Raw genomic sequence first — 72,089 nt, 5'->3', positions numbered from 1 at the left:
GTAATTAGAATGTAAAGGTCACTCAGTTTAGTCACCTAGAATTTTTATTGAAGCCAAGGTTCTTAAGAAAAAAAGGTACTTGAGAGACTTGTTAGATACTAATTCTTCAAATATTAACCTACTAGCGAACCCCGTCTGAGAGGGATTCAGGAGCCATTGGCCAATCTCCTTAAGAAGGCTATCATATACAGCAGTTGTATTCAGAGGTTAATATCCCCTGCAAACTGAATGGTTGATGATCATATCTTAATCAGTTTTATTAGTCTAATGATGCTCTTGCTCCATTTTAAGATGTTGCCATCCATTCCTCTCATTACTTATTACAACACCAGCACTGCTTCAATTTAACATAATCTGACACAAGTGTGCAGGCTTAGTGGAGCTTATTTGAAGAGTTGGAAGTTCCTATATTGACTTCAAACTTGCCTAGATTTTTGTGAAATGAAGTTAGTTCGGCCCAAAACCGAAACCGATCCGACCCAAAACGAATTTCGGTTGGGCCGAATATTCGAATGAAGGGGGAAAAATCTGAATCTGGATGAGAGTTTTGAGAATCCGAAAAATTCGGATTGAATGCGGATTTGGCTTAAAACCGACCCGAACCGAATATGCCCAGCCCTACTAGGCCTTATATCACCTACAGCATCAACTTTCCTACATAAACAACTATTTACTCTTAACAAATCGTTCAAATTCAAATTAGGTAACAGTTAGCAGTAAAGGCATTAACTTATTAAAAGTTAATATTTATTAACATGGATAGCTAATAGTTGGCACTTAAGGGTAAACGTTAACAACAAACGAGAATTATTGACATGCATTGCCACTAGCAAACAACTATATGAATTATTAGCATGCATTTCTTCCAAACAATTATACTTCATATTGTTCAGATCTTACTCCAAAAGTAAGAAACTGGTTCTACACTACAATAACCAGTTTCTGACCAATATATTCTCATAAACAGAACCCATAAACCTCAATTAAATTCAAATCACTCAATTAAATTAATTAAATTCAAAATCACGCAATTGATTGGGAACTTACTTCTTCTTGGAGGTGAACACTTCTTTCGCCGAGCGTCTCCTCTTCCGCTCTCGATTTTCCAGTACCCTTTTAATGCTCAATAGGGTTTTCGTCGCCTCGTTACTCTCCTCGTACTCAGAGGATGTCAGAGGAGAACCACCGGTGAGACATATGAGGGCATAGGCGGAGGTGAAGGCGGTTAAGTTTGGCATTTCCTCCTTCACCAATAGCGCCGAGCGTCGCCGGTGGAGAACCACTTCCGTTTGTGTGGAATCTCCTTCACCCTTCTCTTCCTCAGGCTTCTCGCCCATTTTTCTTAAATTTTTTTGGGCATTTTTCTTTTTGGTTTTCCTGGATGCTTGAGTGAATTTAGGTTTTGAAAATGGGTTCTCGAGATGAGCTAGGTTTGCGAAGAGCGAAGAGGGAGAGAGAGAGAAGACAGTCAAGTTTTGGGGGGAACAAGGGCAAATGGCAGTTTTGAGTTTTTGTTTTTGTAGGCATATAAAATTGCTTATATGTCCCTTAGCTCAGCTCGGCACGAACCGACAAACCAACGAGGTGACGAGATCGACGAATCGCACGCAAGCAACGGAATACATCCATTCGCGTGCGGGATCAAGCCAAGTGTTCGAAGAGTCAACGAGTCATCCAACCGAGAGCGGACTCGAACGAATCACGATCGAATCAAGATCAGTTTCGGACTCAGATTCAGAAGTGGATTTACTGCCTAATCAGGATCCGGACTTACTGCCAAATCTGGAATCCATTTGGTGGCTCGCACAAAGAACTGATATTTCAACCATGATCCGATTTGAATCTGAAGAAACTCAAAACATGAAAGTTGTAGATTGCTTTGTCGGCTTTCTAATGCATCTTGTATCAGGTCATTTGAAGATCATATGAGAACGTTATGATCAAAATACCCGATACACTCACAAGTGTCTCGGCCTGGCCGAGCCACCTGGCCGAGCCAGCTCGGATCTGGGCCCAGATCTGGGCCCAGATCCGCTTTCAATGCCTATAAATAGAGGGCTGTAGGCTCATTTTTAAAAGGTTGTAAAATTTGGAGAGGCGAAGCCCTGCTGGATTGGAGACTCGGAACTTAAAAAAGATTGAAGCTTTGGGACTGCGGGGACTCACTCCTTCAGATCTGGTGCTCGGCGATCATCAACGTCAAATAAGGCAGGTGTTCGAGAGGACCGGATCTCAGATCTACGCAGTCACACTCCGGATCTAAGCTTGGTCTTAGATCCCGAGACTTGGACGATTGTTTCCTTGGTGAAACAATCCTCCCCGGCTATTATTTCCTTGGTGAAATAATACCCGTCGTACTGCGTAGATCCGACCGGATCTAGATCTCGCGGTGGTCCACGGATAAACCCCGGCGTAGGCAAAGAACCCACACAAGCGAGCGACCGCAAAACAGGAGCTCGCGATTAGTTCGACAAATAAGGAAAATTGTAATCTTTACTTTGTTTTATAAGAACGGTGGTTAAAGACGGAGAATTTCCGAGGGTCACCGCCAACATGACCAGCAAAGAGACATCGACACAGATTGATCTCAAATCGTTTCTGGAAGCGTCCCGGCGTGTAACCCGTCTGCAGTCCGGAGCCATCGCACGAGGAACTTATGGTAGGGTTCGGACAAGATTGCCTTCGGAAGATGAAGAATCGGATTCCTGCTCTGCTGTCGCATCGGACAATACAGTGTCCAGCGAAGGACAACCCCGCGAGTCATTTATGATAAGCGCGGAAGAAATGGCCAAGATGCTTGAAGACGCTTTGGCTAAGCAGAAAGAAAGTTTCAAATTCGAGATGGAGATGGCCATGCAGCAGATGAGAGAGATGCATGAGCAGCAAATCCATGCATTCAGGAACCAGCAAAGTGAATCGAACCGCCGTAACCAGATTATTCAGGAAAAGGAGCACGCAGATAGGGATGAAGCTCACAATGCCAATAACCCTCCTGTCAATACAGGGGGTGGTAACGAGGATGCCAACGAAGATACAAGTGAAGACTTGAAGATCAAAGATCTCGAGAGCAAAATCAACACATTGATCTCCGCTCAAGAGACGAAGAAAACAGGCATTCCCTGTCCATACCCACGAGAATGGGAATCGATCCCCTATCCGGCGAAGTTCAGTTTAATCAACTTCACGCCGTTCGATGGGAAGGGTTCCCCCACTCAGCATTTGATTTATTTCAAATCGCACTTGGGTATTATCTCCGGCAATGAGCCTCTGATGGTGCGGTCATTCGTTGGCACTCTTCGCGGAGCCGCCTTCGATTGGTACCGCCGCCTCAAGCCAGGAAACGTGAACAGCTGGGATGACATGGAGACCAAGTTCCTGGCCAACTTCTTCGACGACGACACCGAGATATCTATCGGATCATTGCTCGATGAGAAGCAGAAGGACGGGGAGTTAGTCGACACCTTCGTCAAAAGGTTCCGGAACAAGGCGATGAATTGCCGGGACCCGATCACAGAGGAATTCATCCTCCAAACTTGCCACAACAACCTTGCGTTGGACGTGTTGGAAGCAATGGGAACAGCACCGTCTGACACTTGGAAGGATCTGAAGGTGCGCGGTGAACAAGCCGAACGTTTCCTCCGAAGGAAGAAGGCCGAGAGGAACCTACCGACGGCTAATCCTCTGGACTCAAACTTCGCCTCTCGTGGTAAGGGCAAAACACCTGCAGCTACTGGTGGTGCTAATCAAGCGTCACAACAGCAATCCCGAAGGCAGCAAAAGACTTCGGGTCCGAGACTCCAAAGAGAGTATTCCTTCAAGGACGAAGACGTTCCAGCCATCTTCGAATCCCTCCTTGAAGGTAACAAGATCAAGCTACCACCTATCACAAATCAGGAGGAAGCTGACAACACTACGGACCCAAAGTACTGTGCATACCACAGGAGGGTCGTTCATCCCACCAAGGATTGCTTTGCTCTCAAGAATAGCATTCAGACCTTGGTTGAAGCTGGCGTCATAACGCTGAGGTAAGCCAATTGAGAATGGCAGACTCCGATAAGTATAAGAGTATAAACTGCTTCTCAAAACTCCAAAGAGTATACGAGTATAAACTGTTTCTCAATCCTCCGACCGGTATAAGAGGTTAAACTACTCCCTGATACTCCAATAGGTATATGAGTCTAAACTGTTTCCCCACTTTTGACGGGAAGTTCCTGGAGAATATTAAGCTAATATTCTTAAGGATAACCCGGTTAGTTAACTGATAATAATGTCCGAACCAGTTCCGCAGAGGAAACTGGGGGTGGACGATTTATGTAATGGGAAGTTCCCAAAACCACAGCAATGTAATGAATAAGAACTCCCATTCTCACCATGTCTATGCACTCAACACTCTCTCTGTTAGAGTCTGGACGTAAAGTACCCACTTGGTCAAACCTTCTTACAGTTAGGACCACAGTCAAAATCCCCTCTCGATTCCCCCAATGAACGAGAGGTCCACAAATTGAGCGATCAAACCTTCCTACAGTTAGGATTGTCTCAAAACACCCACTTGGTCAAACCTTCTTACAGTTAGGACCACAGTCAAAATCCCCTCTCGATTCCCCCAATGAACGAGAGGTCCACAAATTGAGCGATCAAACCTTCCTACAGTTAGGATTGTCTCAAAACACCCACTTGGTCAAACCTTCTTACAGTTAGGACCACAGTCAAAATCCCCTCTCGATTCTCCCAATGAACGAGAGGTCCACAAATCAAGCGATCAAACCTTCCTACAGTTAGGATCGTCTTAAACCTTCCATTCGGTCAAACCTTTCTACAGTTAGGACCAAAACCAAAAACCCCTCTCGATTCCTCCAATGAACGAGAGGTCCACTTTCAAATCGAGTGATCAAACCTTCCTACAGTTAGGGTCATCTCAAACTCCTGCTTGGTCAAACCTTCCTACAGTTAGGACCAAAACCACGATTCATTCTCGATAAACGAGAAATTCATCTTTAGTTCGATAATCAAACCTTCCGACAGTTAGGGTTATCCGAATCTTTTTGATTCTCGGAGTGGAGATCCCACTCTTAGTTTCACCTTTCCGGATTCTGGGGGTGGAGATCCCACCTCGAGTCTCCTTTCCTTCTTTGTTCGGGGAATAGAATATAAAATTCTTCCTTCCCCATACCAATCCTTTTCGAAGAATTCAGGATTCATCCTAGGAAGTTTATCCCGAATCCTAAGCAGGGATAAGTCTGCGCCTAACACGCGCTGCCGGTTTAGTCTTTTTCCGCACAAAAAGACACCAGAGTTCGATTCTGGGGTATTCTATCCTGAAACCTAAGCAAGGATAAGTCTGCGCTTAACCCGCGCTGCCGGTTAGTTCTTAACCGTTAAAAAGAACACCCGTCCGCATATTCAACATTGTGACAGGTAGTTATTAATAACGCCAGAATCCATGCCTTACACGCATGGGGAATTTCATCCTGAATCCTAAGAAAGGATATGCCGACGCCTAACACGCGTCGCCGGTTTAGTCTTTTACCGATTGAAAAAGACACCAGAATACCAGTCTGGGGTATTTTTATCCCGAAGCCTAAGTAGGGATAAGTCAACGTCTAATACACGTTGCCGGGTAGCCTATTCCCGTAACAATGGCGAAGCCTATGTATTCAACATCATAGCACAAAGTCTAAGAGAATTCACTCTCTTAGCACAACGTTACATGCGGAACGGATTTCGTCAATCCGCATGCTAGCCCGACTCAAACGGTAGTCGGTAAAGGCTAATCAAATCCGTTAAAGGCTTGGGGTTAGCCAAAAATCCTAAAGTCAACGCCTAACACGCGTCGCCGGGTAGTCTATTCCCGTGAGAAAGACGAAGTCTACGTATTCGAAGTCGTAGCATCAAGTCTAAGGGAGTTCATTCCTTTAGCACAACGTCACATGCGGAACGGACTTAAGACAATCCGCATGTAAGCCCGATTCAAACGGTAATCGGTAAAAGCATGTCAAATCCGTTGAAGGCTGAGGATTTGCCAAAAATCCTAAGTCAACGTCTGATACACGTTGCTGTTTAGTCTTTTCACAGGAGAAAGACGAAGTCTACGTATTCAATATCGTAGCACTAAAAGGGTTAACTCTTTTAGCTTAACGTCACATGCGGAACGGACTTGAACAATCCGCATGCTAGCCCGACTCAAACGGTAGTCGGTAAAGGCTCATCAAACCCGTTAATGGCTGAGGGTTTGCCAAAAATCCTATAAATACGAGAGTCACTGACGCATCAGCTTCATTAGTTGGTCTCGTGACCTGAGCATCCAACGACATTCGAAACTCTAGGGTCAACGCCGGTCAACGCGTAACCCTAGGTCAACGCCAGTCAACGCGTTGTAAGCAAAAAATTCAACGTACGACGGTCAAAACCCCAGGGTCAACGCCGGACAACGCGTAACCTTAGGTCAACGCCAGTCAACGCGTTGCGAGCAAAAAATTCAACGTACGACGTTCGAAACCCTAGGGTCAACGCCGGTCAACGCGTAACCCTAGGTCAACGCCAGTCAATGCGTTGCGATCAAAAAATCAACGTACGACGTTCAAAACCCTAGGTCAACGCCGGACAACGCGTAACCCTAGGTCAACGCCTATCAATGCGTTGCAATGAAAGAACTAACACTCCGAAGAGTATATGAGTATAAACTGCTCCTCAATCCTCCAACAGTGCATGAGGTTAAACTGCTTCTTAATACTCCAATAAGGTATACGAGTATAAACTATTCCCTATTGTTGGTTGAGAAGTTCCTGGAGAATATTTTCATTCTTAAGGATAACTCAACAACACTATGCCGGACAACGCGTCGCAAATAAAGACTCAACGCCGACAGTCGAGGGTCAGTTCTGTGTTCAACCAACAAGCACGAGCTAAAAATCAGAAAACCAGGAATTGACTTCAAGTTCGAATTTCCGACAACGGTCAGACAATAAATGCAGCACCGGAACCCTTACAGACATTCGACAAAGCACCGAATAGCCTGAAGGATTGAAGGAATCAAGAACACAAGTCATTCCAAGGTCCCATTACACCGACTGAAGGTGGGGACAATCATATCCAAAGTATTCCAGACTCTTCTATAAAAGAACGAGACTGAAATACTTTGGAGGGGGTATCTGTAGGCATATAAAATTGCTTATAGGTCCCTTTTGCTCAGCTCGGCACAAACCGACGAACCAACGAGGCGACGAGATCGACGAATCGCACGCAAGCAACGGAATACATCCATTCGCGTGCGGGATCAAGCCAAGTGTTCGAAGAGTCAACGAGTCATCCAACCGAGAGCGGACTCGAACGAATCACGATCGAATCAAGATCAGTTTCGGACTCAGATTCAGAAGTGGATTTACTGCCTAATCAGGATCCGGACTTACTGCCAAATCTGGAATCAAGTCAACGAGCCGTTTCCAGGTCAATCAACCACACAACAGAAACACAACCGAATCAAGTCCAGATCAACAACGAAACACAGAACCGGACAACGGAAAATGACGGAACGAACAACACCCGGGCCAAGGCCGAGCCACCCCTTGGGGTGGCCGAGCCACCTCAGGGTGGCTCGGCATGAGCCGAGCCACCTTGAGGTGGCCGGCCACCTAGGGTGTCGGCCACACGTGCACACGGGCACAGTGACGCTTGGCTATAAATAGGAGAGGGGGTTGTTCATTTTAAAAGGTTGGAAAATTTGGAGAGAGGCGAAGCCCTGCTGGATTGGAGACTCGGAACTTAAAAAAGATTGAAGCTTTGGGACTGCGGGGACTCACTCCTTCAGATCTGGTGCTCGGCGATCATCAACGTCAAATAAGGCAGGTGTTCGAGAGGACCGGATCTCAGATCTACGCAGTCACACTCCGGATCTAAGCTTGGTCTTAGATCCCGAGACTTGGACGATTGTTTCCTTGGTGAAACAATCCTCCCCGGCTATTATTTCCTTGGTGAAATAATACCCGTCGTACTGCGTAGATCCGACCGGATCTAGATCTCGCGGTGGTCCACGGCAAACAACCCCGGCGCAGGCAAAGAACCCACCAAGCGAGCGACCGCAAAACAGGAGCTCGCGATTCGTTCGACACAAAAGGAGAAAAGTTGTAATCTTTGTTTATTTTTATTTGATTTTCGTTGTAACCGGATCTTATAAAAAGACCGGATCTTTTGTAACTCAAAAAGTTGTAACTCAAGATGACAATGGAATCAATAGCAAAGAAACCTACGAATTTTCCCGCGAACAGTTTTTTTTTTCTCTCTGTACGGTCTGGAAAACGTAAAAAGGGCTGAAACATAAGAAGGTTGAGTATTGGGGGCTTTGGCACCCAAAAAAATACAGGGGGTCTACTCACATCCCCTTTAATATTTTGGAGCCTAGACACAATTTTCTCTTGAATAAAAATTAAGGAAAAGAAATGAAAATGATAAAAAATATAAATTTCTACAGTTTGGTTGGAGAAGCAAAACGAAAATGATAATAAGATTCCCTAGAGAAAAAAGGCAATAAAAACTTGGGAAAAATGTGTCCAAGCCCCAAAAGTGGAAACTTCGTGTGACTAGCCCCCTTGTACTTTGCCCCATGTGTATAAGCCCCAAATACGCATAGTATTTGTGACGAGGCCCCGAAGTGACTTTTTTCAGAAAAAGCCCAGCTGAAGTTACGGTCTTACCCCTCTGATGGGACTGAGCGCGGTTAATGCGCCCCATTCCTTTTCAGGTACACTCCCTCTCTTTCTCTCTCTTCCACCTTGGAGCCTCAAAAACTCTTCATCTTCCTAATTGCTCTACGGATTTCAACAGTTCTAGGGTTTTCGCCGGAAATATGTCATCCAGCTCGTCCAGGGAAGGATCCAGTAACGACTATGAGGTCGTTCGTCGAGCCAAGTCGAAGGGCAAAGATGGTTCATCGGCGGTTGGCAGCGCGGAGGAAGCTACGCAAATCCTAATCGAAATGAAAAAGGAGGCAATACAATGTGCAACCCAGAAAAGGAGAACGACAATGGCTGGTCGTACGAACAAACCCCCCTCAAAAAAACAGTAAGTGTTATGCTATTCAGCATTCGGCAACGGCAATGGCTAGGTTTTACCCCAATATTGTTAGTTCTAGTTTGCGACCAATGTTAGTTCTAGTTGGAGTCCAATGTTAGTTCTAATTTGAGTCCAATGTTAGTTCTAAATTTGAGATCAATGTTAGTTCTAGTTTGTGTCCAATGTTAGTTATATTGAACATGCGCGTTAGCTCTATTTTGTTCCCGTTAGTGTTAGGTCTAATATGAGTTCATAGGTCTTATTGAACTTACAAATTCAAAATCCATTTGCAGGGAAAAAGTTGCTCTAACAGGTGCAGGAGGAGAATCCCTAAGGTTAACCGCCAATATCGGGGCCTATTGGAAATTCATGAAGCACATTACCCCGAAGATTCGTCAGTGGCATAGGGATGTATACTGCGGTTCTATATTTCAGCATTATATTTTATTTGGGGCTCTTGCGCCTAATCGGCCCACACTTGAGCTGCTGCTGAGCTTTTTTGACAGAGATAATAACATATTTTCTCTACCTGATTCAAAAAGTGGGTGCCTCAAAAATATTAGTTTTGATTTGCAATGGGTCCATAACCATACTCATTTCCCAATTTATGGGGAAGTCATAAGTAACAATCGGGACTCAGGAAGCAGAATATGGGTCGAATACTTCGCCAATCTTTTCATTTCTGAAGAGGGTAAGAAGTTAAAAAAAGCAGAAACCACCCAACGTAAACACCTTGAAGGGCTACTGGAACGGCTAGTTGAATCTATAGCAAAACGGGATATCCGGGATTTTGTTTTGTTACAAATCCTGTACTAATGCTCTATGATATGGAGTCCCAGAGCCGGGGAAGGTATCCCTAGACCCTTACTCAGGTTCCTGGATAGCATTGAGAGGGTCAATTCTGTTGCATGGGCCAAGTTCTTTTATGATGAAATTATCAGAGGCATTGGAGTTGCTTTGCAGGGAAAGAAGAAGCAAAGGGTCACATATGTCCCAGGTTGCATGACACTATTGTGTGTAAGTTCCATTTTATACTTTTCTTGGTTCATTCTAGTTCGTACCTTTGTCTTGTTAGTTCTAACTTTCTATGTTAGTTCTGATGTATACAATGTTAGTTCTATTCTGTACCATGTTAGTTATGTTGCATATTTTGTTAGTTCTAATTTGTATCGTGTGAGTTCTAATCTGTAGGGTGTTAGTTCTAAGATATACCATGTTAGTTCTGTTGCATATTTTGTTAGTTCTAATTTGTATCGTGTGAGTTCTAATCTGTAGGGTGTTAGTTCTAAGATATACCATGTTAGTTCTATCTGCACCCATGTTAGTTCTATCAAATGGCATGTTAGTTCTACCTGGGCTCATGGGGTTCTAACATAGTTTATGTTTGTTCTAATTTATACCACTGGTTTGGTCTAGTCTAGTATTAATTGTTAATGTTAAATATATTTGCTATAGCTTTGGTACTACGAGATGACTGTCATAAAGAAATATGCCCTCCTAGACACCTCCAGACCTCCAATGACAAATTGGGCACCAGAGGAGGCGAAAGTCCCATCTATGAGGATGGGGACAATTAGGACAAAGGCTAAGTCAGCGTCAGTATCTTTTGTCCATAGGCCTATTGCGGAGGTTGCTTCTCCAGGTCATGTTCATGCTCTTCCCGCTTCACAGAGGGGTGAAGTTCCCGCTGCACAGAGGGGTGAAGTTCCCGCTGTACAGAGGAGTGAAGATCTTCATCAAAAGCATCAGGCAAAGAGGAAGGCTATCCAGGAAGAAACTACTAAGAACTTCTCAATAGGCTACGTAAGTATCCTGTTATGTTAAGTCGTACTCATTTCACACTAACTACAAACAATATCCTAATTTATGTGTAATCCTACTTAAAATTATAATCTCGTATTAATAACAGATCATGGCAAAGCATATTGACGTTGCTTTTGACGATGAAGAGGAGATCAATGTTCTTCCCATTGAGCAGCAACTCACATTTTGGAGAAATTCTGCTAAATTTCTCAAGCGACTACTTGATGCTACAAAGCAGACCAAGAGTAAATATTATAAAAAATTCATGATTAAGATCAACAGGCTAAACAGGATAATTGAAAATTCTGGAAGACATGATGAGGTTATAGACCCGGTGGTGCTCAAGGCAAATATCAAACAGAAAATTGCAAATAAAATTAGGAAGAAGCGAAGGGAAGCTCAAGAGGAACAGAAATCCAAAACAAGCAGTTCATATAAGGAAGAGCCCACCATACAAAAACATGTACATAAGATTATTGAAGAGGATGTGAAGCTTCCTACTGACGATGAGGCAATAGAAGAGGAGCTTGTTACTTCTCCAGGGGAGGGGGTATATAGTAAGGTTGACCCGACTGTAGATAGTAAGGCTGAGGATAGTGTAGGTAAGGAAAAGGAGCATATTGAACATGAAAATTTTATTGTAGATAACAAAGGTTTTGATGAGGATCCTGTTGATGGTGTAGATAAGGAGGAGGATATTGTAGATAAGGAGGAGGAGAATGCAGATAAGTTGGAGGTGCATGTTGATAGAGAAGGGGAGAATGTAGATGTAGATAAGGAGGAGGAGAATGCAGATAAGTTGGAGGTGCATGTTGATAGAGAAGGGGAGAATGTAGATGGTACGGTTGACGCGAATGTAGATAGTAAGACTGATGATATTGAATATACGGAGGAGAAACATGTGGATAGGGAAGAGGATCTTGTGAATATTAAACATGATGAGGAGAATGCAGATAAGTTGGAGGAGCATGTTGATAGAGAAGGGGAGAATGTAGATAGTACGGTTGACGCGAATATAGATAGTAAGGCTGAGGATAATGTATATATGGAGGAGGAACATGTGGATAGGGAAGAGGATCTTGTGAATATTAAACATGATGTGGACAAACTTGTAGAAGTTCTAACGAGCAATGTGGAAGCAAAGGGTAGACCACAGCCAAGAAGGGTAAGCAGGAGATCTAAATGGAAGAGGACCCCATATACTGAAGGCAAAAGAAAGAAAAAGGAAAAAGTCGAAATAGATATACTTGAAAGTCCTAAACCAAAAGTAAAACTAGTTGACAAAGTTACTCATTTTTACCCCGGTAATCAAACCCCCACTTGGGATGCGTTGAGTTTGAAGCCAATGACATATGAAGAGGTAGCTCTATTGGGAGAGCTGAATAAAGATCTTTCAGACCCTACATTGTTTAACTTACGCATAATAGATAGCACGGGTGCTTTTGTACATAATTTAAACATACCATCTCCAGTAGCAGACAGACTCGACAAAGCTCAAATTGAGAGCCTAACCAAATTTTGCTCTCAGAAGATTCACATGTAAGTTTAAGTTGACTATTTACATGCTAATTCTTCACATATTAGTTCTAATTCATGTTAGTTCTAATTTATACCAGAAGATATAATGTTATAGTAACATCCAACAGCAGTATTAACAGGGAAGAGTTGTTATATTTGCTTCGTGGTGGCCGCCTTGACGACAAGGTTAGATTATACTTGCTTAATAATTGAAATTGTCTTGTTTAAGTTGAATTTTAATGTTTCATAACAATTACAGATGGAAGAAGCAATACTGGACACGCTTAATCAAGAAGCATATGACAAAGGATATGGAGTCGTATCAGTGTTCTTTCTTGTAAGAACATGTTATTCCTAATTTCACCGTGTTAGTTTTGATTGAAATGCATGTTAGATCTTGTGTTATCCATGCTAGTTATACCATGAGTCACGTTAGTTATAGTTAGCGTCAATTTAGACCTACCATAAGTCATGTTAGTTCTAATTTAAACATTGTCAGTTCTAACTGATGGCGTGTTAGTTCTAATCTGCACCAAGTTAGTTCTGTCGCAGTTAATGTTAGTTCTAGTTTATGCCGTGTTAGTTCTAATCCACACAATGTTAGTTCTATTCTGTACCATGTTAGTTCTATTCTGTAGCGTGTTAGTTCTAATCTACACCGTGTTAGTTCTATTCTGTAGCGTGTTAGTTCTAATCTACACCGTGTTAGTTCTATTCTGTAGCGTGTTAGTTCTAATCTACACCGTGTTAGTTCTATTCTGTAGCGTGTTAGTTCTAATCTACACAGTGTTAGTTCTATTCTGTAGCGTGTTAGTTCTAATCTACACCGTGTTAGTTCTATTCTGTAGCGTGTTATTTCTAATCTACACCGTGTTAGTTCTGTCGTAGTTCATGTCAGTTCTAGTTTATATCACGTTAGTTCTAATTTATACCAAGTTAGTTTATTTATAACAAGTTAGTTCTAAATTTTACCATGTTAGTTCTAATTTATGCCGTATTAGTTCTATTTTATACCAAGTTAGGTCTAATTTATACCAAGTTAGTTCTATTTTATACCACGTTTTAATTCTATTTTATACCACGTTATATCTAATTTATACCAAGTTAGTTCTAAATTTTACCATGTTAGTTCTAATTTATACAAGTTAGTTCTAATTTATACCAAGTTAATTCTAAATTATAACAAGTTGGTTCTAATTTATACCAAGTTAGTTCTAATTTATACCAAGTTAGTTCTATTCTATACAACGTTAGTTCTATTTTATACCACGTTATATCTAATTTATACCAACTAGTTGTAATTTATACCAGGTTAGTTCTATTTTATACCACATTAGTTCTATTTTATTCCACGTAAGTTCTAATTTTATACCACGTAAGTTCTAATTATACCAAGTTAGTTGTAATTTAAACCAAGTTAGTTCTATTTTATACCAAGTTAGTTCTATTCTGTAGCGTGTTAGTTCTAATCAACACAATGTTAGTTCTATTCTGTATCGTGTTAGTTCTAATCTACACAATGTTAGTTCTATTCTGTAGCGTGTTAGTTCTAATCTACACAATGTTAGTTCTATTCTGTAGCGTGTTAGTTCTAATCTACACAATGTTAGTTCTATTCTGTAGCGTGTTAGTTCTAATCAGCACAGTGTTAGTTCTATTCTATACCATTTTATACCACGTTAGTTCTAATTTATACCAAGTTAGTTTATTTATAACAAGTTAGTTCTAAATTTTACCATGTTAGTTCTAATTTATGCCGTATTAGTTCTATTTTATACCAAGTTAGGTCTAATTTATACCAAGTTAGGTCTAATTTATACCAAGTTAGTTCTATTTTATACCACGTTATAATTCTATTTTATACCACGTTATATCTAATTTATACCAAGTTAGTTCTAAATTTTACCATGTTAGTTCTAATTTATACAAGTTAGTTCTAATTTATACCAAGTTAATTCAAAATTATAACAAGTTGGTTCTAATTTATACCAAGTTAGTTCTAATTTATACCAAGTTAGATCTAATTTATACCAAGTTAGTTCTAATTTACACCACGTTAGTTCTAATTTATACCAAGTTAATTCAATTTTATAACAAGATGGTTCTAATTTATACCAAGTTAGTTCTAATTTATACCAAGTTAGTTCTAATTTATACCAAGTTAGTTCTAATTTTAACCACATTAGTTCTAAATTATACCAAGTTAGTTCTAATTTTAACCAAGTTAGTTCTATTCAATAACAAGTTAGTTCTATCTTGTAGCGTGTTAGTTCTAATATGTACGGTGTTAGTTCTAATTGAGATCATGTTAGTTCTATCTTGTAGCGTGTTAGTTCTATCTTGTAGCGTGTTAGTTCTAATGAGAACGATGTTAGTTCTATTTGATATGGTGTTAGTTCTAATCTGCACAATATTAGATATGTTTTGTAGCATGTCACTTCTAGTTTATGGCGTGTTTGTTAGTACTAACTGATGGCATGTTAATTCTAATTGATACGATGTTAGTTCTATTGTGTAGTTCATGTTAGTTTTAATTTCAACTCAAACATGATGTGTTTGCAGCACTCACTCTATGGCTTGGAGACTAACAATTACGAGCTATATTTGTCATTCATTGACAAATATACCGCATACCGTATGGAGCATCTCTTGATCCCTTTGGTCAGGCACGATCATTAGCATCTTATAGAAGTTGATCTTAAAGATAAAGTCGTCAAGCATTACAGTTCCGCAGGGCACGAAGCTTGGAGGGAGCATGTTAATAAAATCATAAACTACTTTGATGCCCATCATGCTGATTTTATTGAGCAAAATGTGCGCAAAATATTTAGATATCAAGCCATCAAATGCGAGCAACAAAGAGGATGGTTAGTTCCGATGTCCATATTGTGTTAATTTGTGTTAGTATTAGATATGACGAAAATGTCTAATTTAGTCTTCTATATTGCAGCTTTGACTCTGGTGTGTTCGTCTACCTCTATATAAAAGCCATAATTGAAGGACGATCAACATTGCTGGTTAATCCTCCGAACGATATCCCTAAAGCTATGCGAGCAAGACTTGGCGCACAATTATTACTGGCTGGTTATGAACAAAGACATAAAGAAGAAACAGTGTACAGTGATGAATGATATGTTCATACAAATACAATAATGTATGTATATTTAATTAATTGAAAATGATTGTTATCAGATGTATTGTTGGTTCTAACTTCGTGTTGGTTCTAAAAGAGTACGTTTTAGCTACAATGGCATGTTGTGTTAGTTCTATTTGAGAGCTAGTTCTAGTGATGCTCGTTAGTTCTATCTCGTAGCCAGTTCTAATTTTTTTATTTGCCAAGTTATCTTCTCACTCCAGCTGTTCGCTTTTTTCGAAGCGACGGTTCTAACATATCACATCATTTCTTTGCGTGTTCCCAAGTCAGGTAAATAAATTAATTAATAATACGAACTTCCATCGATAGTACGGCTATCACCGTTCTTTTACTACCCCCAGCGTAGGCGCCTCTGCAAACCCCTCCCCATGCTAAAAACCGAAACCCAGCGTCATCTATTTTCATCGTATACCCTTACAAATGGCTGGGGATCCTTTTTGTGTACACTGCCATGGGACAGGGCATAGCTCTCGAGATTGTCATCATGGAATTACCGCTCGTGCCCCTCCGAGGATGCTTACCGTCCCGGACAACACCTCCAGTACCATCCGGCATCTTTCTTCTTACGCCATCTTCAATCTTGATAGAGGTCGTCCATCTGTGCAGGAGCTCCGAGAGATGCTGACCTACCGCTTCAATCTTAGGACATGGCCCCATCAAATCAAGGAGACGGCAGGGCACAGCTTCATGGTGCAGTTTCCTTCCGATGAAGTTCTTTCCCAAGCTATTGAACTCGGTCTGATAGATATGGGCACATTTAAGGGCAGATTCTACCCTTGGAGGGAGGATCTAAGGCTAACAACGTTGCCTCAACCCTTTCTAGTATGAATTCGCCTATTCAATCTCCCATACCACCTCTGGCATTTTGAATTTCTGCAATCTCTGCTCATTGGTATCGGTGAATGTGTCATGTGCTCCAGGGACGTCATAACACATTCTAAGTTCGAAGACTGCAGAGTTCTACTCAAGGTTAGGGATTTATCTGAAATCCCTAAGAGGCTTGGGTTCCGTTACATCTCTCCGGTGGACGGTAACATTAAGGAAGGATACGCCATCACGCAGGTCCAGTGCGGGGGGAATTTGGAGAGGGCTCAGGGATCCACACGACTTAACTTAGGGCCGGAGCGTGCGCAGCCCTTTAGGACTGACCCCAAGTTAATTGAGGTTAGTTGGGATGGCAAACACATGACGGTAGAGAGAGACCAATGGTAGTTGTTTCTCCGTAACCAAGGGGTCGTGGGTGCCAATTCTCCGAGGTCTCTTCCCACCGGCAATGTTCCTCTCCCTTTAAATCCCGCTGTCTCCCACAGTGGCTCAGCGGAATCCAATTCTCCTTCCTCAAAGCGCAGTAAGCCAGGACCTTCAAAAAGGAAGGCGAGTGACAGCGAAAAGGGTTTCTTAGACCGAAACCGATCCAGCGAGGGTAGCAACAAATGAGGACCTGGCATCATTGCGTATTGCAACCCCCGCCCAGTTAGTTCTTGTTAAATATTACTTATCCAGAAAACAGTTTGTTAAAAATCTTAACCCAAATACAGAGATGTCGTGTTATTCTTATATATTAGTTTAACTGATGTTGTGTTAGTTATAATCTGCACAATTTTAGTTATATTTTGTAACATGTTAGCTCTATTTTATGTCGGTTAGTTCTAATCTACACCGTGTTAATTCTAATCTACATCGTGTTAGTTCTTACTACACCATGTTAGTTCTATTCTGTAGCGTGTTAGTTCTAATCTACACCATGTTAGTTCTATTCTGTGGCGTGTTAGTTCTAATCTACACCATGTTAGTTCTATTCTGTAGCGTGTTATTTCCAATCTACACCGTGTTAGTTCTATTCTGTAGCGTGTTAGTTCTAATCTACACAATGTTAGTTCTATTCTATAGCGTGTTAGTTCTAATCTACACCGTGTTAGTTCTATTCTGTAGTGTGTTACTTCTAATCTACACTGTGTAGTTCTGTCGTAGTTTATGTCAGTTCTAGTTTATACAACGTTAGTTCTAATTTATACCAAGTTAGTTTATTTATAACAAGTTAGTTCTAAATTTTACCATGTTAGTTCTAATTTATGCCGTATTAGTTCTATTTTATACCACGTTATATCTAATTTATACCAAGTTAGTTCTAATTTTATACCAAGTTAGTTCTATTTTATACCACGTTATAGTTCTATTTTATACCACGTTATATTTCTATTTTATACAACGTATCACGTTATATCTAATTTATACCAAATTAAATCTAATTTATACGAAGTTAGTTCTAATTTTAACCACAATATTTCTAATTTATCCCAAGTTAGTTCTTATTTATACCAAGTTAGTTCTAATTTATACCAAATTATTTCTAATTTATACCAAATTATTTCTAATTTATACCAAGTTAGTTCTATTTTATACAATGTTAGTTCTATTTTATACCACATTATATCTAATTATACCAAGTTAGGTGTAATTTAAACCAAGTTAGTTCTAATTATACCAAGTTAGTTGTAATTTAAACCAAGCTAGTTCTATTTTACACCAAGTTAGTTCTATGCTGTAGCGTGTTAGTTCTAATCTACACCATGTTAGTTCTATTCTATGGCGTGTTAGTTCTAGTCTACACCATGTTAGTTCTATTCTGTGGCGTGTTAGTTCTAATCTACACCGTGTTAGTTCTATTCTGTAGCGTGTTAGTTCTAATCTACACAATGTTAGTTCTATTCTGTAGCATGTTAGTTCTAATCTACACCGTGTTAGTTCTATTCTGTAGCGTGTTACTTCTAATCTACACCGTGTTAGTTCTATGTAAACCGTGTAGTTAGTTCTATTTTATATAATGTTAGTTCTATTTTATACCACATTATATCTAATTATACCAAGTTAGGTGTAATTTAAACCAAGTTAGTTCTAATTATACCAAGTTAGTTGTAATTTAAATCAAGTTAGTTCTATTCTACACCATGTTACTTCTATTCTGTAGCGTGTTAGTTCTACTCTACACCATGTTAGTTCTATTCTGTGTCGTGTTAGTTCTAATCGACACTATGTTGGTTCTATTCTGTAGCGTGTTAGTTCTAATCTACACAATGTTAGTTCTATTCTGTAGCGTGTTAGTTCTAATCTACACCGTGTTAGTTCTATTCTGTAGCGTGTTACTTCTAATCTACACCGTGTTAGTTCTGTCGTAGTTCATGTCAGTTCTAGTTTATACCACGTTATTTCTAATTTATACCAAGTTAGTTTATTTATAACAAGTTAGTTCTAAATTTTACCATGTTAGTTCTAATTTATGCCGTATTAGTTCTATTTTATACCACGTTATATCTAATTTATACCAAGTTAGTTTTATTTTATACCACGTTATATTTTTATTTTATACAACGTTATAGTTCTATTTTATACCACGTTATATCTATTTTATACTAAGTTAGTTCTAATTATACCAAGTTAGTTGTAATTTAAACCAAGTTAGTTCTATTTTATACCAAGTTAGTTCTATTCTGTAGCGTGTTAGTTCTAATCTACACCATGTTAGTTCTATTCTGTAGCGTGTTATTTCTACTCTACACCATGTTAGTTCTATTCTGTAACATGTTAGTTCTAATCGACACCATGTTAGTTCTATTCCTTATCGTGTTAGTTCTAAAATACACCATGTTAGTTCTATTCTGTAGCGTGTTAGTTCTACTCTACACCATGTTAGTGCTATTCTATAACGTGTTAGTTCAAATCCACACCATGTTAGTTCTATTCCTTAGCGTGTTAGTTCTAATCTACACCGTGTTAGTTCTATTCTGTAGCGTGTTAGTTCTAATCTACATAGTGTTAGTTCTATTCTATAGCGTGTTAGTTCTAATCTACACCGTGTTAGTTCTATTCTGTAGCGTGTTAGTTCTAATCAACCTAATGTTAGTTCTATTCTGTAGCGTGTTAGTTCTAATCTACACCGTGTTAGTTCTATTCTGTAGCGTGTTAGTTCTAATCTACAGCGTGTTAGTTCTACTCTGTAGCATGTTAGTTCTAATCTACACCGTGTTAGTTCTATTCTGTAGCGTGTTAGTTCTAATCTACAGCATATTAGTTCTATTCTGTAGCGTGTTAGTTTTAATCTACAGCATGTAGTTCTTTCGTAGTTCATGTCAGTTCTAGTTATGCCGACTTAGTTATAGAGTGCACGTGTTAGTTCTATTTTTTAGCTTGTTAGTTCTGGATTATGGCTTGTTAGTTCTTGTTTATTGCATGTTAGTACTATCTGATGGCATGTTAGTTCTATTCTTTGGCTTGTTACTCCTAGCCCCTCCGGCGCTTCGAATAACTGAGATGTTTTGTTACTTATAACTTTTTATCTAGTGTAAGCTGGTGTTAGTTCCCGATTAACAAGAAAAAACATTCAATCGGCAAAAAACGAAATATTTGTTGCATACTGGGACGAAAACACTTCAACATATCAAACACTTAGTCAGCTATAGATTCATTACATGTTTTACGGTTATGACCTTCCATATGACATCGAGAACATTTTACTGGCCGCGTGTAAACAGTTCTGTTGTTGATACGCCTGGTTTTATTTCTCCCTTTCCTTTTTGTTGTAAGTGGAGGTAGGATCTGTATCTCATCCCTTGGCACGATGCGCTTCTCATAGTCAGGGATAGGGTAGAGGATTGGCTCGTAGCTTTTTTTAAAGGCTTCAACCGTCATAAACCAGTCACAGAACTGGTAGACATCCCTTTTCATAAACATAATGGATGCGCATGCATGTTTGCAAGAGACACGGGTTACATCCCACCCACGACAAGTGTATGTTTTATTGTCTAGATCCACTTGACAAGATCTATGGGATTGTACCTCAAATAATCCTGTGTGGGACTGACGAACGTCCAATGGACGGCCATTTTCCATGTTCTCTTTGAGAGCAAGTTCAGCTTTGGGGCAAAGAAATTAATTCCAGCTTTCAGCCATGACTCGTCGCTCATTCATGCGAACCATAATTTGTTTACGTATGTGCTCTACCAGTTGAAGTATCCGTAGTAGCCTACCCTTATGTATCCATTTGTTGAATGACTCTGCAACATTTGATGTAACGTGACCATATCTGAAACATAATAGGGAATTCGTCAAGCGGCTTATAATAGTCATGTAATGAAATAGCTTATAACTTACCTAACTCCAGGAAAAAACGCATTGGCCCAGTTTTCTGGAGCGTAGTTCATCACAATATTGTAAGCTCTTTCGTCAACCAGTCTAATGTCGTCCATGTAATCGTTCCATTCTGCTCTAGTATATTTGTAACAGGCAGATTGCAATAGATTACCCAAGATCTGAGTATCTTTTGATTTGAATCCCAAATCCTTCAACTTTGTCCTGAAGTTCTCAACTAGATGCAACACACATCGAGAGTGTATAGAATCTGGAAAAAATTCTCTAACTGCTTCTCTGATCCCCTTATCCGCATCTGAAATTATCACTAGCTTGTGTGGAGGGTTGTATGGATCTGGCCTTTCATAGAGAATAGACCACAAACCTACAAAGAGTTGTGGTTACCATACACGAATTAGAGTTAACAAGGAAAGAGCTAGAACTATCATAACCTGCAATAGAACTAACATGGCTAGGGATAGAACTAACCTTGTAAGAACCACTTCCAGTTAACGTTATTTTCCTGATCGCATATACAATATGCCAATGAAAATATTCCCTGATTTCCATCATATGCTACGGCGCTTAGGAGTATGCCTTTGAATCGATCTTTCAGAAAGGTACCATCCAAAAATAAGAGTGGTCTACATCCGTGTAAAAAACCATTTATGCAGGCGGCGTAGCAGATGAATATCCTTGTAAACCTCCCCTCATATTGTTCAACATGAATATAGCTACCTGGGTTTGTCTTCTTGACCTCTTCTACATACCTAGAAAATCGAAGATTAAGCGTTAGTGTCAACATTGCAAAATTAGTAGAAACAGCGTCACATAAATGCAATTAGTTTGTCTATTGTTAGATATCATCTTCTATTTACCATCGTAATTGATCGTAGGACTCATGGGCATCACCATATAATTTCTCTTGTGCTCTTTCTTTACCCCACCAAATCTTACTATAATCGACCCTAATCCCATACGAGCTTAGAAACTCCTTTTGAACGTCAATAGGCCGTATATCCGGTCATACCTTTAACGTGGGTTGTAATTGGATAGCAATGAATTGCCTAGAGGCTCTAGATTGACCTGAATTATTGTCATGCTGCCCACAACTGTGATTGTCCACAAACCTTTTGATTTCAAGTCTATTATCATTTTTCGGTGGAGAGGCAAATAACATCCACGGGCAATTTTTTGCTTCCTTAAACCGACAAAACACTCGAATACGCTTCGGTTCATTCTTCCCAAACTCGTATTCGAATTTTTTTGCCATGGAATAGTATAGCAAGGCCAATCTTAACTCCTTCGCACTTTCAAATCGTTGTCCCTCACCGGTTAAAGTTGTGTGCCACCAAGCAGGAACCCTCTCTGATCTGTTAATCATGCCATCAATCGTCATGACATCATCTTCGGAAGGATTATCATTGGGATTCTTATCTGGAAAACTTGTGGTCCACAATGCTGATGGGCCACAGTCTATATTTTTTGAGTTCAAACTGCTGGAAGCACTACAAATATTAAGAACATAATTTATCATAAACTACACAAATAGTAGAAGTATCAACAGATAATACCAAAAGCTAAAAAGCAAAAAAGATAACTGCTTGTAGTTACATTCAATTAGAACCAGCAAGAACTAACAATAAAATCATTAGAGCTAACAGTGGATAGATTAGAACTGACATAATAGCTATTAGAACTAACAATATAACCATTAGGACTAACAAGACATAGACTAGAACTAACAATATAACAGTTAGGACTAACAATATAACAATTAGAACTAACAATATAACTATTAGGACTAACAAGACATAGATCAGAACTAACAACCTTTGCAGCGCTTGCAGCGTATGGAACTAATGTAGAACTAGCAATAAATCTAGTAGAACTAACAAAATAGGGATTAGAACTGACAAAGAAACCATTAAAACTAACGCATGGAGCATAATAAAGAACTGCTTAACGATAAGATACGATCGAATTAGAACTGTTGTTCGGGACTAGGCAGATTACAACTAACATAAGATACGATCGAATTAGAACTAACAGAACTAAGATTACAACTAACATACGATCGAATTAGAACTGAAGTTCTAAATTATACCAAGCTTACAACTAACAGAACCAAGATTACAACTAACATGTCTTGTCGGACTTGCTCGTTTTCTTGTTTATTCGAAGAATCATCTCCTTCTTTAAAAGCTTGCATGTGAACCTCTTTCAGTCCAAGATTGTGGCAATGCTCCACCATAGACGTCAGATCGCCATCGTTCTCAGGAAATTTTAAGCTTCCAATCGTTTCATCTTCGTATGTCAAAATTAATGATTCATATGGAAGATCTAACATCTCTGCCACATCAAACTTGAGATCCAAGATGGTGGTTGAAGAATTAATCTTCAAGAATACCGCTTTATACCGTGAAGAGACAATGCAGATGATGTCCTTTTTAGCCATTTTGAAGGGATGATAAGAGTAATGGAGAGAGTAATGGCGAGAATTTTGGTCTGAGGAGGAGTAATGGAGAACTAAATAGTTATTGCTCATGATGGAGTAAAAAAAAAGGGAAATTTCCCTTCATTTTTTCCATCATATCGCATTAAATGAGAAGTGACTTCTGTTGTTCGGACTAGGCCTCGTCCGGGGAAGAAAGAGAATGGCAGTTTCAGCTTTTTTCCAAAATACATTCTGCTTTTAGTATAATGCTGACGTGGAGGGGGTTTAAAACATTAAAGCTCACTTTTTGGGGCTTATACATATGGGGCAAAGTACAAGGGGACTAGTCACAAGAAGTTTCCACTTTTAGGGTCTGGACACATTTTTCCCTAAAAACTTTCTTTTCTCTTTTCTCCATCGGAACCTACAGAAAGTGAGTGAAAAAAGTGCTGGGGCCGAACCTGGAAGATGCCCTCCTCAGCTAATCTTCGCAACCTGTTTCTCCTGCTTCTTGCTAATGCCACGTGGGCCCCACATGTTACTAAAATGGATCAGAAAGGGCAATCTACTGGCTGGCGCGAGTTTAAAAAAATAATTTTTGAAACAAATTACCTTTTCCACATTGGTCCTTTCATTTTTCCTATTTCGAAAGTCCATCACTGCATTCGTTGTTAAGACCCCAATTCTCATATACTTTCAAACTAAACCCACTGCTACTTCTACTTTTAATTGGGGGAAATAATTTGAAACAATCTATAAGAATTAGGGGAGCTAATTACGTGGAGTATAAAGCTTACAAGTTAGCAAGTCATACTCTATACTGTTTACAATGAAATATTTTGTGAAAATATAAATCAATATCGAATACAAATTAAATGTATTTACTTGTTAGTTGTCATTGGGCAATCAAATAATAAAGAAAATAATATTGTTTGTTTTCCTCTAGATTTTTTTTCAATTTTCTTTAATAACCAAACATAAGAAAGAAACTCATTTCACTTCCATTTTCTTTTCGTTTTCTTTTCTTTTTTTCTTTTCCTCATTTTACTTCGAACCAAACGATCACGTTTAGCTTTTGAGGGCGGTTCAATCCTGCTGACAGGAACAGCTTTTGACCCCCCAAGACTTGCTAAATATAACTATCCCCAAGCACCCTCCAAAGTATACCCTATTTTCAACAAAGCATGCAGTGTAAGTATGGTTTCATCTTGAAACTGTTACCAAAAACTTTATTGAGTAAATATTTTTTTCTCTGGTTTCATTTTAGATAAGATTTAGATAATTAAATTATTTATTTGGTGCTTTCTTAGTTTTCAGACTTGAACACAAAATTCAAGATGAGTATGTGTTTGAGCCTATAAGCACATAAAAGTACCAACATTCTCCAAAACCAAAAAGACAGCAAACGAATAATATTTTCAAGAAGAAACAAATAATCTGGGATGATGCTTATAGGATTTAATTGGAATATATGAGCAAGAATCGTCATGATAAAAACTTAAATAGAAAGACTTTGCAGCAAAACTGTATGTCTTGAATTTTCTAAACATTACATGACTTTGCACTTCTATGTCCTATATTTTAGTTTTGACATTTAAGTACCCCGTTATTTCGAAAACGATTAGAACATTCCCCGAATATTCTCATGTGACTTCTCCAAGTTAAAATCTGGCCCTTTATACCCTTAAAAGGACCAGAATCAACTAAACTATTCTTGTTATTATGTTGCATGTTTGAAGTGCTACTTTAGGAGATGGTTGATTCAGACAACTTTAGGACTCGTGAAAGTCTCATGGAAATATCTGGGTGAATAATCTAACGATTTGGTTAACAGAAAATAGTAATCATGCTATAAAAAATACGATATTTTAATGTCAAACTTAAAAGATATATAGTATATAAGTGCAAAGTCATGTAAAGTATAACTTAATAAATGCTCCCTTTAAAACATATAAACACGCAGAAACGTGTAATGGGCAAATTAGCAACGGTAAATATAGCTCCAAAACTATTAAGATATAATTAGCTTTAAGTTTTCTAGAAATTATTTATGTACTATGGCATTTTGAACTTATTACCCCTCTATTTCATTTAGACAAATAGACATTTTTGAGTGGAATCTTTTTCTTTTTCTTTTTCTTTCTCTTTTGGGCTCAGCAAGTATTTTTTGCTTTTTACCCTGAGTGCTACCATCAGTCACCTTTTCTTTGTGCATCTCCTGGAATTTGTATTCAAAGGGTTAAATCAATCTGTCTTTATGCGGAATATAGATGTTACTTGGAATTTTTCCCGTGATGCATCTGATATAATTTTTTATTTTTATTTATTTTTTATTTTCCGGTAACCCAACCCGGGACGAACCCGAGATCATTGGAGCCATATTGAAACTTATCACTGGTGGTGGGTTGATAAAAAAAATCCCTTTATTCAAAAGTAAGTTAATTTCTAGCTTTTTTTAAAGGCTTCAACCGTCATAAACCAGTCACAGAACTGGTAGACATCCCTTTTCATAAACATAATGGATGCGCATGCATGTTTGCAAGGGACACGGGTTACATCCCACCCACGGCAAGTGCATGTTTTATTGTCTAGATCCACTTGACAAGATCTATGGGATTGTACCTCAAATAATCCTGTGTGGGACTGACGAACCTCCAATGGACGGCCATTTTCCATGTTCTCTTTGAGAGCAAGTTCAGCTTTGGGGCAAAGAAATTGATTCCAGCTTTCAGCCATGGTTCGTCGCTCATTCATACGAACCATAATCTGTTTACGTATGTGCTCTACCAGTTGAAGTATCCGTAGTAGCCTAGCCTCATGTATCCATTTGTTGAATGACTCTGCAACATTTGATGTAACGTGACCATATCTGAAACATAATAGGGAATTCGTCAAGCGGCTTATAATAGTCATGTAATGAAATAGCTTATAACTTACCTAACTCCAGGAAAAAACGCATTGGCCCAGTTTTCTGGAGCGTAGTTCATCACAATATTGTAAGCTCTTTCGTCAACCAGTCTAATGTCGTCCATGTAATCGTTCCATTCTGCTCTAGTATATTTGTAACAGGCAGATTGCAATAGATTACCCAAGATCTGAGTATCTTTTGATTTGAATCCCAAATCCTTCAACTTTGTCCTGAAGTTCTCAACTAGATGCAACACACATCGAGAGTGTATAGAATCTGGAAAAAATTCTCTAACTGCTTCTCTGATCCCCTTATCCGCATCTGAAATTATCACTAGCTTGTGTGGAGGGTTGTATGGATCTGGCCTTTCATAGAGAATAGACCACAAACCTACAAAGAGTTGTGGTTACCATACACGAATTAGAGTTAGCAATGAATGAGCTAGAATTATCATAACCTGCAACAGAACTAACATGGCTAGGGATAGAACTAACCTTGTAAGAACCACTTCCAGTTAACATTATTTTCCTGATCGCATATACAATACGCCAATGGAAATATCCCCTGATTTCCATCATATGCTACGGCGCTTAGGAGTATGCCTTTGAATCGATCTTTAAGAAAGGTACCATCCAAAAATAAGAGTGGTCTACAGCCGTATAAAAAACCATTTATGCAGGCGGCGTAGCATATGAATAACCTTGTAAACCTCCCCTCATTTTGTTCAACATGAATATAGCTACCTGGGTTTGTCTTCTTGACCTCTTCTACATACCTAGAAAATTGAAGATTAAGCGTTAGTACCAACATTGAAAAATTAGTATAATCAACGTCACATAAAGGAAATTAGTTTGTCTTTTGTTATATATCATCTTCTATTTACCATCGTAATTGATCGTAGGACTCATGGGCATCACCATATAATTTCTCTTGTGCTCTTTCTTTACCCCACCAAATCTTACTATAATCGACCCTAATCCCATACGAGCTTAGAAACTCCTTTTGAACGTCAATAGGCCGTATATCCGGTCGAACCTTTAACGTGGGTTGTAATTGGGTAGCAATGAATCGCCTTGAGGCTCTAGATTGACCAGCATTATTGCCATGCTACCCACAACTGTGATTGTCCACAAACCTTTTGATTTCAAGTCTATTATCATTTTTCGGTGGAGAGGCAAATAACATCCACGGGCAATTTTTTGCTTCCTTAAACCGACAAAACACTCGAATACGCTTCGGTTCATTCTTCCCAAACTCGTATTCGAATTTTTTTGCCATGGAATAGTATAGCAAGGGGAACCCTCTCTGATCTGTTAATCATGCCATCAATCGTCATGACATCATCTTCGGAAGGATTATCATTGGGATTCTTATCTGGAAAACTTGTGGTCCACAATGCTGATGGGCCACAGTCTATATTTTTTGAGTTCAAACTGCTGGAAGCACTACAAATATTAAGAACATAATTTATCATAAACTACACAAATAGTAGAAGTATCAACAGATAATACCAAAAGCTAAAAAGCAAAAAAGATAACTGCTTGTAGTTACATTCAATTAGAACCAGCAAGAACTAACAATATATAACAGTTAGGACTAACAATATAACAATTAGAACTAACAATATAACTATTAGGACTAACAAGACATAAATCAGAACTAACTACCTTTGCAGCGCTTGCAGCGTATGGAAGCTGCGTATGGAACTAGGGTAGAACTAGCAATAAATCTAGAACTAACAAAATAGGATATAACAGTTAGGACTAACAATATAACAATTAGAACTAACAATATAACTATTAGGACTAACAAGACATAAATCAGAACTAACTACCTTTGCAGCGCTTGCAGCGTATGGAAGCTGCGTATGGAACTAGGGTAGAACTAGCAATAAATCTAGAACTAACAAAATAGGGATTAGAACTGACAAAGAAACCATTAAAACTAACGCATGGAGCATAATAAAGAACTGCTTAACGATAAGATACGATCGAATTAGAACTGTTGTTCGGGACTAGGCAGATTACAACTAACATAAGATACGATCGAATTAGAACTAACAGAACTAAGATTACAACTAACATACGATCGAATTAGAACTGAAGTTCTAAATTATACCAAGCTTACAACTAACAGAACCAAGATTACAACTAACATGTCTTGTCGGACTTGCTCGTTTTCTTGTTTATTCGAAGAATCATCTCCTTCTTTAAAAGCTTGCATGTGAACCTCTTTCAGTCCAAGATTGTGGCAATGCTCCACCATAGACGTCAGATCGCCATCGTTCTCAATGGAAAATTTTAAGCTTCCAACTGTTTCATCTTCGTATGCCAAAATTAATGACTCATATGGAAGATCTAACCTCTCTGCCACATCAAACTTGAGATCCAAGATGGTGGTTGAAGAATTAATCTTCAAGAATACCGCTTTATACCGTGAAGAGACAATGCAGATGATGTCCTTTTTAGCCATTTTGAAGGGATGATAAGAGTAATGGAGAGAGTAATGGCGAGAATTTTGGTCTGAGGAGGAGTAATGGAGAACTAAATAGTTATTGCTCATGATGGAGTAAAAAAAAAGGGAAATTTCCCTTCATTTTTTCCATCATATCGCATTAAATGAGAAGTGACTTCTGTTGTTCGGACTAGGCCTCGTCCGGGGAAGAAAGAGAATGGCAGTTTCAGCTTTTTTCCAAAATACATTCTGCTTTTAGTATAATGCTGACGTGGAGGGGGTTTAAAACATTAAAGCTCACTTTTTGGGGCTTATACATATGGGGCAAAGTACAAGGGGACTAGTCACAAGAAGTTTCCACTTTTAGGGTCTGGACACATTTTTCCCTAAAAACTTTCTTTTCTCTTTTCTCCATCGGAACCTACAGAAAGTGAGTGAAAAAAGTGCTGGGGCCGAACCTGGAAGATGCCCTCCTCAGCTAATCTTCGCAACCTGTTTCTCCTGCTTCTTGCTAATGCCACGTGGGCCCCACATGTTACTAAAATGGATCAGAAAGGGCAATCTACTGGCTGGCGCGAGTTTAAAAAAATAATTTTTGAAACAAATTACCTTTTCCACATTGGTCCTTTCATTTTTCCTATTTCGAAAGTCCATCACTGCATTCGTTGTTAAGACCCCAATTCTCATATACTTTCAAACTAAACCCACTGCTACTTCTACTTTTAATTGGGGGAAATAATTTGAAACAATCTATAAGAATTAGGGGAGCTAATTACGTGGAGTATAAAGCTTACAAGTTAGCAAGTCATACTCTATACTGTTTACAATGAAATATTTTGTGAAAATATAAATCAATATCGAATACAAATTAAATGTATTTACTTGTTAGTTGTCATTGGGCAATCAAATAATAAAGAAAATAATATTGTTTGTTTTCCTCTAGATTTTTTTTCAATTTTCTTTAATAACCAAACATAAGAAAGAAACTCATTTCACTTCCATTTTCTTTTCGTTTTCTTTTCTTTTTTTCTTTTCCTCATTTTACTTCGAACCAAACGATCACGTTTAGCTTTTGAGGGCGGTTCAATCCTGCTGACAGGAACAGCTTTTGACCCCCCAAGACTTGCTAAATATAACTATCCCCAAGCACCCTCCAAAGTATACCCTATTTTCAACAAAGCATGCAGTGTAAGTATGGTTTCATCTTGAAACTGTTACCAAAAACTTTATTGAGTAAATATTTTTTTCTCTGGTTTCATTTTAGATAAGATTTAGATAATTAAATTATTTATTTGGTGCTTTCTTAGTTTTCAGACTTGAACACAAAATTCAAGATGAGTATGTGTTTGAGCCTATAAGCACATAAAAGTACCAACATTCTCCAAAACCAAAAAGACAGCAAACGAATAATATTTTCAAGAAGAAACAAATAATCTGGGATGATGCTTATAGGATTTAATTGGAATATATGAGCAAGAATCGTCATGATAAAAACTTAAATAGAAAGACTTTGCAGCAAAACTGTATGTCTTGAATTTTCTAAACATTACATGACTTTGCACTTCTATGTCCTATATTTTAGTTTTGACATTTAAGTACCCCGTTATTTCGAAAACGATTAGAACATTCCCCGAATATTCTCATGTGACTTCTCCAAGTTAAAATCTGGCCCTTTATACCCTTAAAAGGACCAGAATCAACTAAACTATTCTTGTTATTATGTTGCATGTTTGAAGTGCTACTTTAGGAGATGGTTGATTCAGACAACTTTAGGACTCGTGAAAGTCTCATGGAAATATCTGGGTGAATAATCTAACGATTTGGTTAACAGAAAATAGTAATCATGCTATAAAAAATACGATATTTTAATGTCAAACTTAAAAGATATATAGTATATAAGTGCAAAGTCATGTAAAGTATAACTTAATAAATGCTCCCTTTAAAACATATAAACACGCAGAAACGTGTAATGGGCAAATTAGCAACGGTAAATATAGCTCCAAAACTATTAAGATATAATTAGCTTTAAGTTTTCTAGAAATTATTTATGTACTATGGCATTTTGAACTTATTACCCCTCTATTTCATTTAGACAAATAGACATTTTTGAGTGGAATCTTTTTCTTTTTCTTTTTCTTTCTCTTTTGGGCTCAGCAAGTATTTTTTGCTTTTTACCCTGAGTGCTACCATCAGTCACCTTTTCTTTGTGCATCTCCTGGAATTTGTATTCAAAGGGTTAAATCAATCTGTCTTTATGCGGAATATAGATGTTACTTGGAATTTTTCCCGTGATGCATCTGATATAATTTTTTATTTTTATTTATTTTTTATTTTCCGGTAACCCAACCCGGGACGAACCCGAGATCATTGGAGCCATATTGAAACTTATCACTGGTGGTGGGTTGATAAAAAAAATCCCTTTATTCAAAAGTAAGTTAATTTCAGACAGAATTGATTGAGAATGTTTGTAGTAAATGCACGACAGATATCCACGAGTAATAAGTCATTTTCACTTTCTTTTTAGTAATAAAAGAATACATGCTTAGAAGAGCCATAAGATCAACAATGACAAAGAAACAAGAAATACAGTTAAAACGAGTTCAGATCCTACCGGAAGATCCCGCAAAGTGGGGACGTTCTCAACCATTGACTCGATGAATATGGATTAATGCAGTAAGTCAGCAAGCTCTCAAGAGCTCTCAAGCATTTTAAAATAAAAAATTATAAAAATAAGTCTTGGGAGCACCTTCTTATTTTATGGAGCTCCAACAAGCTCCAAGTTAGGAGCTCCAACAATATCAAAAAAACCCCTCTTCTATCAAAAAAACTTCACTTCTATTGCAAAGATACAAAGGCCAAAGACTTTTTCGTAAAAAAAATATTTCTTTAAAGCTTGGGTTTAAAAGTAGGGAGGTTTTTGAAAAAAAAAAAAATTTAATGCTTGGGAGCTCCCAAGCACTCCACAAATTTGTGGAGCGCTTGGGAGCTCCCAAGAGCTCCGGTGGGCCCCATTGGCCACATCAGCCCAGGGAGCCCCTTGGGAGCTTGCTGAGAGTTTGTTGGAGGGGGGTTTAAGAGCTCCCACCGCCACGTAGGCCTTGAGAAGGGGTGCAAGGAGCTTGCTGTCCTTGCTCTAATGCTACTAGTACACAGATGCAGCATGGAGTCCGTACACAAATGTTGACGACTGTTCACTCCAATAATACTAGTCACTTAGATCTAAATCTATATACTTACATAAAAATTCCTTAAATCTTTGACGTTTTCATATTTAATCTCTCCAACTAAGAAAGTTCCCACTTGATTTAAGCCCCATCTAGTTTAAGCAGTGCGTTTATTTATATCTATGGGTTCTCCCTTCTCAACCAAAAAAACTTGTACCGAGTGCGGAGCAACCTCAGCTGCTAGTGAGGAGTGAAGAAACACCCAAGGGATTCAGAAGACAATGAATATAGAAGACTAATTGCTACACTGGGATTGCAGCCTGAATAAATATGAACAGATCAGACAAATCACGTATATGAATACAAAAGTGGATACGAGACAACAAATTAATTGGAAAATATACAGACCATGTGTTACAAAAAACATAGCTAGAGAAAACAAAATTTCTCAAATTAGCCTTCATCAATATATTCAACACATCTAAAACTTAGGGTTTGATGGATCTTCAGAATTGAGTTCAGAGCCATTAATTTAAGGTCGTTACAATTTCAAATACTGTTCAACGCATATTTGGAGATATATAGATAAAAATATTGATATTGTACTTACCTCCATACCTTTTATTTAGATATAAATATTGTATCCGTATCAACATCCTGCTAAATACATAACACATAGTATTCATATTAGTATCTGATACATATCTGCAAATTTAAACATCCTTTTGCATCCCTACAGCATGGCATCAAAAAAACTTTTCCTCACATCACTGTGGTTCCGTTAAAGAACTTCCATTATCTATATTAAAATTCTACTTATATCCAAAAAAACTCTCACTCATAGCAAAAAAGATACAAAGAATGCAGACTATATGCAAACAATATTACTTGCCTTGGGGAAAAAAAGGTAAAAAGACGACATAATAATTCAAAGGAAGAGAGGTGTATCTCAGAGTAGGAAAAACAATATCTTGATCCAAGGAGATACATAGACGGAAATATAAATCCAGGACTAGAGAATTTAAATAGAGGAAGTAACCTGTGATGAGTGATCAATAATTTATCAGCGTTTGATGCATAAGCGCTGAGATATCCTATAACCACACAGTTTTTAACTGCAAAAGCAAAAAAATAAAAAATAAATAAATAAAATAAAATAAAATTACATCAACATGAGAGTGATTGCCAACTTAATCATGATCATCCCTTCATATGCAGGGCACTAACCTGTGTCTGCGTCTCTTAGTGCTATCTTCTATAAAGCGTTCCCAGATCCTGTGATCAAGTGAGCTCAGATCAGGGAGCTCAGCAATAGCTAGCAAATACCGAGTGAGTTTGACCAGCTCCTGATCACTGTTACGATTCAAATGGGCTTTCCTGAAAGGTCTAATCGTGAGCCCATTTTGTGGATTCATTACGAAATTCCTTTTAAGATCATCAAACATGATGGTATTCCCTTCATTGTAGAACTGCAGAATTACAGAAGAAAGTATGTCGATCTTTGTGTGCTTGTATAATAAAATATAAAATGAATGTTTAATTTAGATCTAACCTCAGGAAAATAAGCCCAAATAAGGCCAAGTGGCTTGCACTCAAAGGTCCCGTGTTTATCAGACTGTACGGTGATCATGGCTAAATGATCTAAAAGAGCCGTTATTTTGTAGTTAGGATTATCCAGAACCCCAAGCTGTCCCATCTTTAGTTCTACCCATTTCATGCTAAAAATCAAATAACAATTAAGTAAGATGGGACCAATCACATGAAAGCATGAATGCAGTTAGAAAACAAAAGATTAATTTCACTTAAATACCCTATAGTTCTTCTAAAAAAGAAAAGAAATCCTATAGATTACCCTACTTTGCACTTATATAACCCCACGCGTATTTAGCAGCACTTACAAACTCTAAAGTTATAAAAAATTGCACTTAAATATCCTCTGTTATGCCGTACTACTACTACTATATATATATATATATACTACCTATATACCTATATCATACTATATATATATATATATATATATCACCTATATATATAACATACATATGCTTACATGTCATACATACATATCGCTACCCATACCCACTATTCGCCTACTATATACTACTACTATACTATACCCATACTACTATATATATATTATATATATAGACACTACGATACCTGTACCACTGTCTATACCCCATACATATGATACCATACTACCTATATACTACTCACCCCTATACTCACCTACCTATCCATACTCATATATAAGAGACGAGAGACATAATGGCAGGTCCGATCCGTCTCGGCCAGGCCTCAACGCCAACCCCTCTCCCTTCCCCCCAACCTCGTGCCAAGCTGCAAGTGTCATGACACTCGTGAGCCGCTACTAGTCCACATCGGTGTAGGCGCTCACAATGTCATATACTTGTAGCTCATGGGCGAGCAATGTGCAGCTGCCAGCCCTCACCTCCATTATATCTCATATATATATCATATATCATAATATAGAGAGAGGAGTCAGCAGAGAGCAGCATTCAATGGGTATCATTCGTCATAGGAGCCGGATTCATCGCTGTGACGCCCTACTAAAATCACATGACTGAGCCGCCACATTCCGGCCATGATCCGCTCCCCGCCTCTGCCAACTTGACTTCCTACCCATATTCTAAAACCTAACCCCACACCAAGTTCTGGCGTGCACATCCCCTTCCCCACTCGCGCCTCACAACTTCCGATCCAACGATCGCTGACCTCGAAAGGCGCTGCACAAACGACCGACGCGCGGCGGCATCCCCACCCAACCACCTTTGGCTGCTGGGTTCGGGCGTTTACTAATATGCTAAGATCAGTTCAACGGAGCGGATTCATCCACAACTGTCGCTCAATCTATGCTGATTTTAGATGCGTCAAGGCATGACACTCCCCCTCCTCATGACAAGGATCACCCATAAATCTGCATATATATACTATATATATCATATATTATACTATACCCTCACCTATATATATATATATATATATATATTATATATAGAGAGTCAGAGAGAGAGACGATCATTACCCCATGGGTATCCTTGCTCATACGCCGAAGAGATTTTCTCCTTTGACGCCTCTAAAATCACATGATGTTTGAGCGACATTGCCTGGATGATCCGCCTCCGTTAAACTTTTTATCTACATATTCTCACAAAACCCCACACACACCACCAACTTTGCGCGTTCGCCAACTCGCTCCTCGCTCCTTGCCACCCCTCCACCTCGACGCCACTCGCTGACACCGCTCTCTATTCATTCACACCAACCGTCTAACATTACATCACCGCATCGTGCGCCCATCGACCCAAGCGGGGCCCCCCCTCAACCCACCCCCACGACGCGCTTCACCCACACTCTTCGCCGCCCACCCCGACCGTGTTTGGCGGTCTTTAGATATCCTAGCATCAAGTTCCAACGGAGCGGACATCCATCCCATTAATGTCGTTCCAATCATGTGATTTCAGCACGACCGTCAATGCAGGGAAATCCCCCTTCCCCTCATGACCACCAGCGATACTCATCCAATCCTCATACCTATCATATACTATTATCACCCTACCTATATACATAATACCTATCATACCCTACCTCATACATATATACTATCATATATACTACTATGACTATTCCCTCAGTCTATCTGCAACGCTGCGCCTGTGAACCTTTCTCCCAAAAATTCTTATGTATCATTTCACATCGCTAATTTCTAAAACTTCTTTACCCTTAATTTTTATTAAATTACTTTGAAACCCCCTACCCCGCCAGTTCACTTTCCTAAACTCCCCACAATAATTCTACATTTTTAAAATAGCGCCCTCTTAATAGGCTCCCCCTGACATTCAGAAAATATAACAACATTATTATCACCCTATTAAAACTGCCACTCCTAACATTTGCCATGTGTGCTATCCCATTGGGAATTTACAGCTCCAATAAGCTGCATCGCAGAACAAGCCATCTATACCCGGCATGGCTAGTGACGCCTACGCCAAATACAACAAAATTTGACTAAATCGCAGTATTCACTTCCCAGCACCACCAGCCCGATAACGTTTGTTCCCCTTCGCAGGCTGACCCAGTGACTCATTTCTACATCCACTTATTTCGACCACTAGTCGCCACTTTGAAAAATGGCTCCCTTCCTTTAAATTGCACGTGGACGGAAAATGAGCACTTTACTGCCCAAAGGATCAAAAACTTGGTCCTTCGGCCCCCTCAATGATTACCCATAACTTCACCTCCCCCCCACCCCCCAAAACCCCCTCATATACCTATATTATATATTATATATATATATATATATCATAATATAATTATATATATATATCCATATATATGCACGCATTAATGCCCGGCCTTATCCTCTGTCATACTCATATGCAGATTACATGGGTATCCTGTCATCAGGAGCGCGCGATTTCCTCCTTGACGCCCCTCTAAACATCACATGCCATTAAGCCGCCATATTATGGATGCGATCCGCCTCGTTGACCACTTGCATCTTCACATATCTAAATCCCAACACACCACAGTTTGGGGTGAATGCCTCGTCGCTTTCTGCACCTCCCACCTCACGCCCAACCCTGCGCGGTCGCAAGCTCTTATTCATTCACCACACACCGTCTAACAATGCCAATCAGATGCGCCGCAACTGAACGTCAAACGACCCGACCGGCGCTTCACCCCAAACTTGCCGTAGCTGTTGCGCGGCTTATAGAATATGTAGACTTCATAGTTCAACGGAGCCGACCATCCACCACCATTGTCGCCTCAATTCATGCTGATTTTTAGACGGCCGTCATAGGAGGAAATCCACCTCCTATGCACAAGTACCCCATTCCCAATCTCTCTCTCTCTCTCTCCTCCTCTCCTCCTACTATACTATCATATATATACTATACTATACTATGACTATACTATATAATACTATATGAAAACGTCCCTATCACACTTTAAGTGGCATAGGAAATAGCTTATCCACCAAACTTTTTATCCACGGCGTCTTTACCCTAGCGGGATCCTTGCCATGACTATGAACGAGACTTTTATATTAATAATCATGCACCGCTGCCGCCTAAACAATGCTTTGGTGCGACAACTATTTCCCCTATCACTTAAGTTAGCATAGGAGTATGCCTCCATATATATATACTATATATATATATATATATATTATATATATATCATATTATATATAATATATATATATATAATATAATATATATACTATATAATGTTATTAAATTTAAAATATTTATTTTAAGTTTCTTTTATTATGTTGATTATTATAAAGTGAAAACTGCTTATTTTTTAACTAGACGCTCAATTGACACTTTTAAATCGCATTGTTGAACTTGAGTATTGCCAGAAACAAACCCGACCAATGTCTAACAAGTTACAATAGATGGATATGAAGTGTAGGATATATGTCCAAGAAGTGTATGACAAGTTTTTTTAATTAAAACATTTCAATGTAATTGAGTATACGTCTCAATAAATGTTTGCTTATATCCAAGGAGTGTCCATGAAGTTTTGTTACGAATACATGTCAGATACGGTTAAGGCTTCATAATAGAAGTACCCAAGTAGCATCATCTTTTATTTTATTTTATTTTATTTTATTTTATTTGGGGGGAGGGGTCATGTTTGCATAACCGATAAGTGTAAATTTTAATAACTTTAGGGTATATAAGGGATGAAAAAAAGTGAGGGTATATAAATGCAAAGTAGGGCAACTTATAGGGTATTAAGGTGCAACTAAGCCGAAATATATAACATAAATGTTACCTGGTTGCAGACCATATCATAATATCATACTCTACATAGACAGCAGACAAAAATTCATGAAGATCTGCATAAAGTACTAAAATTTCAATATAGTGTAAAATATAGACTACTGCAAAATAAATATCAATTTACTTACAAGGTCGCATGAGTTCAAGTGGGTTCTCGGCTGGGGATCTATGGTCGAATAGAGTATAATCAATATCCAAAACGAGCAGCTTCTTTCCTTCACGACAGTCGTTCAGTTTCCTGATCTAAGAATTAGAAAAATGCAAGACACATCATTATTCTCAATATGAAAGGAAACATATTCTTGCACCCAAATAAACAACCATATTATCACCAGAAAGTTTTAATTCCGCCTGCTTACTCCGGCTGATTAGCAGAATCTTGATTAAAGGATGTCATAGAAAAGGTAATTTATTCTTCTCATATTGACTATCATCCATCCATCAGTTAGTTGATAGACAAGATAACAAGATCTCCCAAGTAGAACTATTCTTCATTGGACAAGACTTGCGAAGGCAAGCAACCACTTTTACCCTGACTAGTATGGTGTACGTGCATTGCATGTGGATATACATCTTTTATGTTCTGAATATGTTTCGTGGACAAGGAAATGAGTAGGTAACTCGAAGGAAATAAAGACTTAAAGTAAAGTGTTTAAAAGAAGTTTTAAGTGGTTACTTAAAATAAATAGTTCATAGTTTTAAAAGTGAAATGAGTAAAAACAATTTTGTAAATACATGCAAATCAGGGTGGAAGATGGATCGACTGTTTAGCTGTTGTTGACTTCTAGGGCCGATCATGGATAAAATTTTGGTTGAATGAATATATAAATTCTTATTGTCATCAATTTATTTACCCTTTTTTTAGAAAATTATAAGTTGATTGGGAAAAATAAACCTTGATTGTAAGTACTTGCAGAAAGTTTTAAATGTTTGCATATAAAAGTATGTAAACAGTTTGAGCAATCCTCGAATTTGATAATAATTGTAAGTAACATTAATTTAAAATTTTATTATTATACCTAAATACTATGAATAATATTTAATAACATAATTAAAACTTATTAACATTAAAATTTTGATTTTAATTATTATAAATTGTGAACGACATGAACTATGTCTTTCTGTTGCTCTTGATGTAAACCTTCAGCTTGTTAAACATAGTTTGGTTGTTCATATTTCTTTAGATATATTCAGAAATATTATTCGTAATATTGCGGTTTATGCATATGATAGGAAAAAAAATTTAGATTATGAACAATAATATGTTTTTTATAGTTTAATAATTTTTATTAATAATGGACAATATACTTAAATAGTGAATATGTTTATTTAACATGTTGTAAGTACATACATTAAATGTCAATGACTATGTATGAAAATTATAATTTTTTAATATAGTGGAATAATCTCATTACTACATTGTGCATTTTAAATGATATAATATAATTTTTTATCATATATTTCAATCATGTAATCTATTTAGTATATGGAAATAATAGAAAAAAAGCGAGTAACAATATAAAACATGATAAAAATAAGATGACGAAGACAGTTTGGTAATTAATCAATAATTTCATTCATTAAAGGAAATACGTAATGACTCTGTAATATAACAATAAAACCTACATATTTTTAATATAAAAGTCATGACATAGAGATGATCATTTTGCATCAGACTTACTAAACCTAAGTATTTACTTCTTATTAGGTTCTTTTCCCCTCAATTTCAATATAGCATAATTAACCAAAAGAAAAATCTTAATACACATAATATGAGATCAGAGAAGGATATTCCTTGGATGGGCAAGTAGTATATACATAAATTTTGATACATGAAAGAAAATCTTATTCTCTCAATTTTAATATAGAAGAGTCGACCAATAGAAAGATTTATGCACATAATATGAGATTAGAGAAACATATTCCTCTGATGGGAATGTAGTATAGACATAAATTTTGATCAAATGAGAGCTTACATGAGCAGTGATCAAAAGTTCAGGTTAATATGCAATAAGTCTATTGGGATGGCATATTTTATATATATGGAAAATATGTGAAGCATATATAAGAATAGAAACTCATATATGAGTTAACAGATCAAGACATGTATTATGATCTGTTTCTCTAGTTTCTGCATTTATGTACATGTAAATGTATTTGATGGTATATTCTTTTTCTCGGTTAACAACCACTACATGCTTATCGTTGAACTTTTGAATTTTTTTTTATTAATTATCTTATTTCAAGGATTTTCTCGATTTTATCATTTTTGACTGGAAAATAATATTTTCATTAAAACTCTAATTTTATTTGCATTAAAACTACATAAATTTATTCTCATTAAAACTCTAATTTTTATTTTGAGGATATTGTTTGCAATTTACAAAACTTTCAGCGTGTTTTCTGCAAATTTCAAACTTCTCAGGGGCTATTCGTAATTCATAGTTTTTAGTTTACTTCTTATAGGTTTTAAATTTTAGAGTGTTTTTTATAAAAAATTTTAATTTTTTATTTTTAGTGGTTTTTTTCTTTGCAATTTTCAAAACTCCTAGGATGTCTCCTGTAAATTCTAAAAACTTTTCAGTGTTAGTTTGCAGGTTTTGAATTTGTTTGGGTATTATTGTGAGTTTATAATTTTAATTTTTAAAATTTTGAGGGTATCTTTTTAGTTTCAGAATTGTTCAGGGGGGTGTTTGTACTTTCTATTTGATAGGGGATAGATGTTTTTTTGGATTTTAAGCGGCTATTTTGCAAGTTTTGAAATCTTTTTTGGGGTTGTTCGTAATCCACATGGCTAAATAAACCAAGTGTAAACTTTTCACCCCTTTTTATCTTACCCCCTCACTTTAGTTAAAGTTTACTTTTTCACATAGAGGCAAACTTTTAAGTTTTAACATTGGCGAACGTTGAACTGGATACCAAACATGGGTTTATCGTAAGGAGTGAGCAGGGATTCTATCAATTAGGAATATTGCACACTTCACAAAATTCTTAATCATGATATTACCATCGCTTTTTTGATATTAGTCCCATAATCTTTCATATTGTAATAGCAATCCCTCAAATAATTGATATTGCAATTAGACCCCTCCAATTCTTAAGCTATTTTAAAATTAGTCCCCCAAATCATTGGAATTGCAATTAGAGCCCTTAATTTTTATTTAAGTGGTTTTCAAATTAGTCACTCGAATCAATAGTTGAATTTGCAATTAGAGGGATTACTTTGAAACAACTTACCAGAATTAGGAACCTAATATAAATTTTGATGATCGGATGGACTAATTTCTCTCTAATTTAGCACTTCTACATTTGATTGAATGACCTAATTTCAAAATAACTTAAGAACTGGGGACTTGTAGCAATTTCAGTGATTAGAGGGACTAGTTTCAAAATAACTTGAGAACAAAGGGTTCTAGTAGCAATTTTTAATGACTTGGGCAATAAAAATATGAAAGTTTTAAGGGACTCTATATGAAAGGTTGAGCAATGAGGGTGGTGTTTACATAGTGATTTGAATCTTGGCTACCATGATGATACTTAATGCATAACTTATAGAATAAATATAAGAAGGTAGGTAGCCAAAATATAAAGAGATGAGCAGGTTAATGAGAGCTTTAATTGTAGGACATGAAGGGTGACACATCATGTTAATCCCCATCTTTCTAGAAAAAATAATTATGTTATCTTTTTACATAATTAGACTATTCATATTGATATTTATTGTAGTCAATTGATATTCTTGTTGAGGGCAATTTTGGAAAAAAAAGAGTTTTAACATCCTTCCCAGTTTTAGGATAGTATATTAATAAAAGTCAAATATCAAGGGGAAACTCAATGCACCCTCATCATGTTCTCAAAAAGTAATCGAACTACCAAAGAACTTTCTGCTATTCAGTGGGTTAACAATGTATATAAAGCAAACATAACATTTAACAATCCCCCTTCACTCACACAAAGTGACCTTTGGAATACATGGTAAAGCCTTGAGCATGAACATGACTGGATTGGAAAGACAGAATATAAATAAGGATAAATTTAACAAATGTATTATAAATTGCTAATAGTGCTGTTTGAATAAGCTCTTTTTGGATTCTATTGCTTTGGTACCATGTTCAATAAAACAGTTCAGTCAGAAATATAAACTCTTGAATATAGGCTAGCAATGTATATCAAGCAGACTTAACAAACTGATAACATCCCCTTGCCCTTATTCCAGTAGGAAAAACAGCTCAAAATAAAATATTCATTTTTACTAATTATTTTTATTTCTGAGTACTTCTATATTGGATGTAAGGTAAGATTGGGGTACAACCTTTTGGTGGCTAAATTTAGGGTGAGGTTTTTCCGCACATATACACTTAGAGGAATGTCTTTCCACAGTGAATGACCCTTGGAACCAATGATTTGTTTATATACAGCATAAATCCGGATTATTTATGGAAGAAACACCAGACATATTATTGCTCCCACCATCCAACGTTGGAGGGTAGATGAGTCTGTTTGATGTCAAAGGAAGGATTTTTGATAATAAACTTAGTATTCTTAGAAATATTACATAATTGTGAATTTTTGAAGGAAAGATTTTTGACTAACCACTTTCTTGTTATTAAATCTCATACATAACTATGTAAGATGACTCAAAAACAAATGTTCTCTTCAGTAGTTAATGTATTTTTATTTTCTAGAAACCAGACCATGAATGACAGTGGAAGTTAGAAATCCATCTGCAACTTGGAAGTACACAAACAACTAATATATAAAAGTCTTGTTCATTGACGAGCTCTCTATCTAAACCTAAAACTAAGCAAACAAATACAAGCTGAATAACCCCTGCCAGACAGGACTTGCATATCAAAGGTGAAACCCTTGAAGTTTAAGAATTCAGCACACTTTATGATACACTGAGAGCAAACCTCATATAGGCTTTTTGAAAGTTCAGGGCTTTACTAAATGATGGTGCTTCAAATAACCTCTTCTTAGTTGTTAACCTAAGAAAGTATTATGAACTATGAAAGTTTTGCTGCCAGAAACTCCAGATTACTTGACCATGATATAATAATGTAACTAAGGATGCATTATATGAATTCAGAAAAAAAAAAAACCTTATACTGGCTGATGCGTCGCCTCAATTTTTGTTTGTTAGCATCTTTATCTTTAATGTCAACAACCTCGTCTAGGCCGAGCTCAAAATCATCAACGACCTCTGGTGAATCTACTTGATCCACAATTATATCATCCTCGATGGTGCTGCAGGACCACATATAAAAATATTAAGCCATGATCTGAGAAAAATAAAATCATATTTGATTAAGATAATGCTAGAACAAGCCAATAGTTAAATACACATTTTGTGAAAACCTCAAATTTTACATAAACTTTTTAGCCAAAAAAAGGAAAAAAATAACATGAGATTAGGATCACTGAGTCACTGGCCATGGAACCACCTAAAAACAGCCACATGCATAATTATGTATTGCAGACTAAGTGGACAAATGACAAGGTATTGAGGTATTGATACCTGGTTGTGGAAGATGCAAACTTGCCTTTCTATGCACGCACGAGACTTATGATCACGCTGTGAATGAGTTTCAGCTTGTCATGGGATTGGCAGATGAATCTAAATTGGAATGGGTGCTGATAGTGTCAGACTAGTAATCTCAGTTTCAAAAGATGCATAATTTGCTTGTTTATTTCCATGTAATTCTTTGATAATTCATTGAAGCAAAGCTTAGAAAATTCCCTCACAATTATCTAGGTCTTTAATTCTCATTTCCAACCACTTCACAAATAATAGTCTCCAGCTCTTTCTTTTTGAGCAATATATTTGTACTTTTAAGTTTGTTCTCCATCTTTTAGGTATTATTGCACATCATTCTCTCCACACAATTTACTTCAACACTCCCATTCTACGTGTTTCTACCTACAGCTTTACCCAAAGGGTTAATCCATGAAATGATCCAAGCTGTAATCTTGCTGTTGTGTTTTGAGCTACCTGAAAATAGTGCATATTCTTCATCTGTCCAAGTCCAATCACAAACTTCTGTCATGTCTTTTTTGTTGAAACTAGTATTCTCACAATATGCAACATATACATGTATACATAAGTAGCAGCACTTATCTTTCTGCATCATTGTTCTACCAGAAATTCATGCTTAATTTTTTTAATGTCAAATTAGAAATTACGGAGTGTCTTATTGAAATTAACCTATGCAACCTGGGTATACATGCATAAATACCAGATATGTACATGCAGACTCATGCACCCTATATACATGCATTCACACAAACATTTCGTTTGATCCAAATTTTACCTAAAGAGGTCTTGATATTCCAAGATATTCATAGTCCTATAGAAAGAAACGCTGTCTGTTAATCTAATGATGAAGTTTCAACCATAAACTATCAGTTTGTCACCTATTTACTGCTCCACATAAGCTGAACGCCACAAGCACTTAAACATACTGTTTATTTTTCATATTGTGTTAATTTTAATTGATAAATACACAAAGTAAATGATTAATAATGGTTAGAGTTAGGAGATTGCTTTGACGGTGTAATAGGTGATAAACCATCAAAACTAAAAGGGCTATTTTTTCCATTACTTATCTCATGAGAGAAGATTACAACATTAGATAGGATCTACAATATAATTCAACATATGGTAAACACATATTCAATGAGAATATCACAAAGTGTATCTGATTTTTATAAACAGATATAAAATTAAGCAGTTGACACATGGATAAAAAAAACAATGGACAATAATTTCACATCATACTGCAAATGGTATGGATATTAGCATTCCCATAGTTCGTAACTGCTAACTGGACCTTGACAGTTTACCTCAAAACTAGAATTCCTAATTGTTCAACCCTCACCCAAATTTAAATATTTCCAATAATATCACAGAGGCATTGCATATTTGAGACAATTCCCAACATGAAGCACCTATATTTCCAAGAGAGGTTAAATTGTTAAGAGACCCTCGTAGGGTCACCCTATTGCGAACAAACCCGTGAATTCTTTTTACTCTTAGGGGCTGTTTGTTTGCTCAAAAAAAAATAACAGGAAATCGAGCTTTTGTGACCTGACAAGAGCTCCACATCGGTTTTTGATTTCTACGTGTTTGGTTCAGTGAGGGTTTTAAAGAAATGGAGCTTTGAAATGGGGTGTCACGTCAGAATTTGTAGAAATACCAGTCCCGAAGTGGCTGAAATGGGAGGAAAATGAAGGAAATGAGAAATAAAATATTGTTAGTCTTGCATTTTCGAGACCCGATCTGACTAAAGTGGCTGAAATGGGGTCATATTTCTTGATTTTTGGATGTTGAAACAAACAAACAAAAAAGAAAAACAATGCTTTACATCCTATGATTTCAAAGCGAAGCAAACTGAAAAAATCAAATCTCAGAAATCCTCTAAAATAAATAGATTTCAGTATGGTTTTGTGTTTTCTTTTTTTATAAGGAAATGAACAAAACAGGCCCTTAAAAGAGTCAGAAAGTTTTGAGAAGAGAGATAGACCCCCTGTAGTTCTATTTGTGAGGATACTACAGGGAGCGTCTACTCGCAATTAAACCTTCAAACAATAACCCTACAAAAACACATTTTTTCGGTTTAGGGTTAGGGTTCGAGAAACGGACCCGATCATGGTCATCTTGACCGAGGGCTTGAGGTTGAGCTGGGAGAGGAGGACCGAATCGTCGCCGAGCTTGGACGCCATCTTCGGATAGAGAAGCTTTTGGCGCTTAGGGAGGACGGTCGTCGCCTCGCAGATTCGGCGCTTGAGCTCGGCCACGTTGTCGTCGCCGCAAACCCTAACGGTGAACTCCTTGCCGCTCCACTTCACGGTTAGAGTCATCTCCTCTACTCCTTGCTCGGGCTCTACTACCGATGATGATGACGATTCTGGTCTAGAGCCCGAGATCTCCGGCGGCGGCGGCGAGGGTTCCATGGTTAGATTTTGGGGATTTTTGTTGTCCGATGTGTGTTTGCTGTAACGACTACAATGAGCTCGTAGCTATCTGATTTTATACGGTGGGGGTCCGTACATTATGTGCTGTTGATGAGATATCGGTTATGAGCAACAATAGTGTGTATGTTTGGATTAAGGGCTTGTTTGGACCGAGCGGAATAAGGGTGAAGGAAAGTTAGGGGCACCATTCAACTTGTTTGGGAATATTTAGGAGGTGAAGATATTCACCAGTTCTCCTTGGTTCACCCCCTAATAGTATAAAATTTGTTACCTTCCAAATTGGGGTATAACCAAGGAGAAGGAAACTCTCTTCCCTTCCTTTCTAGGGGTTGTTTGGTTGTTGTTGGTAAAGTTGTGTATTTATGACACAACTTGGAAAGTTGTTGTCCACCAAAGTTGTGTATTTATGACACAACTTGGAAAGTTGTTGTCCACCTCATCAATTTTACTTTTATACTTTTCATTGTTTGTTTTTTATGACACAACTTGGAAAGTTGTTGTCCACCTCATCAATTTTACTTTTATACTTTTCATTGTTTGTTTTTTATTCCACTGGAATCATAAAACACTTGTTTGATTTGCAAAATGAAACTTTAATTGTTTGTTTGAAAAGTGTAAAAAGTGGTCCCTACTCAAATGATCATATTGGTTGGAATTATTTTTTATTATTTTTTCCTAACTTCAATGTTAGCTTTCTCCTAAAATCATGTCTTTTTTCATGAAATCACTTTACAAGCCACATCAGCATATGAAATCACTTTACACTATTTTCACAACTACAAACAAACAATTGAAAGTGATGAAAGCTGACATTGGAACCCACTTTTTTACACTTTACATCCTTTTACATGGTAAAAACATACAACCAAACAGCCCCCTATTCTCTCACCTAGTTTCCCTTAGGGGCTGTTTGGTTGTTGTTGGTAAAATTGTGTATTTATGACACAACTTGGAAAGTTTTTGTCCACTTCATCAATTTCACTTGTATACTTTTCTTTGTTTGTTTTTGATTCCATTGGAATCATAAATTGCTTGTTTGGTTTGCAAATGTAACTTTAATTGTTTGTTTGGAAAGTGTAAAAAGTGGTCCCTACTCAAATGATCATATTGGTTGGAATTATTTTTTATTATTTTTTCTGTTTTCAATGTTAGCTTTCTCCTAAAATCATGTCTTTTTTTATGAAATCACTTTGCAAGCCACATCAGCATATGAAATCACTTTACACTATTTTCACAACTACAAACAAACAATTGAAAGTGATGAAAGCTGACATTGGAACCCACTTTTTTACACTTTCCATCCTTTTACACGGTAAAAACATACAACCAAACAGCCTCTTAACTTCCCTTAACCCCATTGAAATCCAAACACACCAGGGATTTGGAGCCAGCGAAGCAAGGTTAACTAAACATGGGAGAAGTTAAGTTAAAGGAGAGGAAATATAACATGTAAAACTTATTTAAAAAACTAGTATATTAGACGTGCAGTTGTACATGAGACTACTTGTTTTACATTTTAAATGTTTTTAGTGGACAAAAAAATGATGAAGTGACTTAATGGAAAATGAAATAAAGATTTGAAGTAAAGTATTGAAAGAAGTTTTTAATTGCTAATAATAATATGTTATTAACATTGATCAATTTGTATTTTTAAAATTATAATTTATATATTAATATGTATAAATTAATATTTATATTAAAAGTTGAAATAATTTGTGTTTAACTTAATTTAGGTTTTTAATGATGGAAAAGTAAAGTTTACGTACATATCTAATTGTAATCATCATTATCCCCTAAACATTTAATATTTCTAATTATATTTAACTTTAATATAATGATTACATAATACTTTTATTTATATTTTTTATATTAAATCATATCTCATTGATCTCAATGAGCTGTAAAATTGCAGTTGATGCTCCACAGCATGGAAGCGGTGCCAGCGTCTTTCACGTCTTTCGATTAACCATGTTGCTTTTAATTTGTAGTTAGATTTGTGTTAAAAAGCTCAAGGTATATGTTACATTACTCAATAAAATGACATCTTCAACGTGGATTATCCAATTAGATACATAGAGGAACATGATGGGATATAAAGAAAGCACCATAAATAATTCACCAACATTTTATATCCATATTAGAGCTCTATATATTGGTATCAAATCTTTGTTCAAATTTTCAAAGAAAAAAGATCAAAGAAATAAATGTGAGAGTGCAAATGAAATCGAAGTATACGTTGGAATATTCAAGTCGCGGAAGATAAAACTTAAACAATCAAGAAACCCCAAATCTACCAAGCAATCAAGACAAACAGCAAACAACAAGATTTAACGTGGTTCCACGCGATCAAGATGATCCGTGTATGTCCACGGGGAGAAAGGGGGAGATCTTATTTCTTTTGAGAAGAGATTACAAGAGGTTGAAACTACACACCCCTAACAATGGTGGAATATTCCTAATTAGAGTCTGAACCCAATCCTGCTTCTCAACTGATTTGAGTCATCACGAACTCAACAAATTCCACCTTGACTCACATCACGTTGAGTCAATCCTTCGCGAAGATTTTTCAAAATCAACCCCTACTTTATACAACTTCACCCAAAGAGTATTTCTCCAAAGTTACTTCTGAAGAACGTGGATAAAGTCCAGAGATGCTTTGAACTTCTCCACTATAATGGGGTGTGCAACGGTCGGTTCGGTTCGGTTTTTTCCAAAATTTGAACAACCGAACCGAACCGCCTATAATTTAAAACCGAACCGAATTGTTGCAAGTCGGTTCGGTGCGGTTCGGTTCGGTTTATTCGGTTCTAACTTCTTATCAAACAACAAATTGTGTTAAAGAAAAAACTTCTTATCAAACAATAAATTGTGTTAAAGAAAAAAATGTATCAACAAAGTAGGAGATTATGAAGCATTAAACACTGATATAATGATATTGTTTTTAACCCATAATGATTCAGAAAATTAGTTTAGGGTTTGAGGTTTTGACTCTTTGGGGACGTGTCGGGTAGGGTTTGAGATCAGAATGGGTAGTATTGCACTATATTCGGTCGGTTCGGGTCAGTTCGGGTTGAAAAGTTTTCAAACCGACCCGAACCGTCCTACTCATAAAACCGATTTTTTCTGGTCGGTTCGGGTCGGTTCGGTCGGTTTTTTCGGTTTGGACCGAACCATGCTCAGCCCTAATAATGGCCTTTGTCATCATCTCCGCCGGATTCTTCTCTGTACTAATCCTCATCAATTCGATCACTTTTTCCCTATCAATCCACTCTTGGATCTTGTGATACCTGATGTCAATGTGCTTCGTCCGCTTGTGATACCTCTGATCCTTCGCAAGATGAATCACACTCTGACTGTCACAATGAATAGGTACTGAATCCTGCATGATGTCAAACATCCTGACCAAACCCCGCAACCACATAGCTTCCTTCGATGCCTCAACTGCAGCTATGTACTCCGCCTCAGTCGTCGAAAGAGCCACGGTTTCTTGTAACTCAGCCTTCCAACTAATAGCACAGTTAGAAACTGTGAATACATACCCCATCGTTGACCCCCGCTGATCAAGATCGCATGCGTAATCTGCATCAACGTATCCCTATAGTTTCTTAGACCCTTTATCCTCCAAAGCCTGAAACAATAGGCCCACCTTTGTAGTCCCTCATAGATAACGCAAAATCCACTTCACTGCCTCCCAATGCTGATTTCCTGGATTTAACATGAATTGACTTACTGAACTTACTACATAGGCTAAGTCAAGCCTAATGCAAACCATAGCATACATCAGCGATCTCACCGCACTCGCATATGGTATCTGAGACATCTTTTCCTACTCCTCAACTGTTTTTGGACACTTCTCTGAGGATAATTTGAAGTGACCGGCTAAAGGAGTAGAAATCGATCGTGCTTCATCCATGTTAAACTCTTCAACACCTTGAGAATATAATTCTTTTGGGACAGCCAAAGTTTGCCAAAAATCCTATCTCATGAGATCTCCATACTTAAGATCTTCCTGGCTACTCCCATATCCTGTGTAGTAGCTCTGTCTCCATCGCTTGTTGGAGTCTCATCGATAGGCCCACTAGAGCTTGCAAGGCGTTCCGAAAACTCCACCTCCTGTACCCGAGAATCTGTAGAAGCATCTGGAGCTCCACCTTACGCCTTGTCTTTTGTCTTCGAATCTGCCCGCATGATAGCGTCTTCATCAAAGACCACATCTCTACTGGTAAAGGCACTGTGAGTCTCAGGATCCCATAACCGGTACCCTTTGACTTCAGAAGTGAATCCTATGAAGATACACTATCTCAACTTGGACTCCAGCTTGTTTCTTTTTTGACTGTCTACAAGACTATATGCTAGACAACTAAATATGCATAAAGTCGATTAGTCCACTGATTCTCCTCGCCATATCTCCTCTGGGATCTGAAGATCAACGACTATAGATGGTGAACTGTTAATCAAATAACACGCATGGTTTACCGCTTCCGCCCAAAACCTTTGGACATGTTTGCTTGTAGTAAGAGGCTACATGCTCTTTCCATCAGTGTCCGATTCATGCGTTCAGCTACTCCGTTTTGTTCTGGTCATCCTAGCACACTTAATAGATGCTGGTTGTCTTCATCAGTCAAGTACTCTTTGAATTCCCCATAGGTGTACTCACCCCCATTATCTGACCTCAAGAATTTCAATTTCAGCCCCGTCTGATTTTCCACCAACGCCTTCCACTCCTTGAACTTCTGAAAAACCTCAGACTTTTGCCTCAAGAAATAGACCCAAAGCTTCCTGGAGAAATCATCAATGAAGGTAACCTAATACCTCGCACCCCCAATGGATGCCTTCGGTGAGGGCCCCCACACATCAATGTGGACAAGATCTAGTAACCCCTTGGACTTATGCTACAAAGTAGAGAAAAATACTCTACATTGCTTCCCCATAACATAATACTTACAAAAGTTAAGTTTGCATTGAGTTATTCCTGAAAGCACGCCTTTGCCGTGGAGTACTTGTAGACCCCTTTCACTCATGTGTCCTAGACGCATGTGCCAAAGTCTCGATCAATCAGCCTTCTCTGCTACGACTGAAACCTCTCCCTCAATGATGCTCCCTACTAGTCTATACAAGTTCCTCGTGCGCTCTCCTTTCAGAATAGCAGTAGCACCCCTGAAGACTATGATAGCTCCACCTTCACCACTGAACTTGCACCATTAAGCCTCAAGAGCTCCCAACGAAAGAAGATTTTTCTTTAAGTCAAGAACATACCGAACATTAGAGAGAGTCCTTTCATGTCCATCGTGCATCTTCATCCTGACGTTCCCAATGCCAACAATCTGGCACACTGCATCGTGTTAGGTCTCATGTTTATGAGCTTACTATTTAATCTAGTTTTGATGATTAATAAACAAATCCTAACATCGGCTTGTCGAGTGTTTTGTATTTGCTTGTTAGGAACTCTACACAAAGATCCTCCTGTCGGAGGTTCGATGGAATCGAGCTTAACGATGATATCTAAAGGAGGTTGGAAGGAAATGGGAATGAAGCTTTGCGTTTCAAGTCAAGATCTAATACCGCTTCATCCATAACAAAGACGAGCTTAATGAAGATTTTTATCTTGGGTATATTAGTTTAGGAATTCTATCTTGTGTGATAATACTTCAAGCTCAAGTTTATACACACACACACACATTCTTTGATTTTATCACAATATAGGTATTTTTAAGAAAATATTGCGTTATTGGTTTATGGACTAAATAATCCTAGTTTACATGTTTTATTAAGTCTATAAATCAATTCAAAAGATTTCAAAATTTGGTTTAAGTCATTGTGTCAAAATCAAGTGTTTAAACGAACACATATGTTTGGGAAGAAAGTTGATGTCTTCATTGATGTATTCATTACAACTTCAATCGTTACAATAAAAAAAGATAGTCTTTTTATAAGACTCTTACACAATGAAAACGAAAAAAGATATAACTCTCATCAAAACAAACGAAACAGACGTTTATCCTCCGTTGCTTGCGTGGGATCTTGGACTGTGACGGGGATGTTGATATCCGTGGATTACCAAATGATCAGATCAGATCCGGAGCATCATTGATGTGATGCCCCTGGATTCACACAAGGCTGCAGTCCAAGGTAAAACCAAGAATGTCAAACCTGCTATGCACCATGATGCGGTATAAACATGTACCAAAAAGGTTGCAAGTGCACAACCGTGTCAAGTTATAGTATTTAAGATATCGATCCCACGAGGAAGGTGTTTTGTAGGAGAAAATAGAAAATTGGTTCTTATTTTGTGTGCGTGACAAATAGGAGTGATAAGTGAATGCGATTGTGAAGAGATTGAGAGAGTGAAAATGGTGTGTAAATAGATGCAAAGTGTAAGTGAGAGTGGATTTGAAATGAGTATGATCAATAAGGTGAGAAGGAAAAATGAATAAAATCAAGAAACAAATAAAAAAATCAAGAATGAAGAACAAAAATCTAGAATAAAAGAAAATGCAAGAAATTAAAAATGGTGGATTCAATTATAGATATGGGTAATCTACAATTGAACCCACTTCTTAGAAAAGGGTGATTCCCTAGAGGGTTCTAGCCAAAAGGCGAATCAAACAAAATAAAAATAAACAAAAAGAAAAACTAAACCCAAGAGGGTTCTAGCCTCAAGGTGAATAGTATAAGAAATTAAAATCTAATTACAAAATAAATTGCAAAATCTAAACTACAAAATAAAATTGCAAGAATTAAATACACGAAAATAAATCTACTCTATAAAAATAAATCTAAGGCAAGAGGGTTCTAGCCTCTTGGCTATTTAAGAAGAAAATAAAATCTAATTACAAGCATGAAAATAAATCTAACTAATAAGCAATAAAAGGGAAATAAAAGAGAAAAAGAAAAGAAATGCAAACCTTCAAATAATTCTCCATCTTCATCTTCATCATCTAACAAAGAGAAGAAATATTTAAAGTGGTGAAAAAATTATTATTATTAATTACATTAAAAAGTTATAATTTTGGAAGGCCTTCTCAATTAAGAGTAGCCCTCCTCTCCAAAAGGAGTTACAAAAATTTTCACACACTTAACCCCTCACTCTCTACCCCTATTTATAGTAATCATCAATGAATATGAGCCATTGGATTTGTCTTGAGCCCCAAGCAACAATCTTCACCTTTGAATTTGCTTTTTGTTCTTCTCTAGCCCAATCTTCATTTGATTTCCAAGAAGAAAATGAACAAGCAAATCCGGCCCATAACAATCCATGAGAGCTCCATTTGATTTTCAAAACAAGTCCAAGTCCGGCCCACTCACTTTCTGCAGCAATCAATGTTCCATTTATTTTCAAAAAGAAAACAAACAAGTCCAGCCCAATTGAGATTGATTTTCCATTTCATTTTCAAAACCGAATTTGAAGAGCTGCACAATTTTCTTGGAAATCCGACCCAATTAATTTTGTTTTGTGATTCAAAGCTAAGACCAGCATGTCCAGCCCACAACAATCAAGCCCCTAGGTCCGGTTTCTTTTGATTTTGAAAACAGTGCAGCAGGTCCAGGTCCGGTCTTCAAGCAGCAACCAAAGTCAGCATCCGGTGTAAATCAACATCCAATTCATTTTCAAAAACCGAAAATTAAGCAATCAAGTCCACAGTTCCTTTTGCTTTTTAAAATAAACCTCCAGCAGCCGGTCTCCATTTCCCTTAGTGTAATATTTTTGCTTTGGGCCTTCAAAAAGTTAAAAATTTCACTTTGGCTTCTTGAATCATTTCTTCATTTAATCAATGAGTTTTTGGTTGAGAGATGGGAAGTTAAGATTTATTCTTCATTAATCTGCAATTAAAAGATAAAAACAATTATTAGTGGTATATTTATTCATATAAAATAGATAATAAGGGTATAAAATTGTAATTATAAAATTGTAATAAAATATGATTATCAAATACCCCCACACCTAAACTTTTGCTAGTCCTCTAGCAAAGAAAATAAAAAGAAAATCCTAACTCACTTTCGCAGGAATCGCGGTTGTATTTAGCGCATACAACAAGCCTTTAAACCCCTAGGTTACCCTAGTGGACGAGTTGTAGTCTCGTGAGGGTTTGCAGTGAATATACCCACAAAATTCGGTCAACTTGCCAAATTAAAGAAGTCAGTAAATAACTAAATTCACTTGATAACTTTTAGATAATCTAATTGGAGCCAGTTATCACTCAAGAAAACATTTTTATATATAACTCTAAGGTATATTTTCAAGAAAGTCTTCTCATTGTAGCAATACAAAACCAAGCCAAACTTAGAAATTTAATTTAAAAGTTTTGAAAAGAACATGCTAACTCTTTGTTTTAAATAATTTTCAAGTTGCTTGATTTAAAATATTTTTCAAGACAATATATACAACTATAAAACATTTATTATTATTATTTTTTTTAAACTCTTTCATCCTTGGTGATTTTTTTTCTACTTTAACGGGCTTTCTAAGTGACCTTTTAACGAGTTTTGGGCCAATGGATCCCAACCCAAATGGGCTTAGGTCATTAAGTATGGAAATACTCCTTGGGCTTAATTACTCGGTCAGCTTAGGCTTTATAAGATAGAATCACCTTGAATTCAAGAGTTTTTTTTTCCGTTTTTGGTGCCCATTTTTCGCACTCTTCTCTTATTTTTTTTTGTTTTTTTTATATGTATATATATTTTGAAAATATGTAAATCAAGACACTTTGAAAAAAATTATTTTTAACTCTAAGTTAAGCATGCAAAATTTTTATTATTTTAAATAAAAGTCTAAGTTAAGGCTTAAGTAAAGTATACTACTTTGAAAATCATTTCTTAAGAAATTTATTTAGAGTTATCATAAAAAGTGAACTTAAGTAAATAACCAACTAGGGATTAGAAAATTTCAAATTTATCAAATAAATCAATTATTACATAACTCTATCAATTTGGCAAGTGACGATATTTTTATAAATTTTTTTTTTAGAAAAAGGAAAAAAAAATGTAACTAAAAATGCAAAATAAAGAGAAAAAATAACTAATTCCTACCCCCACACCTAAATTTTTGCATTATCCTCAATGCAAACTCTATGATGCATAAAGTAAAGTAGATAAGAAGTGAAGCACTTACATTTGGTCGGCTGATAAAAATCTACAATTACCTTTGGTCTGAGGAGGATGAAATCAAAATTTTATTCTTTTTCTTTCTTTCTTTCTTTTCTCTATTTTTTTTTCTTTTTTTTTTCTTTTTTTTTCTTTCTTTTTTCTTTTTTTCTTTTTTTTTCTTTTTTTTTCTTTTTTTTAACAACTGAACAAGAAACTCTTAAATGAGAGAAGAATAAATTCTTTTTATTATTCTGAAGTAAACAAAATAATCAATGTAGAATGAAATATTCAACATGAAGAGTTCATGTTCTACATTGAATCCTATCTTATTGCTAAAAATTCTCCCACGGATTTTAAATAAATTCAACATGATATAATCAATAATGTGCTGAAATTCTAAGCATTCCGGGGTGTTCAATGATTTTTGTGGCAATGGAAGGTAAGTATCATTGGTGTCATGCATATTTGATTTAGATTCTTGATTTGTGAATGTTTGTTCTCTAACAACCAATTTTTCTTTAACAATTTCCTCAACCCCAAGATTTATGGTTGATGTGTAAAAATTTGGTGGTTGTTTATTTTCCAAAAATCTTAGTTCATCAAGAAAAAGTTTTTCAAAATTCAGTTCAAAGCAGCAATTGTCCAACACAGTTTTTTTATTTTGACAAACCCGATCTGCTTCTCCTATTATTTTTAGCTCCTCACCGAAAATTTCCTCAAAACTTAGATCTGACTCTTCTTCTTCTCCCCCGGTCTTTCCTGAATTGAATTATCAGGGGAAGAATGAATTGAGACAAGAATTTGGCTTAAAGGTGTTCTTTCCTGATTATCGACCTTTTTTCCTGACTGTAGTGCATTCATTTGAGTGTCCTTAGGATTGACCACGGGTTGACTCAGAATTTCTCCTTCCTCTTCTTCACTTATGGCACTAGCTAGTTGATCAATGTGGGTTTCTAATCTAGCTATAGCTTGAGTGTTAGAGTTAAGTATGAGTTCGGTTGATTGCATAAAGGAGTTCATCGTGTAGGATGTTTGAGTTAACATATCCATGGCTAGTGTGGAGGCCTTAATTATGATTTCAAAACCTTTTTCCAAAAAATTGAGACGTTCATCATGATCTGTATCAAGAGGAGTGTGAGTTACAACTTGATGATGAGGAGACCGATTTTGATGTGACAGACTGGGTTGTTGAAATTGTGGATGAGAATTAAAAGGAACTGTATTTTCCCTAGGAAAATGTTGGGTCGAAGATGGAGTGAAGTTTTGAGTTTCGGAGTGGTTTCCCTGATTCCATGCAATGTTTGTGTAACTTGCCCAATCTGGGTTGTAGGTTGGAAAAAATGGATCATTTACCGAATACTGATATGGACTCTCTTCAAACTCCCGAACTTCATTGAAAATTTCAATCCTATTGGGATAACATAAATTTTGAAAAACTTGTGGATTAGCCATTTGTTCAGAATGAATTTGTTGATGTGTATTGTCCTTGATCCACGTTTTGCATGCACCAAAAACAATTTCTTTTTATATATATATTTTTTTTTGAAAAAAAAATAAAAGTTAGTTTTTTTTTTAAGAAAAAGGAAAATCCTAACTAAAACAAATCAAAATCAATCACTTTTCAATCACTCTAACTCTAGGGTTAAGCCTAACTCAACTAGACTAGCTCCTAACCAAAAATTTCTTAAGTGAAAAGATAAAAGTTTTACCCGGGTAGTTAGCCAGGTAAGGATAGTACTAGAGGGTGATCAGAGATCAATTAAGTACCTCGTTCCTTGCGGAGCGCTTTACGCAACCCCTAAACCTTGCCTTAGACACCAACTAATCTGAGAAAACTTAAACCGGTTCACTTAAGGATTTCTTGTTCCTTATTGAGCTCGAGGGCCAACGTCTAATGATTTTTATTAGGCTTGGGTGGTGTAGTGAGGAATTAGTGATTTTTGGGCTAAGGAAAGGGTGATGAAATCCCTCACCTTATCTTGATTATGGGGTTTTGTCCTTAAAAATATTTTTAAGTATTTGTCAAATCAAGATGCTCAAATCACTTGGTGAATTCCTACTAACTATATGAAATGCAACCCTATGAATTAAAAGCAACTAAAAAGGATGGAAAAAATCTTTTTCTTTTTTTTTAATTAGGGTTAACAATCAAACAAATGAGAAGGGGGGATTTGTTTGAATTTATTATCTTGTTAGTAAATGTCAAAGTGAAGGGTGAATTTTATTATGGTCAACGGAAATAAAATCTTTTTTTTTAGATCATATTTGTCACTAATTGTGAGAACTAACTAAAGGTGTGGAATTGAAAATATAAGGAAGAAGACTTACCACAAGCGAATATCCAATTCCTCAATCTCCAATTCTTGATCTTTAACCTCCAAGTAGTTCTTTCACAAGAAACACACAAGTTAAAGAACCAAAATAAGTGGAGAGATAGAGAGAGTGGAAGTGATAGTGTGTAAATCGGCACGAGATATAAGTGAGAGTGGATGTGACAAAGAATGAATATGATCAATAAGGCAAGAAGGAAAAGGAAAATAAAAATCAAGAATAAAGAAAATAAAATTCAAGAATAAAAGAAAATACAAGAAATTAAAGATGGTGGATTCAATTATAGATATGGGTAATCTACAATTGAACCCACTTCTTAGAAAAGGGTGATTCCCTAGAGGGTTCTAGCCTAAAGGCGAATCAAACAAAATAAAAATAAACAAAAAGAAAAACTAAACCCAAGAGGGTTCTAGCCTTAAGGTGAATAGTATAAGAAATTAAAATCTAATTACAAAATAAATTGCAAAATTTAAACTACAAAATAAAATTGTAAGAATTAAATGCACGAAAATAAATCTACTCTATAAAAATAAATCTAAGGCAAGAGGGTTCTAGCCTCTAGGCTATTTAACAAGAAAATAAAATCTAATTACAAGCATGAAAATAAATCTAACTAATAAGCAATAAAAGGGAAATAAAAGAGAAAAAGGAAAGAAATACAAACCTTCAAATAATTCTCCATCTTCATCTTCATCATCCAACAAAGAGAAGAAATATTTAAAGTGGTGAAAAAATTATTATTATTAATTACAACAAAAAGTTACAATTTTGGAAGGTCTTCTCAATTAAGAGTAGCCATCCTCTCCAAAAGGAGTTACAAAAATTTTCACACACTTAACCCCTCACTCTCTACCCCTATTTATAGTAATCATCAATGAATATGAGCCATTGGATTTATCTTGAGCCCCAAGCAACAATCTTCACCTTTGAATTTGCTTTTTGTTCTTCTCTAGCCCAATCTTCATTTGATTTCCAAGAAGAAAATGAACAAGCAAATCCGGCCCATAACAATCCATGAGAGCTCCATTTGATTTTCAAAACAAGTCCAAGTCCGGCCCACTCACTTTCTGCAGCAATCAATGTTCCATTTATTTTCAAAAAAAAAAAAAAACAAGTCCAGCCCAATTGAGATTGATTTTCCATTTCATTTTCAAAACCGAATTTGAAGAGCTGCACAATTTTCTTGGAAATCCGGCCTAATTAATTTTGTTTTGTGATTCAAAGCTAAGACCAGCATGTCCAGCCCACAATAATCAAGCCCCTATGTCCGGTTTCTTTTGATTTTGAAAACAGTGCAGCAGGTCCAGGTCCGGTCTTCAAGCAGCAACCAAAGTCAGCATCCGGTGTAAATCAACATCCAATTCATTTTCAAAAACCGAAAATTAAGCAATCAAGTCCACAGTTCCTTTTGCTTTTCAAAATAAACCTCCAGCAGCCGGTCTCCATTTCCCTTAGTAATCTTTTTTCTTTGGGCCTTCAAAAAGTCGAAAATTTCACTTTGGCTTCTTGAATCATTTCTTCATTTAATTAATGGGTTTTTGGTTGAGAGATGGGAAGTTGAGATTTATTCTTCATTAATCTGCAATTAAAAGATAAAAACAATTATTAGTGGTATATTTATTCATATAAAATAGATAATGAGGGTATAAAATTGTAATAAAATGTGATTATCACACCACACCATGCAATAACATGTTTCACCATCACAATTACTATCTCTCTAGTAGAGTCAATAACAGGTGTAGGTACAAAAGCAAGTAAAAGATAACACAAGAGTCATCTGATGAAATAATAGAGATCAGATTAATATTTCATCATCTAACATACTGAAATACAAGTCAATATCTGAAATGAATAAACTGGATCTCCTCAACAAGTCTCAAATACATAAAGTCTGAAAAAGAGGAAATAAGGCACACAACCTTTACAACTTCTAGAACTAACTCTCAAAAATGTCTAACAAAAGCCTACAGTGGAGCTCAAAAGTAAAATGTAACTATAATAGAATAGCTGAAGCTAGAGTGCCTCGCTATCAACCTGCGACTCACCGGGCTCCTGGCTCGTTACCTGAAAGGGGGAGGGACAACAAGCGTCAAAACGCTAGCGAGCAACATCACAACCAACCCCAAGGAGAAAGAGCTCGTTGTATACAGAAAATACAGATAATATATATATATATATATATATATATATATATATATATATATATATATATATATATATATATATATATATATATATATATATATATATATATATATATATATATATATATATATAATCATAAATACTATTTAGTTATTTACAACGTGAGCATAAGTACGTTGAGCGAAATAATCCAAACAAGGAAACCCTCATGTATATACCATGTAGCTCAGATTGTAAATACCTATGTATAAGAGTATTTTAGTATTTAGGAAGTTACAACATGAGCATAGGTACGTCAAGCGAAATAATCCAAACAAGGAAACCCTCATGTATATACCATGTAGCTCAGATTGTACCTCCCTAAATACAAAACCCAAAATCTAATACAAGAACATTACTAAAAAAAAGGAAAATCATCTCAGACTTGATTACGGTGTCGTGTCACAACTCATATAAATGTCGTGTCCTGCCTATGCAAATATAGGTGTTAACTCTCAAGATCTAAACTGATGTAGTGGATGTCCAACACATGGACTGCATATGTAACTATCTAACACATGGACTGAAAGTGATAAGTGTCCAACACCTAGACTACACATCCTAATTGCCCAACACATGGACTAGATGAGTTATATGAACAGGTGCATATACCCTAATTTCTCACTTGTCTCTGTACGCAAACCTAAACTCGTGTCCGCATGTCATCTCACATGTAAAGATACAGGCTATACATTAATTTCTAATATCCGTCATTCGAGGTGACTCCTCGTTCATATTTAAGCACGCAGCAATGACAAACAAACATAAACAATTTCAGTTAAACTAAAATTACTCAAAAAGATTCAACTGAAGAAGTACAAAAGAAGGAAATTCCTCATCAGTCGACTCATTGGTCGACTCATCGGTCGACTTATAAGTCGACCAGACAAAGCACACAAAACTAAGATTTTTCCCATCAGTCGACGCATTGGTCGACTCATCAGTCGACTCATAAGTCGACTCATTGGTCGACTGAGCAGAAAATCCCCAGTTTCTTGTTTTCGATAATTTATCTGTAAAAACGTTAACTAAAATTCTCTTTAATCATGTCCAACAATATGATTCCGATTCTAGCACATGTATATCAACAGAAACGAAAGATTTACATATAATATTCTATATTAAAATCCTAAATATATTTATTCATGTTTGAAAAAGTATTGAACCATTAAATCACAATAAAACCCATGCTTATGTTAGACCCTAGAGGGGGGTGATTAGGGTCTTATGCTAATCTAATCCGATTATATGCCAATAAAAAAAATTAACAAGTTATCCTAGCAAGTATGAAATATAATATAGCTAGGATAAGCAATATGAATAATGAGATATATCCTATATGATGAATATATATTTGCAAGGATATATAAACTAACACAAGATGATATATCCTATCAAAGAGATATACAATATGATATATGTAAGGATATGCAAACACAAGGGTAACATAAACAAATGAAATAGTGGATGAAATAAACAATGAGAGAAAGACTATAAAGATGAACAATTATAAGTGCTAAGCCAAAAGTTCGGACCTTCCGTCCTACGTCTTTGCTCCCCACTCCCGGGGAGAAATCCACTATCACAACCGGGTTTTCTACGTTCACCCGAATAACGTTTACACCTCACACTCAGTTTTCTAGCTAACCGAAAACTTTACAATCGACACTCTTGCAATCACACTCTACACCCTCTCAAGTGTTGAACTAGACGTGTCAACCTCAAGTGCTCGGTTACAACCTCTTCCTAGGTTCGTCAACCGACGCCACTCCTCTTGGGACGATCCCCGACTCTCACCACACACTCCTCACTCGGTGTACAAGAGTATTACAAAGTGATTTAACAATTAAGCACAATATAGCAAATGATTGTTCTCTCTAACAAGGTGAGAACTCAAAAAGATGAAATTTTGAGGGATGTTTCTAAACATGTAAATAAACATTTTACAAAAAGAATTTCTGAAATATCACTTCTCATTTGTGAGAAATAAATATTTGAATACAGATATTTCATATTCTAAAAACTGCTGAAACACCTGATTTTCTAAAATCAATTTGACACAGTAAATTAACTCCAAAAATTATAAAATTTTTAGGGAAGCTTCTAAACGTGTATATGAACATGGGCTACTACAGTAATGGCGGTCGACCGGGGGGGGGGGGGGGGAGCCATATGCAAAGCTGAGTATCTTCCAGAGAGTTTGGCGGTCGACCGTGGTGGTCGACCGCGGGTACTGTAGCACTGCGTATCAACTTTGTAAAATCAATTAAAAATAGTAAATCAGCTCCAAAAAATATGAAATTTTGTGGGAAGGTTTTAGATATGTAGAACAACATGTTAGAGAAAGAATTTATGAAAAATCATTTCCCAGTTGAGAGAAATAAATGTTTGAACACAGATTTACAGTTTCTGAAAAACTGCTGACATACACGATTTTGTAAAATCAATTGGGCACAGTAGATCAACTCCAAAAATAGTAAAATTTTTCTGCTGACATACACGATTTTGTAAAATCAATTGGGCACAGTAGATCAACTCCAAAAATAGTAAAATTTTTATAAACGTTTCTAAACATGTAGATAAACATGTTAAAGAAAGAATTTCTTGAATACCACTTCCCATTTATTAAAACTCATCTGTTTTGTAAAACATGCACGAACATGTGCACGAACAAAAACATGATTTTGTAAATTCCATTAAACATAACAAATCAATTCCAAACTTGATGAAACTTTGCGAAATGTTTGTAAACATGAAAACAAACATGTTAGAAAAAGAATTTCTCAAATTGAATTTCCATTTGTGAAAACTCATGTATTTTGTAAGTGTGTCCAAAGCATGAAAACTCAAAACCATGCATGTATATATATAGCTATATATATACATAGAAACCAAATACGTGTGTGTATATGATATTGAGCTTAAGGTACTTAACACACATAATATAAAACCTAAACTAGATTACCCAAGCCGATCTTGATCTTCAATAAGCTCAACTTGGTACACATGCGAATGAAGCTTGAACTTGATCTTTAACTTGAATTGTACGTTGCTTCACTCCACAATTCCTCCAACCTCCATTGGATATGATCGTTATAGCGCAATCCATCCATCCTCCAACACGTTGTTTGCCTAGAATAAATACGAAAACACAAACACTAGACAAATAACATTAGAAGTAAATTGTTTGTTAAACATCATCAAAACAAGAAGGCCAACAGTTTAAACCAATTTCAGATCTGGATCTAAATTTACAAATTCGTTTATGAGCTTTATAAATTGAAAACATTCGATTTTCGCATCATATACTATAAAGATCTATTTTTTATACATAAATAGTGATTTAGGCTCAATAAAACCAAAATAAAACCAATTAAAAGCATACAAACAGTGGGTGTAGGATTGGGCAAGATGTTACTCACCTCTGATGAGCTACAAACTCCTGAATCCAATGAGAGGACGATTCCCTTTGACAGCACCACAAAGATCCACCGAAAAACTCCTTCAAAATCACCAAAACGAACTAGGGTTTGAGGGGAGAGAGGGGCTAGGGTTTCTCTGGGATTCTGATGGGTTTTTGGGTTGGTTTCGGGTAAAATAGTATATATATATATATATTATGGTTAAAACCCAAGCAAAACCCAACCAAACCCACAACTAAAAGAAAACCCGAAATCAGTCCGTCAGTCGACTCATAGGTCGACTCATTAGTCGACTCATCAGTCGACTGAGCAGACACTAAATCCAGATTTCGTGCATGTTTTGATGTACAGCCAAAACCAATGCACGAAACTCTATGAAACCACACTCATACATGACTAACAACTTGTTACCAAGTATCTCTATGACCTCAAGTCATTTATCACAAATAGAATTATTTATACACTAATAATTCACATATACTTCTAACAAAATACAGGGTTCTACAATTGATTCATGAAGGAATCAAGAAAAATATATATATATATATATATATTAATATAATTTATATTATAATAGTATATATATATATATATAATATATATATATAGAGAGAGGAGAGAGAGAGAGAGAGGAGAGAGAGAGAGAGAGAGAGGAGGAGAGAGAGAGAGAGAGAGAGAGAGAGAGAGAGAAATATTATCTCGGTAACAGCGAGATAATCACTTTCTCGAGATCACCACAACGGGCAATCTCAAGGGAAGGAACCGCGGAACTGTGGATCTGAACGAGCTCCTCTTCTTTATGCTAATGAACTCGATCTGATCTCCTCCTCTCTTCTGAAATTCATGCCCTTCAGTCTTCAGTTCAGCAGGAAAATTTTCGCCAAGAGCCGAGAAATCGCAGATCAAAAAAAAATAAAGGCCCTGGGGCTGTATTTATAGGCTTTGGGACCTCTATTTTTGGATAAGAACGATCAATTCACTCTTATATTTAGTTGTAACCACTTTATCATGTTCTTGGATAGATTCAGATCAGTTGGAACAAATCTAGGTGGTTAACATCGAAAAACAGCTTAAAACTGCCAAAAATCGGTTTTCGGGGGTGTGGACACCCGTGGGTATCTCGGTCTGGCCGAGACACTCGAGGGTGTCTCAGCCTGGCTGAGACACTCATGGATGTCTAGGCCATGTGGGTCTCAGCCATGGCCGAGACACCTGAGGGTGTCTCGCTGAGGCCTGGAGCATCGTTTCGTGTATTCTGTCCGTTTCCACCGTATCTTTGCCATCCGAACTCGGAATTACGTGATTCAAAGTGAGTAGGAAAGCCGACGAGGAGATCTACAAACTCCGATAGTTGGGTCATATGTGGAGCAGATGGGATATGAAGAGCACTTCGTCTTTCATAAAAGAAGCGTAGCTCCCGATCAGTTCGTGTTTTCGTTATTCTGAAGTTCCGTTGCTTCACACGGTTCGTCGACTCACTTCATGCACTTGTCGACATTAAATAAGCTTCGGTGACTTGGATATTGATATTCATCATCTTTTCTCTGTCTTGAGCTACGTGCGAGAACTTATAGGTGTTTTTAGACACCTACAGATACCCCCTCCAAAGTGTTTTAGTCTCGTTTCTTTTATAGAGGAGGCTAAAATACTTTGGATGTGATCGGTCCAACCTTCAGTCGGTGTAAAAGGACCTATAGTTAGCTTTGATTATTTACTCCTTCGATTTTCAGTCTATTCAAAATTTTAATGAATAGCTAAAATTCTTCCGGTGCTACGTTTATCGTCTGGCCGTCGTCAAAGTCTCGAATCAAAAACTGGTGAGTTGATTTTGGTTAGTGTCGTCGAGTTAACTTAGAACTGACTATCTTTGTCTCAATATATTGACTTAGGGCTACGCATTGAACGGTGTTGTTTCGGATTGCCCGACGTTGACTTTCATTGTAACGCTTTGACCAGCGTTGACCTAGGGTTACGCGTTGACCGGCGTTGACCTTATGGTTTCGGATCGCTAGGCGTTGACTTTCATCACAACGCTTTGACCGGTATTGACCTAGGGTTACGTGTTAATCGATGTTGACCTTAGGGTTTCGGATCGCCAGGCGTTGACCTTCATCGCAACGCGTTGACCGATGTTGGTTGGTGTTGATTTTCATCAGAATAACTAGTAACCGGCGAAAACGGGCGAAATAGAGGTCATAAAAGCTTCTGGGGGCCCGACTTCGGCTCAAGACACCCGTGGGTATCTCGGGCAATGGGTCGAGACACCCCCCCTCTTTTTGGTGTTTTTTCTTTTGTTCCCTTGTTGTACTCTCACTTCCCTCTCTCCCAAAATTTCAAATGAGAGTCCTTCCCCCCCCACCAAGTTGAGCTACAATGAAGATCAAGATCATTGCTTGGGTATATTTAGTATAGGTTTATATCATGTGTGTTAATTCTATAAGCTCAAACATACACACACATATATATTTGTGATTTTCGTAACTATAAGTGTTTTTATGCAAAATAAGTTTTGGACTATATTTACATCATAAAAAACTTTTATTATGTCCATATAAATATTCCATAAGTTTTCAAAACTTGTTTTGAGTCAAAAATAAAAATCACATGTCTTTCATATATACGTCTTTTAGTGCTTTTGCAGAATACAGTGTTTTTCACAAATTATAAATGTAAATTGAAAAATTCTTTTTCCAACATGTTTGTATGTATGATTATAAACTTTTCCCAAGATTTTACATTTTTTGGAAATTGTTTACTATTTTTAAAGAGCCTTCAAAAGTTAGATTTTGGACATGCACAGTGTCTGTGCATGTTCATAAGTCGACTTATCAGGTCTGATAAGTCGACTTATGAACTAGCTTGGAATATGCATTTTTTCTCTGTTAAGTCGACTTGTTCTTAAAAGTAAGTCGACTTGTAATAAGTCGACTATAAGTCGACTTATAAACTCTCTTTCTGCATCTGATTTTCCTTCTGTCAAGTCGACTTGTGTAACCTGATAAGTCGACTTATATATAGCCGTTGGCACAGTAACGGCTAGTTTCCAGCTTTGTTTATTTTAATGTTTTTAAGGGTTTTGGTTGGATTTTTAGGCTGGTTTCTTCAAGCCTATAAATACCCATGTGCATTAACTATTTCATAGCAACTAAGAGGTTTTTAACAAGAGTTTTCAAGTGTTTAAAAGTTTGCTTATTCTCAAGTTTGGGTTTGGTGTTTGTTTACAAAGGAGGAAGCTTATGTTGCCAATTGAGGGATTTACCCTCAATCTTCTTCATCCTCTCTTTGTGTTCATAGAGAAGTTTTCCTAACTCTATTCTCTAGCAAATTTGTTTTTGATTTTCATATCATCATTTATTGCTAGTTTGTTAATTGAGTTAGAAATTGTTTATACTCATATTATCACACACACCCTATTTGAGCTTGTAGCATTTCATACATCATATAGTGGGTTGTGGGATTGTGATTTGTGAGATTGAGCTTACATTGTCCGATGCATGGGAATTCCTAAGACCTGCATGACCCTGTAAGGCATGATGCTGAGTGCGGAGCCCGGGTCAACTTGGACACGACTGATTTCGGAAGATCCGATATACCCCATATAGTACAAAGGTCTGTCGTGTTTGTGTTTAACCTGCATATCTTCTTGAGTAAACGATATACAGGGTAAACTTCTTGCAGCTTGCAGACATTGCCGACAAGTTTGATCTTCAGAAGCTTCGGGAATTGGAGTGACTTCGGTGATGAAGCTCTCTATATTCTTCAATACTTCAATTAAAGCTTCCTTGGTAGTTTTGGACAACCTTAGGAGCTCATATAGCGTAATTCTGGCTGGTATGTTAGCCAACTGTGCCATGACATTGAATCGGAAGGGAGTGCTCGACTCCCCGGGTTCCTGGTGGAGATTTCTGTTGAACCGGAGTTCCTTTTGTTTTCCCTTATCAGCCGGCTTTTTCGGGACAGAACCCCCAGCGTCTTGGGGCTGTTCCTCAACTTCTTGAGCATTCTGGCCGTAGTCTTTCAAGTAAACCTTTACAGACCGAGTGCCAGGGTTGTCCCCCGGGTATGCTGCCAGGGCAATCCTCTCTTCTTCTGAATTCGTGAGGGTCTTGAGATGATCATCGTTCTCCGTAATGGAGGGGCTAATCATGTTGGAAGACTTAGCCTTGCCTCCTTTCTTCTTGGACAAGGTATTCGTCCACTGTTGGTCTCCCACTAGATCAGGGTGAACCCACATAATTTCACCTTTTGAGGTGGTGAGGGGTATCAACCCCTTGTCTTTCTGACTGTGCAAGTCAGTATTCTTCAGGCGCATTTCTCCCTTGTGGATGGGGACAACGCCATCTACGGTCGCCAATGGAGGGAAGTCACCGAACTGGACTGCTATCATGTTGGTAGAGACAGTCTTTTGCTCAGGTTTCAGAGTGAGCACCTTGGCGTCCACCAAATTTTGGAGAATGTCCTTAAAGATGTAACATCTTCTGGTAGGATGCCCCAGGAACCTGTGATAGCGGCAGTAATTAGGGTCATCTACTTTCCCTGCCTCCTCTGGCTTTCTAATTTCAGGAAGCTGTAACTTGTTGTTCTTCCGCAGTAGCTGGAACAAGGTGTCCACGTGCTCCTCCTTGAAGGAATACCGTTTGGGCACTTTTTGCTTATTGGGTGCTTTGCCTTGCTTCGTGAGCGGTGGTACTTGCGTGTAGTCAGCTGCTAAGGTCTCTTTGCCCTTAGACCGCTGGGCGTTGTTCTGATTGCGTTGCTGTTGCGGTTTGGGCTGTGCAGTTTCTTCGGCTTTCACCCGAGCAATAATATCTTTGGCTTGTTCTCCTTGCGATACCAGTTGTCTCCAGGAGTGACATTCTGCTACCCCCATCTGAGCAAGGAGCTGGGTCTGCAAGTTGTGTCTGCAAGTTTCAACCAAGGTTGATTGGGTCATACCTGAAGGGCATCGCAATGCCATGCTGCGAAATCTTTCAACATAGGTCTTGATAGATTCTCCCTTCTTCTGCTTAGTGGCGAGAAGAGTCGGGACAGAAACTTCTGTATCGTCCTCGAAGAACCAAGCCAAGAAAAGCCTTTCTAAATCTACCCATTTCTGAATAGATCTAGCGGGCAGTTTCATAAACCATTCAAAGGCCACTCCTTTAAGAGTGCCGATGAACAAGCATGTCAGGATGGCATCGTTCGCCACCACATCTCCAGTTTGAGATTTGAAATAGTAGATGTGCTGATTTGGCGATCCTGTGCCATCGAACGGTTGCAAGGTAGGGGATTTGAACTTCGGTGGGTAAGGAGTTGTGTCCCACTCAGCGGGGTAAGGCCTCACCACTCCTTCTTCGCGGAGCTCACTTCTGTTGGCTATTGCATTGAGGCGAGCTTCCAGTTCATCCATTTTAGTGGACTAAGGATGCAGTTCTTTTTCCATCTCCTTCTCACCTTCAGAAGAGGATTCCAGGTTGTGAGTCTCACGATCTGAATGTTCGTGTGCTTTTTGCTTTCCCTTTGACATTGTCTTTCGGGAAGACTCAGGTTTTTAGCTTTTTTCTGCCAGGAGCTGGGCCAATATGTCCTTCATTTGAAGAAGGGTTTCTTGCTGCGCCTGGAGTATGACGTGATGTTCGTCAACTATTTTGGCTATGTCCTCGGGATTTCCTGCCATGTAAGCGGAGACCTCTTATGCTCCAACCAAGCTCGAAGATTGAGATTCGGCTATTGCTGAATGTTCATCACTTGTTGTAATCCCTTTGGCTAACTTTTGATAGTTAACCGGGTGAATAGCTCTTGTCCGAGTCCGAGTATGCCGATATACTCCTTCGAACTAGCCACAAATTTCCCTAACAGTTGGGGAATGACTTCTTTGTGACTCGTCAGAATCGGAATGCGAGGCTTTTCCTCTGCCGATCATGTTGATAGTAACCTCGGGATAGTCGATTTTAGAGGTCTTCTTCTGGCGATGTTGTCGTTTAGGAGGCCTAACGACATTCGTTAATCTATTGAACACTGACTGTCTAGGCGTAGGTGAACAACAGCTGCATTCGGAGAGGACAGGGGAGATGAGCCGCTCCCATTGGCATGAATGAGTCCCTTGATGAATTGGTCTTCCTCTTGACAATAGCTCACGCAAATCGGAGACCTGGGAAAGATCTCGTGAAGGTGGGGATGGAACCCCCTGCTCTTGGATGGGTTGGACATGGACCTTAAATCCATGCTGTCCCTCTTGAACCTTACGGACCATGTCGTGTTCTTGAGACGAAACACGAGGGTCGCGTTTAGGTTTATAAACACGAGGTCGAGGCCTGTGTTTGACTGATGGAACAGATCCTTGTGGATCTTGTCCTGATTGAACGCACACTTGTGGTGTGCGTTTTGATGTTGAAACAGACCCCTGTGGGTCTTGTTTTGGTTGAACGCACACTTGAGGTGTGCGTTTTGATGATGAAGCAGACCCCTGAGGGTCGTTCTTTGTTTGAACGCACACTTGTGATGTGCATTTAGTTGATGAACCAGACCTCTGAGGGTCGGGTTTTGATTGAACGTACACTTGTGGTGTGCGTTTGGATGATTGAATAGACCCATGGGGGTCGTGTTTTGGACGAACGCACCCTTGTGGTGTGCATCTGGCTGTTTGAACAGACCCTTGAGGGTCGTGTTCTGACTGAACGCATGGCTGTGGCGTGCGTTCGGATGATTGAACGTGCCTTTGGAGGTCACGTTTTGGGACGCACTCTTGAGGTGTGCGTCTGGATTGGACAACGCGCCACTGAGGGTCACGTTTGAGCTGGATAACCTGAGGCTCATAGTCGGGTTCATTGCCACGAAGTGTGCGTTCTGGAGTAGAAACGCAGAGTCCGGGCCGATCTTCAGAAACGCAGTTATTGCGTTGGGCCGTAGCTCGGCTATCCCGCAGATATGTTCGCCGCATGGATCTTCTCCTTCATCGAGCAGCATTTTTCTTAGCTTGTTTTAATGCCTTGGCCGCAGCGTCGTCAGCGTTGATTAGGTTTTCCTCCGACATAGGTCTCTTTTGACCTATTATGCGCCGTAGTGATACGGGGGAGGAGTCTTCAACTCGCAGAGCGAGTTTAAGGTCTTGGCCAAAGGAGAGGGCTTTCTTTGGCATCTCAGCAGTATTTATGACCTCCTTAGAGGTCTTGCAGGTATCACGCCTAGCTTTAGGGCTAAGCGATCCAGAGGAGAGAGCCTCCTCGTACTTGGCTTGGTCGAACTCTACGACGAGAGTTTCGACGGTGGTTCCAGTGAGGTGAACGTCAGATTGCGCCACCACTTCCTCGTCAGAGAAGCTAGTCCCCAGTAGAGTCGCCATCTTTTGTTTGTTGTAAATTTGTAGTAAAAAGACAATGAAAGAAAAATTGACTTGTATTCCTCTCAAAATCAATTACAATTTGGATTCCGATTATAAAAGAGAGGAGAATGAATTTGATTCTCCCCTTTGTTTAAAACTGGGTTCTTCTTGGTAGCGATGGAGTGCCTCCTTCGATTGCTTGTGTCAAACTTGCTCTCCGTTGACGATCCGACCGTCTTGATTCACTGGAACGATTAACTTGTTTGATGAATTCGGTTTAGAACTCTTAACAAGTTAAATAAACTCAAAGCGAGTTGAAAACTCTGAAAAGAGTTGTTGAGAATCGAATAACTGACTTGGTGTAATTACCTTGCGTTGCAAGCTTAATTACCAATTCTTAGATGAGTTTCAGAACTCAGAGTGAGTTGAAACTCTGTAACAAAGTTGTTAGAACCGAAGATTCGGTTAATAGCTGTATGTTGGAAAAATTGCAATGAAAAGAACAAAAGAAAATTGACTTGTATTTCTTTGATTCTGATTACAATTCGATTACAAAAGAGAAGAGAACGAATTTGGTTCTCTCCTTTGTTTAAAACTGGGTTCTTCAAGGTAGCGATGGAGTGCCTCCTTCGATTGTTCGCGTCGAATTTGCTCTCCGTTGATGATCCGACCGTCTTTTATCTCGTGGGAACGATAAACTTTTGTGGAAAGTTTGATAGGTAACTCTGAATGAGTTTAAGAACTCTGAACGAGTTAGAACTCTGTGAAGAGCGTTGTTAGAACCAAAAATTCGGTTAATAATCAAGTAGATATTCTGTTGTTGAAGAATCCTTTCGGTTTTGATCTCCTGGACTTGATTCAAAAATCCTATCTCCAAGGATTTTTGTCTCTCTCACGCCTCTCTATGCAGTTGAGATCCTGAAGATCTAATTTGCTGCCCCTTCGTACCAAAAAAGCCAGCCCCTAACTCAGTTGAGTTTGTTGAGTTTTTATAGATGGATAAGAGGTTGTAACTGCCCTCTAAATCCGCTCCTAAGTGGGCGTGATTTCCTTAGATTGTGGGGAAACAGTTTTGAAACCGTTCGACTTATATTCGAACGAGTTAAATGCCCAATCTGACGTTCAGAACCCAACGTTGCCTCTTAGAATTGAGACGCGAGGTTGGGTGTTGGCTAAACACCAATGAACGCGAGGGTCGCTCGCGTTTGGTTTGTTATAGCTTCGAAACGCGGAGGTCGGTGTGGGCTGGACCTCCCGAACGCGAGAGTCGCTCGCATTTGGCTTGTTATAGCTTGGGAACGCGGGGGTCGCCTGCATTTCCAAAATTGTGACGCAGGGATGACTTCCGCGTTTTAGAAGGGGTTAGTTGATTCGTAACCTCTCCTATAGAGCGTTATGAGGACCGTTGTTCAGTAATCCTAGCTTTAGCTGTTGTGGAATGTGAAAGTCATCAGATTGTAACTTTCACTGTAGATTGTGAAGACTGCTGAATAGAGTTTTCTTCAGTTGTCGGAAGTGTCATTGAATTGTAACTCTTCTCGATCTATGTGAAAAGTCCTCTATTTGCAGCTTTCGTTCGTCGGCACGAAAACTATTTGATTGTAGCTTCCATTGTTGGAACTTGACGGGAATCAAACATCTATAGTGATTTTTAGACGAATATTTGCCCACAGCTCTCTACCAAGCAACTCACCAACTAAATCCAACCCTTTATTTCTAAAATCATTACACTGCTCATCAGCATCTCTAATAGTTGCTAATATTAGTCATGCTATTGTCGCAGCCATCAAGATCAATCATCTCAGAAATGAGGCCGTGTTTGTAGCGGTTGTAGAATTGCAGATACAGTGATTAGGAAGTCGTCTGATTGTAACTCCTATTGTCAGGGCTTAATGGGGATCAGCTATCCATTGTGATTTTTAGACAGCCTACAGAACCCCCTCCAAAGTTTTCGAAAGTTCACGGTTGACTGGGACGAATTTTCGGAATACTTTGGATCTCAACTCTGATCTTGGAGCTGTTGATTCCTTATGGTAAAGAATTTGTTCTCTGCACTTGCTTCGAAGGCATCTTGGTTGAAGGGATTTGCTACGTAGGACCTGTGTGAAGGTATGCGCCATAATCCTGCTTCTGGAATGTGGGGGTGGACCCTGCATTTTGAACTTGAGATGCGGGTCTCACCCTTGCATGTTGAATTTGGAACATGGGTGTGAACTCAACGTTTGGTTTTTGCATCGCGGGTCTGACCTCAACGTTTTGACTTAAGACATGGAAGTGGCTTCCGTGCATTTTTGACTAAGCCTTTGAGACTTGTCTTTGGCTCATCTGTTTTAAGTCTCGGCTCACATCCATTAAGCTGATGGAA

General features: G+C 37.7%; 3 protein-coding genes across 4 annotated transcripts; all 3 read right to left on the bottom strand.

Annotated features, from left to right (window-relative positions):
• Positions 20,447 to 21,310, bottom strand: LOC109839156. The gene is made up of 4 exons (XM_020407585.1): positions 21,269 to 21,310; positions 21,134 to 21,167; positions 20,669 to 21,029; positions 20,447 to 20,600 (listed from the first exon to the last, which is right to left on the bottom strand). The coding sequence occupies exons 1-4, from the start codon at positions 21,308 to 21,310 to the stop codon at positions 20,447 to 20,449; spliced, it is 591 nt and encodes a 196-aa protein (XP_020263174.1).
• On the bottom strand, positions 25,527 to 28,461 carry LOC109839155. The gene is made up of 6 exons (XM_020407584.1): positions 28,145 to 28,461; positions 27,290 to 27,434; positions 26,873 to 27,096; positions 26,484 to 26,764; positions 26,019 to 26,379; positions 25,527 to 25,950 (listed from the first exon to the last, which is right to left on the bottom strand). The coding sequence occupies exons 1-6, from the start codon at positions 28,459 to 28,461 to the stop codon at positions 25,527 to 25,529; spliced, it is 1,752 nt and encodes a 583-aa protein (XP_020263173.1).
• Positions 31,981 to 45,470, bottom strand: LOC109837965 (ubiquitin-like domain-containing CTD phosphatase). Of its 2 annotated transcripts, XR_002246517.1 has the most exons (8): positions 45,069 to 45,470; positions 42,529 to 42,673; positions 37,555 to 37,669; positions 37,419 to 37,482; positions 33,160 to 33,325; positions 32,835 to 33,076; positions 32,647 to 32,722; positions 31,981 to 32,264 (listed from the first exon to the last, which is right to left on the bottom strand). XR_002246517.1 is itself a non-coding variant. In XM_020406358.1 (7 exons), exons 1-7 carry the CDS (start codon positions 45,377 to 45,379, stop codon positions 32,719 to 32,721), a joined length of 1,047 nt encoding a protein of 348 aa, XP_020261947.1. In that variant the 5' UTR covers positions 45,380 to 45,470; the 3' UTR covers positions 32,389 to 32,718. The 2 variants fall into 2 exon arrangements, 1 of the variants encoding a protein (XP_020261947.1); XM_020406358.1 differs by lacking the exon at positions 31,981 to 32,264 and having other exon boundaries at positions 32,389 to 32,722.

The sequence above is a fragment of the Asparagus officinalis genome, chromosome 4, assembly GCF_001876935.1.
Source record: "Asparagus officinalis chromosome 4, Aspof.V1, whole genome shotgun sequence".
Classification (NCBI taxonomy): Eukaryota; Viridiplantae; Streptophyta; class Magnoliopsida; order Asparagales; family Asparagaceae; genus Asparagus; species Asparagus officinalis.
This window is presented reverse-complemented; position numbering and strand designations above follow the sequence as displayed.

What these genes read in the sequence shown, in the direction of transcription:
- LOC109839156 (XM_020407585.1), bottom strand. Translation starts at nt 21,310, where the DNA reads ATGGTTTTTTACACGGATGTAGACCACTCTTATTTTTGGATG. An exon ending in ACCACTCTTATTTTTGGATG is followed by an intron (nt 21,168 to 21,268) that starts GTACCTTTCTGA and finishes ATATGCGATCAG; the next exon opens with GAAAATAACGTTAACTGGAA. An exon ending in CTGGAAGTGGTTCTTACAAG is followed by an intron (nt 21,030 to 21,133) that starts GTTAGTTCTATC and finishes AACTCTTTGTAG; the next exon opens with GTTTGTGGTCTATTCTCTAT.
- LOC109839155 (XM_020407584.1), bottom strand. Translation starts at nt 28,461, where the DNA reads ATGGCTAAAAAGGACATCATCTGCATTGTCTCTTCACGGTATAAAGCG. An exon ending in GAGCAAGTCCGACAAGACAT is followed by an intron (nt 27,435 to 28,144) that starts GTTAGTTGTAAT and finishes TAATATTTGTAG; the next exon opens with TGCTTCCAGCAGTTTGAACT. An exon ending in TCCTACGATCAATTACGATG is followed by an intron (nt 26,765 to 26,872) that starts GTAAATAGAAGA and finishes TCAATTTTCTAG; the next exon opens with GTATGTAGAAGAGGTCAAGA.
- LOC109837965 (XM_020406358.1), bottom strand. Translation starts at nt 45,379, where the DNA reads ATGGAACCCTCGCCGCCGCCGCCGGAGATCTCGGGCTCTAGACCAGAA. An exon ending in GTCAAGATGACCATGATCGG is followed by an intron (nt 42,674 to 45,068) that starts GTCCGTTTCTCG and finishes GTGGTCCTGCAG; the next exon opens with CACCATCGAGGATGATATAA. An exon ending in TTTGGGCTTATTTTCCTGAG is followed by an intron (nt 33,077 to 33,159) that starts GTTAGATCTAAA and finishes GTAATTCTGCAG; the next exon opens with TTCTACAATGAAGGGAATAC.